Raw genomic sequence first — 72,089 nt, 5'->3', positions numbered from 1 at the left:
GTTGGTAACACCACGTAGCGCTCTGTATGAAAATCACTGACTGTGCTGTGTGCAGTCTGTGCCTGGTTTGCATTGTTGTCTGCCATTGTAGTGTTGGGCAGCTGGATGTTAACAGCACGTAGCGTTGTGCAGTTGGAGGCGACCCGCCAGCAGTGGTGGATGTGGGGAAGTGAGATGGCGGATTTTTGAGAATGGATAATCTGGAGGTGTGTCCATCAGAAACAGTACATTTGTAAGAATGGATGCCATGAACTGCTATATATATTATGACTATTAAGGTAAATACATTGTTTGTTCTCTATTAAAATCTTTCATTTGCTAACTATGCCTATCAGTAGTTAGTGCCTTCCGTAGTTTGAATCTTTTATTTAGCTGGCAGTAGTGGCACTCACTGTATTGCAGTAGTTCGAGTGAGGTAAGTGATTTGTGATACGTATAGGTTAATTTAGTCAGGGCCATTCTCTTGTAGGGATTACTGAAAGTCACATTGCGTTGCGCTAAAAAAATATTGTGTGTCAGCTTAAGCACAGTCATGTATAATTGTTCAAAGGGGATGTTTCAAGGGTCATTTAGAGAGAACCTATATAGCACATCTTAACGTGTTTTATAAGGCTAGAACCAAAAGTGTGTTCACGTAACATACGCTTCAAAAATAAAAATACAACATATTAGGAATGGAACACATGTGAAACTGGAGAAGGACGAGAAAAGGAGCACCCGCGTATTTGCCTTAAGCGATTTACCACGATAAACCCAAAATCTGGTTGTCTGGATGGGGATCTGAAGCTGGCTCTCAATCATACAGGACCACTGTTATTACCACTGTGACACCCTTCTGGGCGGTGACTACGGAGGAACGAATCTATATTGTCTAATAATAGGGACAAGCAATCTCAGCAAACATTTTAAGCCGTCGTTTACCGCTTGTATTTGCTGATTTTTATTCAACCTCCCTTGCTACTGGCCAGTTACGACTTCAGTATTAATTAAAAAGCAACAGTATAAAGAATTAGAATATGACACTTAGGTGGAACGTGTGAACAACATCGTTGTACATAACTGATAATCACATTGTATTTAAAATGTACAATGTCACATATATACACTTTAATATGACGACTCTGTACATGTGGAAATAGAGTGTTGTTATGGATACTCTACAATAATATTGTTTTCTCGTTGTCACTACGTACTGTCTTCTAAGGCTTTGTATTGCTGCTAAACATGAAAGTAAAGTTGAAACCTGGCAAGTAGCAAGTTAATTTAAATGAAAGTTAGCAAAAATGGCTCTGAGCACTATGGGACTTAACATCTGAGGTCATCAGTCCCCTACAACTTAGAACTACTTAAACCTAACTAACCGAAGGACATCACACACATCCATGCCCGAGGCAGGATTTGAACCTGTGACCGTAGCGGTCACGCGGTTCCACACTGAAGCACCTAGAACCGCTCGGCCACAGCAGCCGGCTGAAAGTTAGCAAATGATTGACAAATTTTAAGAGTAGTGTTGGTTTTTTGGAGGCCTACAATAACCATGAAGAGGCCAAACAACGAAATAAGTTGCACCTAGGTCACACATGAAACGCACACAGTCGTCTCTGCAAACTGATAAAGTTGAAGAAACCAATTCGGGCTAACCATGTAACGGACTATAAAAAGGAGACAGCTTACGAAACACATGTGCGACCTGTGAGGTGGCAGGTCAGCTGTTAAGCGTATTCCTAAGATGCTATAAGTTCGACCCCAGGTGACCTACAGGGAAAACAAGTTCCCTGTAACATAACGAAAACCTAAGAAAAACAATTTTTCAGAACAGAAACGTCTTATTGAACGAAAACTACTAGGAGTGGCCCAACGAAGCAAGAAACTTCGGGTACCACACAACGTATGGGTACATTAACAAAGGGGCTCATCTAAACTACAAAAAAAGCTAGCAATCATCACAACGATTTGGTTTACTATCACAAAACATGAAACAAATGAATTAGCTATTTAATTAAGTGTGTAAACATTCAATAAGTGGACAAAAGGATGTTAATTACGAAATATTGGCTTGGTGCATGGGGTTGGGCACAGGAAAGCATACCATAAAAACATACCATGGATACTGCTAATGACTGTAAAAGAGTTCAGTGGTATATCGAAAGAACTCAGAAAAGGAAGTACGAACAAGAGTAAAATAACCAAAGCGCATGTCGGAACCAACTAGCTGGCTGCGAAAGTCAAGACCGTGCAGTTAAACCACGATGTACAACATCAAAAAAAGTTTTGTATCACGCCAGTTAGAATAACTCCTGAAGGTAGACGTTGACTGTCGATATTGTATCACAGACACAGTCCCTTTATTGTTCAGAGACGTCATAAAAACGGCCAAAGATATAAACAACCGCATCGACGGAGGGGTCCGACAGCCGACCAGTTCCAGCCATTCCACCAGGAACGAGGTACACGGGTCGTGTTGTCCGTAGTTCAACCATGCCTAGACGGTCAATACCGCGGATCGATCGCGTCTGCATTGTTACTTTGTGCCAGGAAGTGCTCTCAACAAGGAAAGTGTCCAGGCGTCTCGGAGTGAACCAAAGCGATGTTGTTCGGACATGGAGGAGATACAGAGAGACAGGAACTGTCGATGACATGCCTCGTTCAGGCCGCCCAAGGGCTACTACTGCAGTGGATGACCGCTACCTATGGATTATGGCTCGGAGGAACCCTGACAGCAACGCCACCATGTTGAATAATGCTTTTCGTGCAGCCACAGGACGTCGTGTTACGACTCAAACTGTGGGCAATAGGCTGCTTGATGCGCAACTTCACTCCCGACGTCCATGGCGAGGTCCATCTTTGCAACCACGACACCATGCAGCGCGGTACAGATGGGCCCAAGAACATGCCGAGTGAACCGCTCAGGATTGGCACCACGTTCTCTTCACCGACGAGTGTCGCGTACGCCTTCAACCAGACAATCGTCGGAGACGTGTTTGGAGGCAATCCAGACACACAGAACGCCTTAGACACACCGTCCCACGAGTGCAGCAAGGTGGAGACTCGCTGCTGTTTTGGGGTGACATTATGTGGGGCGACGTTCGCTGCTGGTGGTCATGGAAGGCACCGTAACGGCTGTACGATACGTGAATGCCATCCTCCGACCGATAGTGCAACCATATCGGCAACATACTGGCGAGGCATTCGTCTTCATGGACGACAATTCGCGCCCCCATCGTGCACATCTTGTGAATGACTTCCTTCTATAACGACATCGCTCTAATGGAGTGACCAGCATTTTCTCCAGACATAAACCCTATCGAACACGCCTGAGATAGATTGAAAAGGGCTGTTTCTGGACGACGTGACCGACCACCACTCTGAGGAATCCACGCCGAATCGCTGTTGAGGAGTGGGACAATGTGGACCAACAGTGCCTTGATGAACTTGTGGATAGTATGCCATGACGAATACAGCCACACATCAGTGCAAGAGGACCCTGCTACTCGATATTAGAGGTACTGGTGTGTACAGCAATCTGGACCACCACCTCTGAAGATCTGGCTGTATGGTGGTACAACATTCAATGTGTGGTTTTCATGAGCAATAAAAATGTCGGAAATGATGTTTATGCTGATCTCTATTCCAATTTTCTATACAGGTTTTGGACCTCTCGGAACCGAGGTGATACAAAACTATTTTTGATGTGTGTATGTTAACTATCTTCGCACCTTGCCACTCATAAATAGTGTCGGTATGAGTGCGCCAGACGGCGGCAGTAGCGGCTGGATATTGTGAGTCCAGCTCTTCTGCACTCTGTCCTAAGATGGAGAAGTCCCTCTCTGCGATACCTCGGCTGCAGGTATCTCCTCTTTGCCCTACTGACAACAAGTGTCATCCCGTCGGTGTCTATGCAGCAAATGTCCTTTCACATTACCCTCCAAAACTGGACTGGTTCTGCCAGATAGGAATCTCGCCTGCCGATTGCAGCAGATCTTGTGAGTCTGACCAATAGTAATTTTATAAATAAGTTTAACAAACTCCAACACTCTCATATTTTGTAAGAGTTAAACAACGATATTCTGGTGCAGTTAGGGACGCAGAAAATTTCTCCCAGTGCGTGACAGGTTTCCAACTCCAACCAGAAAAACGCGCCTTCTGCAGATATAATTATGGTGAGACAATAGAGTCCCTTTACTTGAATTTAAATGAACATTGTTTGATCGTGTGGCTGCAGGAAAAAAAAGCCAGCTTCTTATTCTCTCATTCCGACCGGTAAGCCTAGCTTTTAAATTTTTAGGTTTTCACAAGGATTTTTCCTAGCGTCTCGCACAAAGCAGTTTTACGGTACATAGGCCATTCCCAAAGCGCCTCCTGTGCGGAGACGGGCACAGCGAATTCTCTTCTCTCTACTTGCCCAGGAGTTCAAGACTCTCCGGTCCTTTTAAGTTGACTTCCATGTCCAAAGTCAGCTAGAAGGATCTAAGAAGGCTGCTGAAAATAACAGGCTCGTCTAACCTTAATAAAAGTAAGAGAAGATATAATAAGTTGTGTGGCATATTAGTTCATAAAACTTTGAAACATGTCATGCTGTAGCCAGCCTCATGTTTTGTTCTCCTTTCCATGCAACACACTTAATCCATCGTTATATCGATAAGATAGGTCTAATTAATCAATATATTCCGAGGTATGCGCAAAAGAGCTGTATTATGAGTGGGAGCGGATGATGGTTGTAGAGGATTTCCTTTAACTTCTCTTGATTGTATAGTTCGTGCTGAATTCATTCTGGCAGTTAGCGGAGAGTGAAAACCTGACCCTTACAGTTTCCGCACGCCTTGACCTGCCCTCAGCAGCCGAGACTGCAGACTGGACGAATGCCCGGAGTAACCAACGCTACTCAGAGAGAAGGCCTGTGCACTGAGCATCCCACCTACCAAGTGTAGTCACACAAGTATTTTCGATCCAAGAACAGTTTCCACTGGCAGGCACTTCTGGAAACGCTCTTTTCTGGCTAAATATTATATTTCCAATGGCATACATCGCTATTTTAACAAAATTAGTCATATCAGTTATTTCATACACTTGTTGTTGTTGTGGTCTTCAGTCCTGAGACTGGTTTGATGCAGCTCTCCATGCTACCCTATCCTGTGCAAGTTTCATCATCTCCCAGTACCTACTGCAACCTACATCCTTCTGAATCTGCTTAGTCTATTCATCTCTTGGTCTCCCTCTACGATTTTTACGCTCCACTCTGCCCTCCAATGCTAAATTTGTGATCCCTTGATGCCTCAGAACATGTACTACCAACCGGTCTCTTCTTCTCGTCAAGTTGTGCCACATACTCCTCTTCTCCCCAATTCTATTCAATACCTCCTCATTAGTTATGTGATCTACCCATCTAATCTTCAGCATTCTTCTGTAGCACCACATTTCAAAAGCTTCTATTCTCTTCTTGTCCAAACTATTTATCGTCCATGTTTCACTTCCATACGTCGCTACACTCCATACAAATACTTTCAGAAACGACTTCCTGACACTTAAATCTATATTCGATGTTAACAAATTTCTCTTCTTCGGAAACGCTTTCCTTGCCATTGCCAGTCTACATTTTATATCTTCTCTACTTCGACCACCATCAGTTATTTTGCTCCACAAATAGCAAAACCCCTTTACTACTTTAAGTGTCTCATTTCCTAATCTAATTCCCTCAGCATCACCCGACTTAATTCGACTACATTCCATTATCCTCGTTTTGCTTTTGTTGATGTTCATCTTATATCCTCCTTTCAAGACACTGTCCATTCCGTTCAACTGCTCTTCCAAGTCCTTTGCTGTCTCTGACAGAATTACAATGTCGTCGGCGAACCTCAAAGTTTTTATTTCTTCTCCATGTATTTTAATACCTACTCCGAATTTTTCTTTTGTTTCCTTTACTGCCTGCTCTATATACAGATTGAATAACATCGGGGATAGGCTACAACCCTGTCTCACTCCCTTCCCACCCACTGCATCCCTTTCATGCCCCTCGACTCTTATAACTGCCATATGGTTTCTGTACAAATTGTAAATAGCCTTTAGCTCCCTGTATTTTACCCCTGCCACCTTTAGAATTTGAAAGAGAGTGTTCCAGTCAACATTGTCAAAAGCTTTCTCATAGTCTACAAATGCTAGAAACGTAGGTTTGCCTTTCCTTAATCTTTCTTATAAGATAAGTCGTAAGGTCAGTATTGCCTCACGTGTTCCAATATTTCTATGGAATCCAAACTGATCCTCCCCGATGTCGGCTTCTACCAGTTTTTCCATTCTTCTGTAAAGAATTGGGTTGGTATTTTGCAGCTGTGACTTATTAAACTGATAGTTCGGTACTGTCAACACCTGCTGTCTTTGGAATCGGAATTATTATATTGTTCTTGAAGTCTGAGGATATTTCGCCTGTCTCATACATCTTGCTCACCAGATGGTAGAATTTTGTCAGGACTGGCTCTCCCCAGGCCGTCAGTAGTTCTAATGGAATGTTGTCTACTCCCAGGGCCTTGTTTCGGCTCAGGTCTTTCAGTGCTCTGTCAAACTCTTCACGCAGTATCGTATCTCCCATTTCATCATCATCTACATTCTCTTCCATTTCTATAATATTGTCCTCAAGTACATCGCCCTTGTATAGACCCTCTATATACTCCTTCCATCTTTCTGCTTTCCCTTCTTTGGTTAGAACTGGGTTTCCATCAGAGCTCTTGATATTCATACAAGTGGTTCTCTTTTCTCCAAAGGCCCCTTTAATTTTCCTGTAGGCAGTATCTATCTTACCCCTAGTGAGATAAGCCTCTACATCCTTACATTTGTCCTCTAGCCATCCCTGCTTAGCCATTTTGCACTTCCTGTCGATCACATTTTTGAGACGTTTGTATCCCTTTTTGCCTGCTTCATTTACTGCATTTTTATATTTTGTCCCTTCATCAATAAAATTCAATGTTTCTTCTGTTACCCAAGGATTTCTACTAGTCTTCGTCTTTTTACCTACCTGATCCTCTGCTGCCTTCACTACTTCATCCCTCAGAGCTACCCATTCTTCTTCTACTGTACTTCTTTCCCCCAATGCTGTCAATTGTTCCCTTATGCTCTCCCTGAAACTCTGTACAACCTCTGGTTTAGTCAGTTTATCCAGGTCCCATCTCCTTAAATTCCCACCTTTTTTGCAGTTTCTTCAATTTTAATCTGCAGTTCATAACCAATAGATTGTGGTCAGAGTCCACATCTGCCCCTGGAAATGTCTTACAATTTAGAACCTGGTTCCTAATCTCTGTCTTACCATTATATAATCTATCTGATGCCTTTTAGTATCTCCGGGATTCTTCCATGTATACAAGCTTCTTTTATGATTCTTGAACCAAGTGTTAGCTATGATTCAGTTATACTCTGTGCAAAATTCTATCAGACGGCTTCCTCTTTCATTTCTTACCCCTAATCCATATTCACCTACTACACTCCTGGAAATGGAAAAAAGAACACATTGACACCGGTGTGTCAGACCCACCATACTTGCTCCGGACACTGCGAGAGGGCTGTACAAGCAATGATCACACGCACGGCACAGCGGACACACCAGGAACCGCGGTGTTGGCCGTCGAATGGCGCTAGCTGCGCAGCATTTGTGCACCGCCGCCGTCAGTGTCAGCCAGTTTGCCGTGGCATACGGAGCTCCATCGCAGTCTTTAACACTGGTAGCATGCCGCGACAGCGTGGACGTGAACCGTATGTGCAGTTGACGGACTTTGAGCGAGGGCGTATAGTGGGCATGCGGGAGGCCGGGTGGACGTACCGCCGAATTGCTCAACACGTGGGGCGTGAGGTCTCCACAGTACATCGATGTTGTCGCCAGTGGTCGGCGGAAGGTGCACGTGCCCGTCGACCTGGGACCGGACCGCAGCGACGCACGGATGCACGCCAAGACCGTAGGATCCTACGCAGTGCCGTAGGGGACCGCACCGCCACTTCCCAGCAAATTAGGGACACTGTTGCTCCTGGGGTATCGGCGGGGACCATTCGCAACCGTCTCCATGAAGCTGGGCTACGGTCCCGCACACCGCTAGGCCGTCTTCCGCTCACGCCCCAACATCGTGCAGCCCGCCTCCAGTGGTGTCGCGACAGGCGTGAATGGAGGGACGAATGGAGACGTGTCGTCTTCAGCGATGAGAGTCGCTTCTGCCTTGGTGCCAATGATGGTCGTATGCGTGTTTGGCGCCGTGCAGGTGAGCGCCACAATCAGGACTGCATACGACCGAGGCACACAGGGCCAACACCCGGCATCATGATGTGGGGAGCGATCTCCTACACTGGCCGTACACCACTGGTGATCGTCGAGGGGACACTGAAAAGTGCACGGTACATCCAAACCGTCATCGAACCCATCGTTCTACCATTCCTAGACCGGCAAGGGAACTTGCTGTTCCAACAGGACAATGCACGTCCGCATGTATCCCGTGCCACCCAACGTGCTCTAGAAGGTGTAAGTCAACTACCCTGGCCAGCAAGATCTCCGGATCTGTCCCCCATTGAGCATGTTTGGGACTGGATGAAGCGTCGTCTCACGCGGTCTGCACGTCCAGCACGAACGCTGGTCCAACTGAGGCGCCAGGTGGAAATGGCATGGCAAGCCGTTCCACAGGACTACATCCAGCATCTCTACGATCGTCTCCATGGGAGAATAGCAGCCTGCATTGCTGCGAAAGGTGGATATACACTGTACTAGTGCCGACATTGTGCATGCTCTGTTGCCTGTGTCTATGTGCCTGTGGTTCTGTCAGTGTGATCATGTGATGTATCTGACCCCAGGAATGTGTCAGTAAAGTTTCCCCTTCCTGGGACAATGAATTCACGGTGTTCTTATTTCAATTTCCAGGAGTGTATGTTTCCTTCTCTCCCTTTTCCTACACTCGAATTCGAGTCACCCATGACTATTAAATTTTCGTCTCCCTTCACTACCTGAATAATTTCTTTTATCTCATCATACATTTCTTCAATTTCTTCATCATCTGCAGAGCTAGTTGGCATATAAACTTGTACTACTGTAGTAGACGTGGGCTTCGTGTCTATCTTGGCCACAATAATGCGTTCACTATGCTGTTTGTAGTAGCTTACCCGCACTCCTATTTCCTTATTCATTATTAAACCTACTCCTGCATTACCCCTATTTTATTTTGTATTTATAACCCTGTATTCGCCTGACCAAAAGTCTTGTTCCTCCTGCCACCGAACTTCACTAATTCCTACTATGTCTAACTTTAATCTATCCATTTCCCTTTTTAAATTTTCTAAACTACCTGCCCGATTAAGGGATCTGACATTCCACGCTCCGATCCGTAGAACGCCAGTTTTCTTTCTCCTGATAACAACGTCCTCTTGAGTAGTCCCCGCCCGGAGATCCGAATGGGGGACTATTTTACTTCCGGAATATTTTACCCAAGAGGACGCCATCATTATTTAACCATTCACTTATACATTCCAATTTACCTGTTTTGTTACTGAAAATCCGAAACTTATACAGGGACTGATGGTTTCATTAGGCATATACACTTTTTTTTAGCTACGCACAAATTAGCGTGTTTAATAATGAAATCATCAGGGTTATTCCATGTGAAATCAAACATTAAAAAATTAAATTTGAATATTAATGATTTAGAATTTTGAGATTATTTGCCATTTTATTCCACCTGTCAGAGTAATGAAAAATCCAAAATTAAATTTTTTTGTGTTTTCATTTTAGAACTCTTAATTTTTAAAGCGACAAATAATTGTGACATTTTTGTTATGCGTTGAAATCTGAAGAAGGCTACATCCCCAAAATTATTTGAATTACAGAACTGACATTTGTTCTGCTTTATTCAGTCTCTTCCAAGGTTATAAATGTTTACTACTTTACAGGTTCAGAAAAACTTTGAATTTTCCAAAAACAATTGTTGTAATTCTTAAAATTTCAAAATTCGAATTTTTTGTTCTAAAAAAAAGTTTCTAATACAATTTCTGTAATGTGTGTGCTCAATATCATGATACTAAATATCATGATAGTAGCAATCTAAGTGGCGTTGGGGTAACCTGGTTACCTGATTCCAGTGCACGGCCGTCTAATGTCGCATTCACCGTGGCAGAGGTTGGCGTGCGTCTTTGACAAAGTTAGCCGAGTTCAGGAAAGGAAGCATCTGCCTGCTGAATTTAGCGAACTCGCCCTGTCGTCGCCAACTAACGGCAGACCACTTACGCAAATGGCGTGTCCCATGCGATAACGTAGCAGTATTGTGAAGTAGCCACTGTGCCCCTCCACAGGCGAGTTTTTTTGTCTAGTGCCGAAGGGCACTGATGTCTTGAGCATATACATTGAGAAGACAAAGTTACGGGAAGTTGTATTGCGCCAAACCGTCTTCATCCTGAAAAGAGCGCACCACTTGTTTGTATCGCCTCAACTTACTATCGATTTTTTGTGTTCTAGTAGAATGAAGAATTTTCTGCGTTATTTTTGTAATTTTCTTATGTTAAAATGTTGTAGATATGTGACACCCGACGGTCGAGAAAAGCTGTGTCCTGTAAAGGCAGCGAGTTTGCCACGCCCAGGTGACTGCTGAATTGCGGCGTGCGGCAAAGATAACAATTACGATGCACCTGGCCGCCAGGAACGTTTGGCAGAGACTGATAAGAAGAAGCACTTATTGTTAAAGATATAATTATCGTGATATGTTTGTTTGCAGGGAATGGTTTTTGACTTGTCTTTTTGGAATTAGAGTTGAATATCCGAGTATTGTTCGAGTAGTGAGCCTCGAGGGAGATGATCCCAGTAGTTTGCTGAGATCGGCTGACACGTACAATAAGTATATTAGTCTGCAACAAGGGTAGAGCTCAAGTGTGTTGAAAGCAGATCTAAGTCGTTTAGAAAGATACTGAGCCGTGGCTGGCTCATGTTATGCGTTGGATTAAGCCTTGGTTGGTATTCTGTGTTTAGTCTAGCGCGGTTATCATGATTATGCTGTTATCCTCTCTCTCCACGAGTGGCCGCAGCGGTGTGTATCGATATTCGCACCTTGTACTATCTTTGGCCTAGCGCTTATAGTTTCTGGCTGTGCTGTGTGCGACTAGTTGGTCGGTTGGCGTGGAGCAGCGAGGAAATCTCCGCAGCGCGTAGTTTGGCCGGGGCCGCTGGCGGCGTCCACGCGCGGTCGTTGTGTGTCATGCTGTTCCCATTGCTACGAGGTCCGTAGCCCACCGATCCTGGACACGAAAGTTGAGTTTTAACTTAATCTACCAGCAAGTCACGACTGTTCACATTGTGTCGTTTGGATTACATTGTTGGCTGTTGGGACATTCCCGCGAGCAACAACATGTGTTTTCAAGTTGGCAAATTTTAGCCACCCTCTGTTGGAGCTTAACGGTACTTCGTTATTTTGAATTGAAGTGCACCAGCGGAATCTTCTACCTTGTGGCTGTTAACGTTCCGGTTACTTGCCCTGGCCATTGGCGTACATTCAGGCAGTGTATTTTCCTCATCATTTTGTCGCTGTCAAGCATGTTGAGTAGTTTGACAGCTCAATGTATAATTGGTTGTGGGCGCCAATATTTTCTACGTTGTTCCATTGAGCTCCCTGTTGTGCGCTGATTGGGTGGAGTGGAAGTTATCTTGTTGGTGGGTCCGTTGACTGTATGTTGGTTGGGTTGTCGTCAGATCGAGAATGGTTGTGCCGACTGCCTGTCTCACCTAAGCGAGCGTTAGTGTTTTAATTCCAGGCCGACTCTCGGAAACTTCTAAGCGCCGTTGGATGTATTGCCTTTTCTTATTTGTTCTTGTTGTTTGCATTTGTATGGTTTCTAGCCGATTTTTAAATTAAGGTTGTTTTGCCCTTAAGGTGTAAGATTGTTTGGGCCTTCCGCCTAATTTAAGGAACTGTTTTCAGTAAGGCCTTTGGCCTTTCGAATATTTATTTTGATTTGAGTCTTGAGTGATAGGCCTTAAGCCGATTTTTAAATTAAGGTTGTTCTGCTGTTAAGGTGTCAGATTGTTTGGGGCTTCAGTCTAATTAAAGAACTGATTTTAAGATAAGGCCTTCTGCCTTTTAAATTTCTGATTTTGGTTTGAGCTTTAAGTTATTGGCTTTCAGCCGATTTTAAATTAAGAAGGTCTTGGCCTTAAGGCATGAGATTGTATGGCGCATTCAGCCGGTTATTAAGTTCTCAAAATTAATGCGATGTTTTTTTCTTTATTTTCTTGGCTCTTGTAATGTTTGGTCAAATAAATAAAGTTGTATGTTCGAGTGTAACTGACAGCCGCTTATTTTGGCCCCTTTCCACAATTTAAACTGCCTGTCCTGTCCTGCTGGTTTAGCAAAGCGTCTCAGATACTTTGAGAAGATTGTCAGCTTGTCTAGAAAATGATTATTTCGCCGATTTTGGTAGAGTGTAGAGACGCCAGTCATAGCTTCGATTTACTGATGTGTGTGATTCGTTTTTCCTGTTTGTGATTAATGGTGTGTTCTGTTGCTCAATAGCCACGTGATGGTCGGCGAACCGTGTTTCAGTATTTTTGTGAGATTTTCCGTTGGGTGCTGTATGCGAAGAGACACTGGTTCACGCGATGTCGTTTAGTTAGTTTGTGGTTGAGGACTGAAGCACTCACTTAGGGGTAGTAGCACTGCATTGCATTATTGTAGTTGTATAGGTGCGCGCAACCACTGACGAAATTTGGTTAGAATTTATTGTGGGACTTCGGCGTGAACTTCGTAATATAGTAAATTCCGGAAAGCACGTTGGATGCACTGAATGTGTAGTCTGTATTAAAGAGAACGGTCGGCCTACGGAAGAGTTACTTATTGAGAAACAATCGGAAGTTTACTGAGAATTTGCTAGTTTTCCTCCTTGTCACTAAACGTCAAATGAAGAACCATGTAGTATAGAATTCGCTAATTCTCTCTAAAAGAGAACATCGAGTGCTGTGTTTTGGGTTTTAAATGTTAGTGATTCGCGGAAGTCAACGCCTGAAGTGGTTGAGCTTTGTCTGATTATTTAAAGTTCATTGTAGCTGAAAAGTGGCGGTGACACTCACGTTTTTTGTTTTTGTTTTATTTATTTATTTACTTTTCATCACATCTCCGCTAAGTGGGGTTTTGAATAGAGAACCAACACTCATAAAGTAAAAGGCTGACTTGTACCTGTAAAAGAATTAATTGTAGGAAATGAAGAATTAACTGTTTTAAACTGAAAAAGTCAGTACCCGACCTGTCCTTCTATCCAAACTATTGCAAGAAAAATATACAAAGGCTTATTTCAAAGCAGAGTAATACGTCAAATATATCTTTTCGTAACAAAGTAAATCCAAAGACCAATAAAGTAAAAGGCAGGAATACTGATAAAAGCAAAGTTCAAAAAAATTGAAGAGAAGGAACAGTATTTTTCAGTTAATAACTTGCAACGGAAAGAAAGATAATTAATATTTATTTAGACATGGAAAGCAAGTTTATGTTTTATTGAAAAGTGATTAATTATAAATGAAAAGTTATAGTTTATTACGATAGAATTTCAATAGAGTCAAGGATATTGTTGAAGCAAGGCGCTACTCACAGGTGTTATCGTTGATTGATAACGAAAGATAAACAATTTTAAAGTACATCTTTGCCCTTGCCGTTGTATGCCCGAATGCACAAATGCTGTTGTGTACGAGTATGCAACTGCGGCCTAGTATGCAGCCTGGTTCAGACGAGAATTTAATGCAGTCGTAACATTTCTCGCTCTGTGAGCTATAAGATTCAGTCCCACGTTGCGAGAAGATTTATTGTCTGACATGGGTTGGGAGAAAGTGGAGCGAGATGCAGACAACAAATTATACACGTGAAAAACTGCCAACTTTGTAGTCGTATAATCTTACTGGATATTGCGACTGAAGATGGAGGCCAGTGTGCAAAATCTCACACATTCATTTACAGGGGTTGGACAAAATATGGAAGAACAGAGACAAACGCACGCTTGCCCATAAATGCGGATGTTAGCCAAGCCTGCAGGTTGCGCTGTTGTAATTGACTACGAACGGCAACTGTGCAGTGTCATCAATACGTTTCAAGAGTCAGTCGTGATCAGAACACTGTCCTGTGTAGTTATGAGTGCATTACGTCGGAGCTAAGTGCTTCCATCATCAAGCAGCCGAACTCTTTTGTGTTTCAAGAGATACCATATCGAAGATTTTTTAGGACATACAGAGAAAGCAGGCGAAAGGAAATACAAACGTCTAAAAAATGAGATCGACGGGAAGTGCAAAATAGCTAAGCAGAAATGGCTAGAGGACAAATGTAAGAATGTAGAAGTATGTATATCTAGGGGCAAGGTACTGCCTACGGGGAAATTAAGGAGACCTTTGGAGAAAAGTGAACCACTTATACGAATATCATCAGCTCAGGTGGAAAATCAGTCCTAAGCCAAGGAGGGCAAGCAGAAAGATAGAACGAGTATATACAGGGTCTATACAAGGGAGATGTACTTGAGGGCAATATTATGGAAAGGGAAGAGGACGTAGATGAAGATGAGAAGGAAAATATGATACTGCATGAAGAATTTGACAAAGCATTGCAAGACTTATCTCGAAACAAGGGCTCGGGAGTAGACAACTTTCCGTTAGAGCTAGTGACAGCCTTGGAAGAGCCATCCGTGACAAAACTCTACCATCTGGTGTCCAAGATGTACGAGACAGGCGAAATACGCTCAGACTTCAAGAGACATGTGGTAATTCCACTTCCAAAGAAAGCAGGTGCTGACAAGTGTGAAAATTACCGAACTATCAGCTTAACAAGTCACGGATGCAAAATACTAACACGAATCCTTTACAGAAGAATGGAGAAACTGGTAGAGGCCGACTTCGGGGATGAAGAGTTTGGATTCCGGAGAAATGTAGGAACAATCGAGGCAATACTGATCCTACGACTTCTCATAGGAGACGGGTTAAGGAAAGACAACCTACGTTTATAGTATCTATAGACTTGGAGAAAGCTTTTGACAATGTTGATTGGAATACTCTCTTTCTAATTCTAAAGGTGGCAGGGGCAAAATACAGGGAGCGAAAGCCTATTTACAATTTGTACAGAAATCATATTGCAGTTATACGAGTCAAGGGGCACGAGAGGGAAGCAGTGGTTGAGAAGGAAGTGAGACAGCGTTATAGCCTATCCCCGATGTTATTCAGTCTGTATATTGACCAAGCAGTAAAGGAAACAACAGAAAAATTTGGAGTAGGAATTAAAGTTCAGAGAGGACAAATGAAACCTTTGAGGTTTGCCGATGACATTGTAATTCTGTCAGAGACAGCAATCGACTTGGAAGAGCAGTTGAACGGAGGATGTAAGATGAATATCAACAAAAGAAAAACAAGGATAATGGAATGCAGTCGAATTAAATCAGGTAATGCTAAGGGAACTAGATTAGGAAATGAGACACATAAAGTAGTAAACGAGCTTTGCTACGTGGGAAGCAAAATAAGTGATGATGGTCGAAGTAGAGAAGCTATAAAATGTAAACTGTACTGGCAAGAAAAGCATTTCTGGAAAAGAGAAATTTGTTAACATCGAGTATAGATTTAAGTGTCAGGAAGTACTTTCTGAAAATATTTGTACGGAGTGTAGCCATGTATGGAAGTGAAGCATGGACGATAAACAGTTTAGACAAGGAGAGAATAGAAGCTTTCGAAATGTGGTGCTACAGAAGAATGCTGAAGATTACATAGGTGGATTAGGCAACTAATGGGAAGGTACTGAACAGAACTGGGGAGAAGATAAATTTGTGGTGCAACCTGACGGGATCGGTTTGTATTATATATACAGTCAAAGGCATCAGAGGATCGCCAATTTAGTACTGGAGAGAAGCGTGGGAGGTAAAAATCGTAGAGGTAGACCGAGAGATGAATACAGTAAGCAGATTGAGTGGGATTTAGGCTGCAGTAGTTTCTCTGGAGACGAAGAGGCTTGCACAGGTTAGAGTAGCATGGAGAGCTGCTTCAAATCAGTCCTTGGACTGACGACCACAACAATAAAGAAAATGGGAAAAACATCTCCTCCTACGTCATGCCGAGGACAAAATTGCTTGTCGAGTGATCGTGAGGAACGGACATTGAAGAGGATTGTGACGAAAAATAAGAGGACGACATCTGCAAATGTCTCTGCAGAACTGAATTTCGCCCTCTCGAAACCTGTCAGCACCAAAACGACACGAAGGGAACAATGTAGCATGGAGATGCAAGGCGAACTGGAATTCCAAAACAACTCATCAGTGATGCAAATGCCCATTACAGGGCAACGTGATGCTGAACCATAAAACATAGACTACGGCTAGTGGAAAAATCATATGGTTGGAGAGTCTTGCTTTAGATTGCCTCCAAGTTCTGGCTGAGTTTTCGCTACAATAGTGAAACAAGAGGGGGGGGGGGGGGGGGAGAAGGCAATCGGCACTCATATCGTGGTGTTGCATGAGTCCCACGGTTACTCTGGAGGGTCGCTTCACCGTCAAGGATTAGGAAACCATTTTGGCTGATCAGGTCAATACCATGGTAGAATGTATGTTCCCCAGTGGTGCTGCTGTATTCCAAGACTATGCGGTCATGTTCACACAGCTCGTGTTGTCGAGGATAGGTTTTGCCAGCACGAGTATGAATTAATGCATGTCTTCTGGCCACCACAGTCATCAGATCTCAATACTAATGAGGCCCAACTGTTATCCAACTCTACCATCGTTACCTGAACTTGGTACTATGTTGAAGGAAGAATGGTATACGATTACCATGTAAAGCACTACTGGAAGCTGTTTTGTATGCCGGCGGTTCTCCTGCACCGTGTTAGGCACGGTAATGAGTTTTAGGTATTTCCATATCTTGGTCCACCCCGTTTATTAATCTTTGTTATGTAATTCAAATATCTTTAAAAATGATATTAGGAAGCTCTTCAATACGAAGCTATCCCCCATACAGTCCAGATTATATTTTAATAGCTGTTTTTATATCATTTGAACAACGGGATGGAGACGAATCAGTTCGTGTGCATTCGGCTTCTCGACAAAAGCACTGGCAGCGAGTGTTTCGTATTACCCACCGGAGGTGATGAGAAGGGGTCGGACAGTACGGTTTTAGATGAGGCTTCATGCATGACAGCCGTTAAAAATAGCGTGAGAAATAGGTATAGAATGTATAACTTAGTTTGTGGCCACAGTTTCTTCAAACTATGTAACCCACCTTATTTATTTGTGCAACATATTGTAGTGACTTCATGTGTGACTTCGTAGGTGTACTTTTCTTACAACTCTTGTGATCAGTTTATGGCTTTCTCTGATGCAATGCCATCCAAGCCATTGGCATTCAAGTAAACTTCAAATTTTCATTGAATAGCACAGTGAGCCTTAGGCAAGTAGCTTGTGACAGTCTCACCTCAAGAACGCCGGATCCACGACCTCACTGCACGGACGAGAATATCATTTGAAGACTTCCGGAAGGCGTTCGATACAGTTCCGCACTGTCACCTGATAAACAAAGTAAGAGCCTACGGAATATCAGACCAGCTGTGTGGCTGGATTGAAGAGTTTTTAGCAAACAGAACACAGCATGTTGTTATCAATGGAGAGACGTCTACAGACGTTAAAGTAACCTCTGGCGTGCCACAGGGGAGTGTTATGGGACCATTGCTTTTCACAATATATATAAATGACTTAGTAGATAGTGTCGGAAGTTCCATGCGGCTTTTCGCGGATGATGCTGTAGTATACAGAGAAGTTGCTGCATTAGAAAATTGTAGCGAAATACAGGAAGATCTGCAGCGGATAGGCACTTGGTGCAGGGAGTGGCAACTGACCCTTAACATAGACAAATGTAATGTATTGCGAATACATAGAAAGAAGGATCCTTTATTGTATGATTATATGATAGCGGAACAAACACTGGTAGCAGTTACTTCTGTAAAATATCTGGGAGTATGCGTACGGAACGATTTGAAGTGGAATGATCATATAAAACTAATTGTTGGTAAGGCGGGTACCAGGTTGAGATTCATTGGGAGAGTGCTTAGAAAATGTAGTCCATCAACAAAGGAGGTGGCTTACAAAACACTCGTTCGACCTATACTTGAGTATTGCTCATCAGTGTGGGATCCGTACCAGGTCGGGTTGACGGAGGAGATAGAGAAGATCCAAAGAAGAGCGGCGCGTTTCGTCACTGGGTTATTTGGTAACCGTGATAGCGTTACGGAGATGTTTAATAAACTCAAGTGGCAGACTCTGCAAGAGAGGCGCTCTGCATCGCGGTGTAGCTTGCTCGCCAGGTTTCGAGAGGGTGCGTTTCTGGATGAGGTATCGAATATATTGCTTCCCCCTACTTATACTTCCCGAGGAGATCACGAATGTAAAATTAGGGAGATTAGAGCGCGCACGGAGGCTTTCAGACAGTCGTTCTTCCCGCGAACCATACGCGACTGGAACAGGAAAGGGAGGTAATGACAGTGGCACGTAAAGTGCCCTCCGCCACACACCGTTGGGTGGCTTGCGGAGTATCAATGTAGATGCAGATGACGCCACGAAAATTTGACTGTGCCTTAGGCTACCCCAAAGTATGCAGCCTATGGAAAATGTATGTGACGTAAACATCCCAGAAAAAGGAGTCTGCCACCACTGGAGACTTGCCATAGATTAGAAAAAAATCGCACACACAACAAAAAGGAACACGCGATATTAACTGAGAGGGCAATGCAAAACGCTGCAAGATGTTCGTAATTCTGAGAAAAATAGGGGCAAGCTATAGGGAGAGCCGGATAATATACAATATATACAAGAGCCAAGAGGGAATAATAAGAGAGGACGACCAAGATCGGAGCGCTGGGATTAAAAAGAGCCCGCATCTCGTGGTCGTGCGGTAGCGTTCTCGCTTCCCACGCCCGGGTTCCCGGGTTCGATTCCCGGCGGGGACAGGGATTTTCTCTGCCTCGTGATGGCTGGGTGTTGTGTGCTGTCCTTAGGTTAGTTAGGTTTAAGTAGTTCTAAGTTCTAGGGGACTGATGACCATAGATGTTAAGTCCCATAGTGCTCAGAGCCATTTGAACCATTTTTGATTAAAAAGAGTTGTAAGGTGGTTATAATTTCACACCTTACAAGCACTCATCTACATACTTTGCCGTGATTTAGAACCGCAATTAGGTATCATTTGATACGTTGCATATCGTATATATGAATATTTAAAGAAGACTGACGTTGACATTGACAAGTACACCTTGTAAATAGTTGTTAACGCTTGTTGCATGAAAGGTGACGGAGTGTCTTTATTATGAAAACGGCGTAATGAATGATTGCCTATATTAGTACAGGTTGGAACGCCAGTGGAAATGAAACGGTAGGCGTAACTCAAGTCCTAGGTGGAAAAGCCCGCACAAGTGTGTTGGTGCTGCTTCACACAGGAAGTGCCAAGACGGACGGTCTGGGCACCTGAGCGCGGAAGCACAAAACAGCGGCAGACGGCCCGTATTGTACCGGGGCCGGAAGGATAACCAGATAATACTTGTAAAACTCTGAAAATCTTGGACGCAGCAGAGAGGAACGAGGAAGCGTCACCTCTGAGATCACAGGCTGGTTTTTTTCCGTGGATTTTTACTCTGAGAAGTGTGCCGTTGTATGAGTATGTGTATTTCCTCGCAAACTTTCCGCGCTGGACGACAAAAGGCTAAATATGGTTGGTCGGCGATCGGAAGAATCTGTAGCGAGGGAGACTATTCCGTGGTTTCGAGAATTTGATCCGCCCTCTGAGTTACGAGGGAGGGGAGCCGAACTTTGCTGGGAAGCCAGCGGTGGAGAGACGTGGTCTTCCGTTGTGAACGCCCGTGTGTGACGGTCGCTCAGTATCAGCTTTTGTTGGTGCAGACGGACTTGCTGTCTTTGTTCTCAGGAGATTTGATAGTTAGAACGGTTAGGCACTGTACTGTTGCGAACTTATACGGTTCTGGACTCCGCCTCCGGGTAGGGAGCCGTTCAGTGATTGAGAGCACTTTTTCTGTTTATACTCACATAGAGACGTTATCTGAATTCCGTCCTTGCGGCTGGGGGTTCGCGTTTCTTGTCTGTAGAACACAGAGAGTAGAAGACAGTATTAGGTTATATAATAGTCAGAGGACCACCTTCTGCCTTTCTAGTGTTTGGAAGAGTTTTATTTTGTGGTGAGTTCCTTCCATCCTCCCAGACGTGTACGAGAACCATCACTCCGACGCACAGGACACAGTACGTACGGTGATATTGCTAATTACTTTGGCTTAAAGCTAAACAGCTATGATTACGTAAATTTTATTTCCACAGGCGTTGCACACCACTGTAGATCATCTTTGAAAGTAGTGTCTTCTAGTGTTTGGTACGTAGATGATGTCAGTCATCTCGCGTTATTTATATTAGATCGCGTAGCCATAAAAAGGGGCACATTTGGGCAATTGATCAATCATTTTAGTTAGGAAATCCATTTTTATCTCTTTATGTCCATTGCGCATCGGTATATGAACATTTGTAATTCTATAAAAGGGTTTTAATCTACAATAAATGTATAAGCAGAAATAACGATTATCATTTTGTAGTTACTAGTTCCCGTAATCATTCATCTATGTCTATGTTTTAATTTATATGTTAAAAAGCAAGAACGAGGAGGTAATATCACCACTAAGAGATCCTAAGATCTGCTTCAGGCGGCAGTCCAACAGGGCCAAATCTTCATTTTCGCGTCCAGTATTTTCTGTTGCGCACATTCATTTTACGCCCGCCTGGAGTAGCATCTTGGAGAGTGTAAGACAGAGATGTAGTCTTTCATCCCTACTGTTCAATCTGTATATCGAAGAAGCCGAAGATTAAGGTTGAGGAGTGGGATTACAATCAAGGTCAAAGGATATCAATGATACGATTCGCTGATGACATTGCTATGCTGAGTGAAAGTGACGAAGGATTACATGATCTGCTTAATGGAATGAACAGTCTAATGGGTACAGAATGTCGATTGAGAGTAAATCGAAGCAAGACGAAAGTAATGAGAAGTAGCAGAAACGAGAACAATGAGAAACTTAACTTCAGAATTGATGGTAACGAAGTAGATGTAGTCAAGGAATTCTGCTACCTAGGTAGCAAAATAAGCAATGATGGACGGAGCAAAGAAAATATCAAAAGCAGAGCAGCATTGGTCAAAGGGGCATTTCCGGCCAAGAGAAGTCTACTAGTATCAAACATAGGCCTAAGTTTGAGGAAGACATTTCGGAGAATGTACGTTTGGAGCGCAGCGTTGCAGGTAGTGAAAGATGGACAGTGGGAAAATCGGACCAGAAGAGAATCTAAGCATTCGGGATGTGATGCTACACACGAATGTTGAAAATTAGTTGGTTTGATAAGGTGAGGAATGAGGAGTTTCTGCGCAGAATCCGACAGGAAAGCAATTTGTGGAAAACACTGGCAAGAAGAAGGGACAGGATGATAGAACATCTATCAAGACAACGGGGAATGACTTCCATGGACTAGAGGGAGCTGTAGAGGGCAAGAAGTGTAGAGGAAGACAGAGATTGGAATACATCGCGCAAATAATTGAGGACGTAGGTAGCAAGTGCTACTCTGAGATGAAGAGGTTAGCACAGGAGAGGAATTTGGCGCGGGCTGCATCGAACCAGTCAGAAGACTGATGAAGAAAAGTTGTAGTTTCGACTGACACTAAATGAGAGTCTGATTCCTTGGAAACTGCCTTGAGTAATACTGTCTTTAGCTTTTTTCCCTGAACGGCGTAGAGCTGTAGTCATCATTTCTGTCGGCTGTGTAGTTTCCAGCGATGCCGGAATGCCCTTTGGTCCCAAGAAGTATAAAGTTTCCGTAAATGTCAACCCTTCTTGCCGTATAAATTAGGGTTGGTGAAAAACAGGATATTTTTTAAAAAACAAACCCAGTGGGTAAAATTTGATTTTTATTGGTTTTATAGTTCTTTTGGGGAGTTTTTTCGTATTGACGATTAAATAGTTCAATTGAAATCCCTATGATAATTTTTTTCAAAACAGTAGCGCATTCTTACAATTACTATATTAGTGCCTCATTCCTTACCCTGCCAGCACTGCACCCGTTGAGAGTCTCTTCTCCACCTACAAGCTTGTCTGGCTAAAATTAAGAAATAATTTAGGAGAGAAAAGACCCGAGAAATTAGTGAAGATCTACTAATGTCTACACGCTTCCAAAAATTAGTAAACTGTATTCTACAGTCATTACGATTCTACATAAGCCTACAGTTTTTTCCTCTGAAAGCTTAAATGTTGTTAGCTGTGTTTCACACATTGCAACACAACTTAAAACACAATATTAATAAAATAAATTTCCGTGCCGGTACCTAGCGGTCTTCAATAAATACGATGACTGTCTTTGATCTGCGTAACATTAAACAATTTGTATGTTAATTAAATTTTCACAATTAAATACTGTCGGGTTTTGAAATTATTTAAGAACCACAGCTAATACTGATCGCAAATATTTGTCTATACCAGTACCAATTTCTGTCATAATGATTATCTTTAGATTGGTCTTTCATGAACCACAGTTCATCCGCTGCGCAGGGTTGTGTGCGAAGGTTTGTCGTTGGAAACAGGTTCTGCTGCCGGACTGAGAAACACTGTCCTGACATAGAGAAATCGAACAGTGCTAAGAAAAGCCCTGAAACCTAAAGTGGATATGGCGCAGCTGTATAGTTACAAGTGTTTACCGAACACTTCGCACAGCGAAAGAATGACCCTGACACGGCTGACAGCGTTGTTGCTTTCAGATGGCGGTACCGAAATTATGTGACTCATAATAATAGTCGTCGTGGAGATTTCTACAAAACAGCTTCGTGTAATTGATTGTGCTGGTCGCCCGAAGCCGCCGTGCCAAACGCCCGTTAGCTGTCAGCGCTCTTCTTTCGCCGCAAGAACTGTAGTGGCTTCTCCATGTGACACAGGATAATATTCGCAATCCGACGCCCCAAACTGTTTGTAGTGATCATCTTTCACACGAAACCCAGCGCTGCTAATCGAGTGTCATCCATGACATTATCAGTCTGAAGATGATCAAGTCATGACTGAAACCGATAGCTGATTAAACAAATATACGCTAAGACAGACAGACAGACAGACAGAGAGAGAGAGAGGGAGAGAGAGGGAGAGGGGGTGGGACCACCACGAAGAAATTATCCATATGGGTTCAAATGGTTCAAATGGCTCTGAGCACTATGGGACTTAACATCTATGGTCATCAGTCCCCTAGAACTTAGAACTACTTAAACCTAACTGACCTAAGGACATCACACAATACCAAGCCATCAAGAGGCAGAGAAAATCTCTGACCCCGCCGGGAATCGAACCTGGGAACTCGGGCGTGGGAAGCGAGAACGCTACCGCACGACCACGAGATGCGGGCTATCCATATAGGACGATGTAAATGTACAGACAAACAAGTGATTAAAATTTCAGAAAGCGAGCGGGGTTATCGCAATCGTTAGCACACTGGACAAACATTCGGGAAGACGACGTTTTAAGCCCGAGTCTGGCCATGCTGATTTAGGCTTTTTGCGATTTCCCTAAATCGACCGAGGCAATTGCCGGGATGGTTCCTTCTAAAGGGCACGGCCGCTTTCCGTCTCAATCCTTTCTTAACCCGAGCTTGTGCTCCGTCTCTAATGACTTCGTTGTACCTCCTATAGCTTCAGAAAAAATGGATATTTTATTTAAGAGAAAGAGCCTTCACAAATTGATCAAATCAACAACTGTTTGGTCCACACCTGACCTTTAAGCAAGCACTTATTCGCTGTTAACTGACTGAGTTGTTCGATGTCTTGCTGCAGGATATCATGCCCAATTCTGTCCAATTGGAGCGCAAAAATCCCGAGAGAATTGGAGGTCGGTGCCCACAATGCTCCAGACGTTCAGTCTTGGAGACAGATCCGGTGACTTTGCTAGCCAAGGTAGTGTCTGGCTAGCACGAAGACAAGCAGGACAAGCTCTCGCAATGTTTGCCGCGGATAACAACCGAAGGGGTTTTCTATGAAATGAAATGACATCGCAGACCATCACTCCTGGTTTTCGGATCATATGGCGCGCAACAGTAAGGTTGGTATCCCACTGTCGAAATACGGACACGTCTTTGGCCCGTAATCTTTTTGACTGGAGTATACTTATCTTCAGTGATGAGTCCTACTCCGAATTCAGACCCGATGACAAGCGAAAACGTGTCTGCAGATGCCTCGGACAGCGCTAGGATACTAACCTGATTGTCGGCCGCCAGACGTCCAGACAGTTAGAAATTTTGGTCTGGGATGCCATTTCCTTTCATATGACCCACCAGGTTAACCGAGCGCGCTAACGCGCTGCTTCCTGGACTCGGGTAGGCGCGCGAGCCTCAGAACGAATCCGCCCGGCTGATCAACGACGAGGGCCGGTGTGCCGGCCAGCCTGAATGTAGTTTTTAGGAGGTTTTCCTCATCCCCCTAGGTGAATAACGGGCTGGTCCCCACGTCCCGCCTCAGTTACACGGCTCGCAGACATCTGAACACTTCCGCATTCGGTCTAAGGCGCTGCAGCCCTGGCTGGACTGTACAGCTGGTCCTGGCGGAGGTTCGAGTCCTCCCTCGGGCATGGGTGTGTGTGTTTGTCCTTAGGATAATCTAGCTTAAGTAGTGTGTAAGCTTAGGGACTGATGACCTTAGCAGTTAAGTCCCATAAGATTTCAAACAAATTTGAACACTTTCGCACTATTCCATGGATTACACTAGTCGCAGACAGTTGGGGTACACTGATTCCTTCCCGGGGTGTACGGGGTGGCGGCAGGAAGGGCATCCGGCCACCCCTTTCCACTAACCTTGCCAAATCCGTTCCCAACAATGCCGACCCTGCGTCAGTGCGGGACATGGCACCAGTGAAAGCGGATGCCATTTCTTTTCATGGTACGAGACCTCTGGTTGTTATCCGCAGCCCCGTTCAGCACAGCGGTACATATACGATATTCTACGCCCTGTTTTGTTGCACTTCATGGCAAGCCATCTTGGGCTTACATTTCAGCAAGACAATAACCTCCAGCACACGGCGAGAGTTTCTCTTGCTCGTCTTTGTTCTTGCCACCACCATGCCTTGGCCAGTAAGATGGTAGCATCTCTCCCCAGTCGGAAATGGTGGGAACATTATGCGCAGATCCCTCCAACTACCTCGGGATTTTGAGGATCTAACGCACCAGTTGGACAGAATTTGGCACGGTGTCCCTCAGGAAGGTATCCAACAACTCTGTCAATCAATGCCAAGCGGAATAACTGCTTGCATAAGGACCAGAGGTGGACCAGCGCATCACTGACTTGCTTATTTTTTCACGCTCTGTCGCTTGAACCGAACATCCAATTCCTCTGAAATTGTAATCATTTGTTTGTCAGTACATGTGCATCACATCTGCCGATTTCTGTCCCATTCGGATAATTCTTTCGTGGTGCGCCGTTTTCTTTTATTATTATTATTATTACTATTATTATAATCTTTGAGTTTATTTACGATCAGAGACTGTCGTGATTCCTACACAATTTCTTGGCGTTCGATCGCTGTCATCTTCGTAATGATCATGTCACCCTTCATATACCGGGTGGTCAAAAAGTCAGCATAAATTTGAAAACTGAATAAATCACAGAATAATGTAGATAGAGAGGTACAAATTGACACACGTGTTTGGAATGACATGGGGTTTTATTAGAACCATAAGAAACACAAAAGTTCAAAAAATGTCCGACAGATGGCACTTCATCTGATCAGAATAGCAAATAATTAGCATTACAAAGTAAGACAAAGCAAAGATGACGTTCTTTACAGGAAATGCTCAATATGTCCACCATCATTTCTCAACAATAGCTGTAGTCGAGGAATAATGTTGTGAACAGCACTGTAAAGCACGTCCGGAGTTATGGTGAGGCATTGGCGTCGGATGTTGTCTTTCAGCATCCCTAGACATGTCGGTCGATCACGATACACTTGCGACCTCAGGTACCCCCAAAGCCAATAATCGCACGGACTGAGGTCTGGGGACCTGGGAGGCCAAGCATCGATCATAACCAAACGACGCGCGCAAGAGATCTTTCACGCGTCTAACAATATAGGGTGGAGCGCCATCCTGCATAAACATCGTACGTTCCAGCAGGTGTTTATCAGCCAGGCTGGGGATGATGCGATTTTGTAACATATCGGCGTACCTCCCACCCGTCGAGTATCAGTTACGGTACAAATCCAGAATCACCCATTTCCTAGAAGAAAATAGGTCCGATAACGGTAGATGTGGTAAATCCAACCCATACCGTGACTTTCTCGTCGTGCAATGGAGTTTCCACGACACTTTTAGGATTTTCGGTAGCCCAAATTCTGCAGCTGTGAGCGTTGAAAGACCCTCGGAGCCTGAAATGAGCTTCGTCGGTCCACAACACGTTACTCAACCAATCGTCATCGTCCGCCATCTTGCCCACACTGCAAATGCCTTCCGCTTCACTAAATCACCAGGTAACAATTCATGTTGCCGATGGATTTTGTACGGATAGCATCGGAGGGTACGCCTAAGTGTCAGCCAAACAGTAGTGTACGGAATGCCGGTGCGACTGGACGGACGCTGACTTCCCCGTGCTTAGACGGACCCGCTACAATCTCCGTTTCTTCCTGAACTGTATCAGCAGCATTACGCCTTGTGCTCGGTCGGCCACTACGGGGTCTATCGTCTAAACAACCCGTGGCTTCGAACTTCGAAATCATTCTCCCCACAGCTGCATTTGTCAACGGATCTTTACCCGTTCGAATCCCCTTCCTATGGCGATAGGATCGTAACGCTGAACTAGCACATTCCTCATTCTGATAACACAGCTTCACTAAAAGCGTTTTTTCGGGTACCGTCAACATGTGACTGCTGGCGCATCTGAGTCTCTCTCTCATTACAGCTCCTTTTATACACGAGTGTCATGCGCAGTCACTGACGTTTTGCTGTCCAGCGCCATCCGTCGGACATTTTTTGAACTTTTTTTTTTGTTCTAATACAACCCCATGTCATTCCAAGCATGTGTGTCAATTTTTACCTCTCTATCTACATTATTCCGTGGTTTATTAAGTTTTCAAATTTATACTGACTTTATATTTATACGGCACCCGGTACTTCGGTTTTATTGGTTTCTTTGGCAGTATTTTAAAAATTATGAGAAACCGAATGGTTGTTTTTTTTGGGTCGGGTGAAATTACAAGAACCTGGAAAAAATCCAAACAATATGCAGCAAATCTTGCATGCACATCGGTCTTAAGCGTGACGATAAGATGACGTGTAAGATCACTGTAGCACGGCAGCAGGCATCGTATATCTCTGTGCCCGAGGTGGAACGCGTCACGGTGCAGACGACACCGCGGGAAAGCCTGGCGAGGTGAGGGCAGAACGAACGAAACCACTCACCCCGTGACACAGTAGCCGCCCGGAGGCGGCATCTGATGACGACGTGGCGTGGCGAGGATGTAGCGATGGGCGCACCAGATATTGGGGCCCTCGCCCGAGGGATGGGCGGTTGGCGCTGATTCACCCTGACCTGGCGCACGGCCCCGGGCGGGGGAGGCCACCCCCTCACCCCTGCCGGCGCCAACCACCCCCGACAGCTGCTGCTGGCCGCGAACGCCAGCTGTCGCCTAGCAACTGCTTTCTCCTCCGCGCTGAAAGTCCGACTTCCAGAGCAGTCCAGATCGCTATGCTGCGAGGTGTACCTACACTGCCGATAGTCACGTGACAGCTGAAGCTCGCTGTTAGGGGTTGGATGCCAGTTTTTGCAGGATGGAGAAAAATATACGAGGGCCGTCCAGGAAGTAAGTTACGATCGGTCGCGAAATGGAAACGACTACGAAAATCCGATAAAGCTTTGCAAAGATGTGTTGGGCAGTGTCTCTAGTATGCTTCTAGGTAGAATTATGTCGCTCTTTTCATTCCTGAGCTCTTAGTGAGCGCGTAAAGATGTTACAGAAAATAGTGTCTTCCGCCAAGTTCGAGGGCCTGGTGAGAATTTTCCCCTGAAGCTATGCAACCAGCATTACATAACTGTCGTGAGGTTTCTTCTTCAAGACAATTATCAGCCTCATTCTGCAGGGGCAATGAAGATGTTCCTGCATCGTTTCAATTGGAACTGTTTGGCTAGCCACAATACAGCCCGTAATTATCTCTCACTGAGTTTCATCTCTGCTCAAACGAACCGCTGGCTATGAAGACAACATTTTGGCACAGACAGCGAGCTTTAGGCCAGCGTAGAGAATTGGCGGAAAGCACTGGCGGCTGCCTTCTATGATGAGGGTATTGGAAAGTCGGTACAACGCTACGACGAATGTCTGAGTCAGAACGGCGACTACGTAGAGAAGTAGCTGAAAGGTGTAGCTAACTGTTACAAATGAAACATTTCTGATTTTCACTGTGATTTTCATTTCGCGATCAATCGTAACTTACTTTCTGGACAGCCCTCGTAGTAGGGTCAGAGGAGCATAGGAGTTGGCGAATCGAGAAACACTTTCCGGATAACTACAGGTCGGAAATGCATCAATGTGGAGACACTGATATAAAACGACATCAGTAAAACTACAGAGAATCGAGCTCACACAGAGGTTTACCAACAATCCATTAATTCGTTGATACGAGGGCTGTTCAGTAAAGAATGATCATATTTTTTACGATTATATTTTCTCCCTCTAGAATTTAACCTCATGATATTCTCGTAGCTTAGCCTTAACTCATGAGGTTAAGTGTTAGTAACTTATACACTGACTAGGGGAGGACACGACGTTTGGAATGCGGATTTACTTCAAACTTCGTACACTCGTAGTACTCCATTAGGAGTACAAAATGTGTAAGCAGTAGCGCGTACTTCTCAAGCGTCATTGAGAAAATCGCGAGATAATTTCTGTCCTCAAATATATACCTGTGCGTGGCCGTTTTTTAGAAGGAAGCGTTGGTAGCCGAGTGGGCTGCCGGCACGGTAGCTCAGCGTGTTCGGTCAGAGAGGTGGTTGGCCTCTGTAATAGAAAACTGAGTGAAAGGATCAACAACAAACTTGAACGGATGTTACGTGACGTCCGCAACGACCAAACATAACGATCAACAACGAACAAAATGAAAAAAAAATGGAAAAGAAATTGGGTAGCGTTTAAGCCCCGTAATCGCTGGCTCGGTGGATTGAGTCCCGTTCGTCAGCCTTTTTTTAAATTTTGAACACAGTCATTTTCTTTACTATTTATATTACAATTGATATAATGGAAAAAATACGTGTAATTGGATGAACTTTTATTAAATTTACAATGTTATTTGGCAGTCTACAAATTTTGTTATCACAGATAATATAATATTCATAACTATCGACTAGTAAACGACCAAACACATTAAGTGATACTGAAAATGTATGCATGCTTGTCCGTGATTTGAGAAATCCCTTATACTTGGAAGGAGCACGAAACTACTTGTTACCTCCAAGTTTTGACCGGCAGAGACAGCTTTCGAAAGATGTACAATTGATCGTCGCTTTCGACATTACGAGTACAATGTCACGATGGTATTTTTCATAAAAACATGGAAAACATAAAGTTAAATGGCACCAGCTGCATTGAATAATGCTGTTTCGGCATACGAAAGGTCTTTTGAGGTTTTCCGTTGAAAAACAAACCTCGTTAACATTTTCAAAAACCTCTCTTTCAGCCGATAAATTGGAAGCAAACCATGGATAACGCAGCATTTCCTCAAATATCGGCGCTGATAATTAATTATGCAGTATCGAGTTTACTTTAATAGCGTCTTCACGAGAAGCAATTTCTCGTTCTTTTTCGATTAAATACGAACAATTTTGAAGACACGGACAAGCATACATTTTCAGTATGACTTTATGCGATTGGTCGTTTACTAGTCGATAGTTATGAATATTATATTATTTGTGATAGTAAAAATTTTAGACTGTCAAATAACATTGTAAATTTAATAAAAGTTCATCCGATTACACGTATTTTTCCCATTATATCAATTGTAATATAAATAGTAAAGAAAATTGTGTTTTTACCCAGCGATTACGGCGCTTGAACGCCACCCACTTTTTCTTTTTTTTTTTCGGCAGCCGCCGCTTCATGACAAAAACGGCCACGCACAGGTATATATTTGACGACCGAAATTATCTTGCGATTTTCTCAATGACGCCGGCCGCGGTTGTCTAGCGGTTCTAGGCGCTCAGTCCGGAACCGCGCGACTGCTACGGTCGCAGGTTCGAATCCTGCCTCGGGCATGGATGTGTGTGATGTCCTTAGGTTAGTTAGGTTTAAGTAGTTCTAAGTTCTAGGGGACTGATGACCACAGCAGTTAAGTCCCATAGTGCTCAGAGCCATTTGAACCATTTTTTTTTCTCAATAAAACTTGAGAAGTACGCGCTACTCCTTACACATTTTGTTGTCCTAATGGAATACTACGAATGTACGAAGTTTGAAGTAAATCCGCGTTCCAAACGTCGTGGCCTCCCCTTGTGAGTTGACAAAAGTCATGAGATAGCTGTATGGATGAATATAGATGGCGGTAATATAGCGGACACAAGGTATACATGGGCAGTGCTTCGGCGTAGCTGTCGTTTGTATCCAGGTGATTCATGTGAAAAGGTTTCCGATTTAATTATCGCCACACAACAGGAATTACCAGGCACTGAAAGCGGAATGGTAGTTGGAGCTAGATGCATGGGACATTTCATTCTGAATAACGTTGGAGAATTCAGTATTCCGAGATCCACAGTGTGAAGAGTGTGCCGAGAATGCAAAATTTCAGGCGTTGCCTCTCACCACGGACAAAGCAGTGGTCGACGGCCATCACTTAACAACACGAACAACGGTATTTTATTAGAGTTGTCAGTGCTAACAGACAAGCAACAACGCCTTAAGTAACCGCAGAAATGTGGGACGTACGACGAATGTATCGGTTATGACACTGCGGCGAAATTTATCTTTAATGGGCAACGGCAGCAGACGACCGACTTAAGTGTCTTTGTTAACAGCACGAAATCAACTGCAGCACAGCTCCTGGATTCATGGCCATATCTTTCGCATCCCAGACTACTGGAAAACTATGGTCTGATCTGATGAATCCCGATTTCTTTTAGTAGGAGACGATGGTAGGGTTCGAGTGTGGTGCAGAGCCCACGAAGCAACGGACCCAATTTGTCAAAAAGGTGTTGTGGCTCCATAATTGTGTGCACTATATTTACATGGAATAAACTGGGTCCTCTGGTCCAACTGAACCGACCATTGCTGGAAATGGTTATATTCGGTTACTTGGAGGCCATTTGCAGAAATCCATGTTCCCAAACAACGATGGAATTGTTATGGATGATAATGCGCCATGTCACCGGGCCACAGTTGTTCGCAATTGATTTGAAGAACATTCTTGACATTTCGAGCGAATGATTTGGTCACCCAGATCGACCGACCTGAATCCCGTCGAATATTTGCGAGCTGTAATCGAGAGGTCAATTCGTGTACGAAATCCTGCACCTGGAACGCTTTCGCGTTTATGGACGACTCTTGAGGCATCATGGATCAACATTTCTGTAGTGGGTGTCAAGTACTTGTTGAGTACACGCCACGACTGGGAGGTATCTTATGATTTTTGACACCTCAGTGTACAACGAAGGGGGGTGTATGGGACCCATAAGTTTAATTCTAAATTTAAGGCATAAATCATTTGAAAATTTTAAGTCAGACAAAATTTATTTTTATAATTATTTAAGTGTTGCTGAAATACTCTTCGTTGATTTTTGTAGCAAATAGAGCCTGCAGTGTTGTATTTTTATCACAGGAAATAACGTACTTCTCTGTGATTTTGTAAATGGTACACACGTACGAAGCGTTGGAGAACTGAATTTTACACTCTGAAAATGTAAATCTCTGGAGAAAGTAAACTGTCAAACAAAATTAAATTCTAGGGTTTAAAATTGCACATAAAAATTGCACTTTGTAAGTTCAAGAAGAATATATGCCAAACTGACATTCAAAACTGGGAGTCACATTTATTTATACCAGCACTCAGAACACATTTGATTTTAGCTAACAATTAAAATTTTTATTGGAGAAAGAGAAAGGTGCCTTTCACCATTCTCCTGAAGGCCTCTCTTTGAATGATACTCTTGTTGAGTAGTAGAAGTGTGATCATTTCCTATTCCAAAGTCGTGTTTTCGTCTATTTCTTGATCTACATCACTGACATCTGCCCCCAGCCACCGACTAGTAGATTCATCAAATTCAGAGTTGTTAATATTGGGAGGATGAAAGCTGTAGAGGAAGACAGATATTCGAATACATCCAGCAAATAACTGGGGACATAGGTTGCTATTAATACTCTGGGATGAAAAGATTGGGACAGAAGACGAATTCGGGGAGGGCCGAATCAAACCATTCGGAAGACTGATAACTAAAAAAATGTCTTGCAAATACATTTGGTACTATACTGAAGAAAACGTTGGTCACGAGATGCGGCCTAGGAAACCCCAATGTGTGTCAACAACACGTATTAACGAAAAACAAATAGGGTGATAATGTAATTGACAAAATACTGAATGGTTGGCGGTTTAGAGAGGGCATGGGGAGTACAGAAGCATTCTGCAAGAACTGACATTATAGAGAGAGTTTGAAAATTCTCGTGCGGTCTGAGAAACTACTTCTCGTGAGTTAATGGTTAAGGTGGAACAAACATACCCTACTTGTTTCGTTTTTGGCACTCCTATCTCTTGCCTTTGAGCGGCGAGCAAGCTGAGACATGTTCATTATCGCCTACCGTAAAAAGGGGGGTGAGGAATGAACAATATGCGGTCTAGATATTCTGCTTTCATCTCAACACATCTTCAGCTGAGGTCTATAAAATGTTACAAGAGTTCTACGGTTCAGTCTGTTCTTCCCTACAGCGCAGCTCGAAAATGCGTGTTCGCGGCATTCCAGTTACTGCTCACGAACACTTTCAGAAATACGAAAATTTAATGGGTGCCATCCAGGAGCTGCCGACAGAAAATTAACACACGAAACGTGATTGTGCTCTGTGATTCACAAGACTGCGGATTCGCTAACAAAGGGAGATTCGCGTGTAGGTTTGGATGCAATTGAAGTTTATGTGAGAGGAAGATCAGGAGTTTCTTTCAAAGATAATAACTGCTGATGAAACTTGGCTACACCGCTTTAATCACGAGAGCTAACATCAAAGCTCAGTGTCGAAATCTCTATCATCAACCGCGAAAAATGCAAAGTTGTTGCTTCTGGTGGGAAAGCTATGGTCATCATCTTCTCTAATATTCACAGAATGGTTCATTAGGCTGGTGTACCTGCACTCGCATCAGTAACTGGACAATACTAGAGGGACGTCCTGAAACCTCTGCAAGCCCATATCAGGCGCAGAAGATCACATATCCGCGAAAAAGGCTGGATGCTGCACCACGATAATGCGCGGCCGCACATTTAGTCTGTTGTTGCTGAATAGCTTGCAAAAATTATTCTGAAGTGCATCTCTCACACTCCCTGTAGTTCGGATTTAGCCGAGTGTGACTTTTTTCTGTTCCTTAACCTGAAGAAACACTATCATGGGAGGCATATTCCATCCTCAGAAGGAGACGTGAAGGCTGGCGGAGTGATTCTGAAGGAACTTGCAAAAAATGTTTTCTAACATAACTTTGCAGACTAGTAAAGACACTGGGACAAGTGCGTCGCATCCAATGGAGAATAATTTGAAAGAACCTTCAAAATTATGAGGATCAGTAGAGGCATGTTGTCAAAAAAAATTATGATCATTGTTTATTAAACAGCCCTTGTAATAGGCTGTATTAATAAAGAAATCTAAAGGCCACATTCTTCCATTTTGGCTGATATGCAGAGAGCATGTACTACCTTTCATTTGAACAAGTACCGCAGATCAGTAAGTGTTCACAAAGACAACGGTGAAACGAGAAAACAGAAAACAGAAATTAAATCTGAAATACCCAGTAACATAAACTATTTGATAATTGCTAAGGAACAACTGACAGTCGCTGCCGGCCGGAGTGGCCGAGCGGTTCTAGGCGCTATAGTCTGGAGCCGCGTGACCGCTACGGTCGCAGGTTCGAATCCTGCCTCGGGCATGGATATGTGTGATGTCCTTAGGTTAGTTAGGTTTAAGTAGTTCTAAGTTCTAGGGAACTGATGACCTCAGCAGTTAAGTCCCATAGTGCTCAGAGCCATTTGAACTATTTGACAGTCGTTAAGAAACAACTGCCAATTGCTACGGAATAATCGACAACTGCCATAGAACACTCGACGAATGATAGTATAAGAAAATGCAGACGAAAGGGTGTGTTAACTACAGCGAGATTCCATGAAAACTGCGCCCGGTGAAATTTGTGCCCAGTCAGAAATCTGTGAAATGTGCGCCCAATATCTGTTCGCTTTGTGTTACAACCTACCTGAGCTCGGACCGTCGTAATTACTCTAGACTACCTGCTCCACAAACACGGCCGAACTGCGCCCCGATAGACCTCACCTACCACAGTAGCCAACCGTTTGAACAAACGGCTGTATCACTGCTCTAGCTGTCGTTGAAATGACATTGTGTGACTTGTGTATTTCCGTCACAATAGTTCTGTCATGGAACTTTCAACGACCGTTCGCGGTAAGCCGCATTGCTCCTATGAACGTAGTGAACAGAACGAAAGAAGACGGGACTGTGAGGTGGCGCTGTTGAACAAAGGAAACAAACTACTGCCGAGGAATGCTTAAAACCAGGGATACGGCGGTGCTTTTCTTCCCACTCGAGCAGCAATGTGGAGCTCTGGATGATGCTCGGCTGGAAGTGAGGAAGATTATGAACCAGGCAAAGAGAGCAGCACGAGAGGAAGGCACTTCTACTTTCAGAATATAAGCACAGAAGCTGAGTTGTCCGCAGAGTCGAGGCTATGATTTTGTTACTGAAATGCGAGTAGCAAGCAACGAAGAGAATTTTATACTACCAGGGAAATAAGAGAGATCCAGAGACAACAGAAGAAACTGGTCTCAAAGCAGATTTCCTGCATATGCATGATGGCAGCAGTCTTCTGTTAAGCGACGATAAGTTGCAAGAAAAGATTATTTTTGTAACGGAAGACAAGTGAGCGAGACCCTCTAAGAAGTAAACAAGGCATTTTATGGATGGTACGTTCAAGTGCCGCAGCAAACACTATTCGCAAATATACACCATTTCCGCTGACTTTCGAAGTGTTCAGTTGCCTTTGCATTACTAGCAAGCAAAAGAAAAAGAGACGTACATCCGTCTTTTTCGAAATTTGGTGGAAAGTATCCCACAATGGAAACCTGCAAATATGACCGTAGATTTCGACAACCGAAGTGTATGGATGTTATTCCAACACGAAAATGTCTCTCTGGAGAAAAGTCCAAGACCTAGGATTTCCTCCTGAATACAGTGAAAGTGAAGAAGTGAGACAACAATTTCGCATGTTTGCTGCGCCCGCGTTTCAACGGCCTGAAGTTGTATGTGACGGCTGGCTCGAAATACATGCACAGGTAACGGATATCTCCAGGCTTTCTGAGTTTTTTGCGTACTTTGTAGATAGATGGATGGAAAATGAAGAAAACTCTATCAACCTTTGGAGTTGCTACCACAAAATTAATAACATGTTTGCTAAACCAAATCCTAAAATCAATTATGTAATTAGGTGTATGCAAAGAGAAGCGGAAAAACCTGCGTTCGCGTTAGAGGGTAGAGCTGAGTATGGAAGGTAAACGAAAAAAGCAGCTATATGAAAAGGGATGGAAGGTTAAAAAAACTGTAAGAAAAGCACGAAGAGGATGGTGAAATCAGGGCTTTCTTGAAAGCTGTCTCTTACCTATAAAAACTTGACTAAATTTATCAGTAGATGTATATAGATAGAAAACTGTACGAAATGTAAATAACAACAAAGAGGAGTGGGGCAATCTGGACCAAGAGTGCCTTGATGAACTTGTGGATAGTATACCACGTCGAATACAGGCACGCATCAGTGCAAGAGGACATGCCGCTGGGTATTAGAGGTACTGGTGTGTACAGCATTCTGGACCATCACCTCTGAACGTCTCGCTGTATGGTGGTACAACATGCAATGTGTACTTTTCATGAGCAATAAAATGGGCGGAAATGATGTTTATGTTTATGTTGATCTCTATTCCAGTTTTCTGTACAGGTTCCGGAACTCTCGGAACCGAGATGGTGCAAAACATTTTTTTGATGTGTGTATGATATTTTTCTAGCTGCAGGTACAAGACCTTGTAAGATGATTCCCTATTCAAAACACGGCATAAAACATTCTACAAACTGTATAATACAGTAACTCGTAAGTGTTGAAGTCACCAGTGACTATCGGTATTTCAAATTGTTTGATATGAGACCATGAATGAGAATGTGAGCAAGGCTGTTTGGTAATTTTTTGGAGACAAAATACACTTTAATATACACACAGCAGGACCGTTCTGTAACATAATTAGGTGAACACTTTTCGATGCAACAGAGAATTTACAATGAGGGAGTAATTAGTTGCTTGCCAGATACGCATCCACTTGTTTGTTTACTGTGACTCGGTAAACACCAATTTCTTGAATGTTGTAAACCAACAGAGCAAATCGCTATGGTCGCTAGTGGTAGAGACACTGAAGGATATGTTTAGTTTACATTTACACTGCAGCCTCACTGCTAGCATATGGCTGCTCGTTGTTGGCGCCCCGCTGCTCGCTGGCCGTTGGAAGCCGTGTTATATTTACGCTGCAGCCTCGCTACTCACCATGCATCCCGCTAACTGCCGATACTGTTTACCCTGTAGCTGTTCTCACTGCTAGTTGAGTGCACTATCTGCAGTGGTGGGAAGCGAAAACCATGCGCCCGCATCTCGTGGTCGTGCGGTAGCGTTCTCGCTTCCCACGCCCGGGTTCCCGGGTTCGATTCCCGGCGGGGTCAGGGATTTTCTCTGCCTCGTGATGGCTGGGTGTTGTGTGCTGTCCTTAGGTTAGTTAGGGTTAAGTAGTTCTAAGTTCTAGGGGACTGATGACCATAGATGTTAAGTCCCATAGTGCTCAGAGCCATTTTTTTGAAAACCATGCCACCTGCACCGTTTGGGGACAGTAACACTAAACCCTTTGCGAGAAAAAAAATTTTCTGGCAAGAAGAAAGAACAGGATGTTTCAGCATAACCTTGCAATGCAGAACGTCTATGCAGTGGATACAATCATCAGTTCTAACAACAGCTCAAAAATTGTCCTGAGTAATTTTTCTTAGGCTTAAGAATGTTGCAACTAATTGTCCAGTTTATTTTAAATACTACTGAGTAGTTAAACACATGAGGGTTTGACCCATCATTCTTAATGAATTTTTTATAGAAGAGCGACAGGTAGGCCGACTCACTCTGGAATAATACACACTTAGTTTTTGTCTACATCTATTTCACTACTACATCTGCGACTTGTATTCTTGTACTGATATTTCAACGAATAAGACGAGTAAGTTAGGTGAGACAGAAGAACTAATTTACGAACATCGTTACATCTAATGTTATCAGTAATAAACTATTTTGGACGCCCATGGTCTAGTTGTAGTTGTGACGTCTTCGACAAGTAACCAAAACATCCTGCATCGCGGATTCGACCTGAATAAAAAGCATCAGCAATGGCGGCCGAAAACTTCCGGTATAAGGAGATACGTTCGTTCTACCAACGTTTTTCCCAAAAAGGGCAGAAGAGCGGAAAGAGATTGGGGGCAACACCTTGCCATTGGGGTGGGAAACTGCTCCTAAAGGCGTAAGAATCGGCAATGACCAACGCCATGAGGATGCAGAAGGCAATGCAAAGCATTTCATTAAAGGCAAGCATGACATATGTGCATGGCATGTGGCTCGTAGTGGAAGAAGTCATGATGATCTCTACAGCAGGTAACGAAAGGGTAGCATTCTACGAGGCGGAGCGTGGAATATCGGAAATTTTAAGGTGGTAGAGAAGGTAGATTACATATGAAAGGTATTGGAAAGAAGAGATATACTATTGTATAGCCATTATAGGGAACTGATGCTAAGGTAACCAAATGAAGTATGTAGATGTATCCCAAAGGGAGAGAAGGAAAGGAGTTCAAAGAGCTATGGACTCCTGGAATCTCTAAGAGAGGGTCTGGAAGAACTTAAATTATGGAGAATAATAAACAGGAAACAGTGTTAGCAATAAAAAAAAACCATATATAAGGCTGAACCAGAACTGCACAGATAAATTTTCAGAGTTCGTTCAGGGATAACTTTTGAGTGTTTTGATATCAGGGACTCACGGTCTCTGATGGCTCGTTACAGAGTTTTTGCATTTAATTTGGTTTTTTGTCCCCCCCCCCCCCAATTAACTTTCTATCTGTCTTGCACTGATATAGTGTACAATAGTGCAAATGTCGACGATACACGCTGTGGTGCTTGCTGTTGACAACAGTAACTTCCACGTTATCCCTCGCCCTTAATGTTGCATTGAGTACGTTTCCGTTCTGTCTCGAGTTTATTTTTGCGACAGAGTTAGCCGTGCGTTAGCATTGATCCACGTCAGCATGGAGAGGTTTAATGTTTAGAAGCTGGTCGGTATGCAACTCGAGTATACGTTTTTGAATGAAATGGTAGAGCAGCATAACGAGTTGATCCCACAGTGGCAGCAACCACATCACAGTACCTTTGCGTCTGTGTTTTGTGTTGCACATTTTGGTGTTTGCATATTACAGGCTTTTTCATTGTTGTGAAGGTATTTCCGCAGAGACAAGGGTGAGTGAATAAATCGTAGTTACGTTATTACTCTGTAACGAGCCGCCGGAAACCGGGCCTCTGAAACCAGAATAATCAGACGATTTTCTTGGATAACCTCTAAAAGTTTATCGCTGGAGTTCTGGTTCATGCCACATGGCACTAAGGTAAAATATGTGCATACAGAATCACTGCAGTATTTGTGATTCATTTGTCACAGTCGTCGGCGATCAGGCACCGTCTGTTTTAACTCAGCAGGCAGTAACTGTGTTGAGATTAGAAGTGAGCAGTGTTTGCAACATTAATTCTAGGGTACAAGTATGCCCCACCGAAAAGTATGTACCCCTGCTGAACAACTTCAACCATCTGAACGCGGCAGCACTTTGGGTCAGTGGTATGCTGGATGGATGTATCGGCTGACTGCTGGCACAATGTACCAATGGAGGCGAGGTTTCGGAAATCAGCGCGGTACGAACGCACGTCAAGATCGACACATTGTGCGAGCAGCGGTGGTCGACTGATGATCATCCAGGGACGAAATCTGGGAACGTGCTGCACCTGCTGCGTCATCAGGGACCTCTGGGAATGGTCAGCTTGCAGCTGTATTAAGATCACGCGCGCCTCTGGTCAATTTACCAGTGACACCACGACACCGCCAAGCATGGCTATAATGCTCTCATGTAAGACTGCAGAGTGGAATGGCCCCCTAATGTCTTCTGTGGTGAGAGTAGGCCCTATATTTAAGCAAGGGGTGGGCGAACAAGTGTATGGCGTGGACCTGGTGAACTGCTTATTCCAGAGTGCATTCGCCCACAACACACAGGATTCATTCCAGGCTTCGTGATGTGGGTGATCATCAGTTGCAATTCGCTGTCACGCTTTGTATTTCTGGAGGGTAAAGTAACCAGAGACCGCTACATTGTACAGACTGTTAACCGCCTGATACTGGCGTCCGACAGGTGGGTGACGTGCTTTTTCAGCAAGGCAATGCACGTTCACATACGGGTGCTACGACGCAACGTGCTCCTCATTATGTTCAACAACTGCTCTGGCCAGCAAGATCGCAAGATCTCTCCCCAACTGAACACGTATGGGACATGATAATCGGGGTCTTACTCGTTCTCCATAGACTGCAAGAAACATTGTCAAATCACAAAAAAGAAAAATATCCGCATGGTGCTCGCTGCAATCTACTCTCATGCTCATAAATTCAGGATAATTGCAGAATGTGGTGCCACACTACGTGCACAAAACAGCGCTAATAGCATAGGCACATAGGAAATACACACGACACATATCTGTAAGTCCACGGTGTTGGTGGTAAGTTGAGTAAACCATCCCGAAGCACATGTACTACAAAACGTCGCTGTTTCCTCCGCATGTACCCCGTTATCAATATGGGATATGATCACCACGCACACGTACACAGGCCGCACAACGGGTTGGCATACTCTGGATCAGGTGGTCGAGCAGCTGCTGGAGTATAGCCTCCCATTCTTGCACCAGTGCCTGTCGGAGCTCCTGAAGTGTCCTAGGGGTTTGAAGACGTGCAGCGATACGTCGACCGAGAGCATCCCAGGCGTGCTCGATGGGTTTTAGGTCTGGAAAATAGGAAAGCCACTCCATTCGGCCGATGTCTTCCGTTTCAAGGTACTCCTCCACGATGGCAGCTCGGTGGGGCCGTGCATTATCATCCATCAGGAGGAAGGTGGGACACACTGCACCCGTGAAAAGGCAGACATACTGGTGCAAAATGACGTCCCGATACACCTGACCTGTTACAGTTCCTCTGTAAAAGACATTCAGGGGTGTACGTGCACCATTCATAATCCCACCCCACACCAAAAAACCACGACCTCCATACAGGTGCCTTTCAAGGACATGAAGGGGTTGGTATCTGGTTTCTGGTTCACGCCAGATGAAAACCCGGCGAGAATCACTGTTCAGACTATACCTGGACTCGTCCGTGAACATAACCTGGGACCACTGTTCTAGTGAACATGTACTGTGTACTTGACATCAGGCTTTATGGGCTCTCCTGTGACCAAGGGTCAGTGGAATGCACCTTGCAGGTCACCGGGCGAATAAACCATGTCTGTTTAGTCGTCTGTAGACTGTGTGTCTGGAGACAACTGTTCCAGTGGCTGCAGTAAGGTCCCGAGCAAGGCTACCTGCAGTACTCCGTGGCCGTCTGCCGGCACTGATGGTGAGATATCGGTCTTCTTGTGGTGTTGTACACTGTGGACGTCCCGTAATGTAGCGCCTGGACACGTTTCCTGTCTGCTGGAATCGTTGCCATAATCGTGAGATCACACTTTGTGGCACACAGAGGGGCCGTGCTACGAGCTGCTGTGTTTCACCAGCCTCCAGTCGCTCTAGCATTCTAACCCTCATAACGTCATCAATATGTGTTCTATGAGCCATTTTCAACACACAGTCACCATTAGCACGTCTCAAAACGTCTGCACACTTACTCGCTGCAGCGTACTCTGACATGCACCCACACACCTCTGTGTATGTGGACTGCTGCCAGCGCCACCGTGCGACGACCGCCGGTCAAATGCACCGCATGGTCATACCCCGAGGTGATTTAAACCCGCAAACCGCCTACCAGAGCGTTGTTTTACCATGTATCAGCATTATCCTTAATTTATGAGCACGACTGTATCTCAGGAGGCTATTAGGCACCGTATGATTGTTTGCATGCGAGAATAGAAGATGCATTGCCGTCCGAGGAGGGTACACTGTCTATTGATGCAACTATTTGTGCACCCCCTACTGTGACGTGCGTTTTTCATTTGGTCTAAATTTGTTATCATTTAGTCCTACAATGAACTGTTGTCGTTGTTGTCTTCAGTCCTGAGACTGGTTTGATGCAGCTCTCCATGCTACTCTATCCTGTGCAAGCTTCTTCATCTCCCAGTACCTACTGCAGCCTTCATCCTTCTGAATCTGCTTAGTGATTCATCTCTTGGTCTCCCTCTACGATTTTTACCCTCCAGCCTTCCCTCCAGTACTAAATTGGTGATCCCCCGATGTCTCAGAACATGTCCTACCAACCGATCCCTTCTTCTAGTCAAGTTGTGCCACAAACTCCTCTTCTCCCCAATTCTATTCAATACCTCCTCATTAGTTATGTGATCTACCCATCTAATCTTCAAGATTCTTCTGTAGCACCACCTTTCGAAAGCTTATATTCTCTTCTTGTCTAAACTATTTATCGTCCATGTTTCACTTCCATGCATGGCTACACTCCATACAAATACTTTCAGAAACGACTTCCTGACACTTAAATCAATACTCGATGTTAACCAATTTCTCTTCTTCAGAATCGCTTTCCTTGCCATTGCCAGTCTACGTTTTATAGCAAAACTCATTTACTACTTTAAGTGTCTCATTTCCTAATCTAATTCCCTCAGCATCACCCGACTTAATTCGACTACATTCCATTATCCTCGTTTTGCTTTTGTTGATGTTCATCCTGTACCCTCCTTTCAAGACACTGTCCATCCCGTTCAACTGCTCTTCCAAGTCCTTTGCTGTCTCTGACAGGATTACAATGTCATCGGCGAACCTCAAAGTTTTTATTTCTTCTCCATGGATTTTAATACCTACTCCGAATTTTTCTTTTGTTTCCTTTACCGCTTGCTCAGTATACAGATTGAATAGCATCGGAGAGAGGGTACAACCCTTTCTCACTCCCTTCCCAACCACTGCTTCCCCTTCATGTCCCTCGACTCTAATAACTGCCATCTGCTTTTTGTTCAAATTGTAAATAGCCTTTCGCTCCTTGTGTTTTACCCCTGCCACCTTCAGAACTACCTGTCACTTGTCTTTCAAATGACCTTGTACTTGAGGCTGTTGCATATTTTACCGGCAGTGTGTGAGTGCGTAAAACGATAAAACCCGATGGACATTGAAGGCGGTAAACTGTCTTAGAATTTCCTTTTCCACATTGTTTGAGCAGCTACTGTTACGACCAGAGCGATGGATGACGTGGATCTCGGACGTGGCATGAGGCGACGCGAAGAGACATTAGTAACTGGAGGAGTGACGACTTACGCGAGATTCCTAGACCGGTTGGGATCACACTAAAACTGGAACCATGTGTAGGGCGACAGCTTCTGGAGTGGCCATAGCCGCTGACCTACCCCAACAGGCCGGGGCAATCGCAGCCGGAGGGCAACGCCGCTCCTGTAATTACAGCTGCGCAGTGTTTTGCCCGCCCCTCCCACGCAGGGCAGAGGGCGCGCACCCCACAACTACTGTGGGCACGACGTGCAAGGAGGGGCAGGGAGGGGTGTTTTCCGTACCGACCGCGGCCAATATGGCGGGGAGTAGAGCGTCAGCTATTACCGCCGCCGGGCAGACCTCGAGTGGCCGGAAAATGAGATTCTTTGTGCTCGTCTGGCCCGCAGTTGTGCTTAGGCGGTGTGGGGAGGGGGGGGGGGGGGGGAGAGACACAAAGGCGCGCTCGCAGTGACTCTCTTGCCGGGTAGGGACTTGTCTCCTGTCGTTATTGAGCCAGAAATATTCGCTGTTTGGCGTAAGGATGAGGGTACAAGCAAATAATGACGTAAGCTGAGTCCGTGAAGTGGTGGACGCCCTACATTACAGGTGGTACAGACAAGCCGTCGCGTGAATTACTTTTGAACGCATTATCCAAAAACTGTCTTGAGCAGCTAAATCGACAGCCAATGCGTAATGGAAATATTTTAGATCCGGTAGCCACGAACAGACCAGACCTCATCGACGGTGTCAGTGTTGAGACAGGGATTAGTGATCACGATGTTGTCATTACGACTATGGTTACGAAAGTTAAAAAGTCGGTCAAGAAGGCTAGGAGAGCATTCTTACTAGAAAGAGCAGATAAGCAGTTGTTAGCATCCCCCTTAGTAAATGAATGGACTTCATTTACTTCCGGTACGATGGACGTGGAAGAATTATGGGCAAATTTTAAACACATTGTAAATCACGCATTGGACAAGTATCTGCCGAAAAAGTGGGTTACAGACGGAAACGACCCACCGTGGTTTAACAGCGCAATTCGGAGCATGGTCAGGAAGCGAAGACAGTTGCACTAGCGGTACAAGAAAGATCGGGAGAATGAGGACAGGCAAAACTTAGTAGAGATTCGTGCTGCTGTAAAAAGAGCGATGCGCGATGCATACTACCACTACCACCGTCATACCTTAGCAAAAGATCTTGCTGAAAACCCAAGGAAATTCTGGTCTTAAAGTAAAATCGGTAAGCGGGTCGAAGGCTTCCATCCAGTCACTCACTGACCAGTCTGGCCTCGCAATGGAAGACAGCAAAACGAAAGCTGAAATTTTAAATTTAGCGTTTGTGTTGTGTACATAGTTCCTCGTACTCAGCCCGTACACAACTTTCCCAATAGAGCGCGCCCCGCTAAGCACAACAGTGCAGGCGCAGCGCTCGTCCGTCTCCGCACTACGAGATGGCGCTGTCTTAGAGACGGACCAAATTCTGCTTCCGCTGATCCGCGTATTAATATGTAACGCAGCCAATGAGATTGCTGCTAACGTAGAACCTTTTCTCCTCGCGGATCACACTGGCGCAGTGATACCTGAACGCTCGAGGTATTATAACGAGTGTACAGACCTCCGATTAGTCTGTACCAGTCTGCATTAGTCTGTAGTCAAGTTTCAGTCTGCGCCTAGAAAGATTATCATATTCCTGTACATAGCCATGAAGATAAATGTATAGACACTTTGTCAAGTATCAGAGATGTGTGAGAATAATATTAAAGTACCAAGACCAAAGGAACTTCAGATTGTCAATTGTAAACAGCACCCAGAACCAAGTTAAGTTATTTTTATGCTTGTTATTATTTTAATAAATGTGTGTGAAAATTAATCAAGTTCTGTTTAAAGTTGGTCACCGTCGATCTGCTACTCTAAGCGTGCAAGTGGCATTTCTATCGTCTGACCTAACGGCAGAAGATAAATACGCCACGATAAGACCACGAGACATATTGCTGACACTCGTCTACTTCGTTAGAGCGACAAGTCAAATAATCTGATGGTGTGTGTACCGAAGGTGTTACAGTGCGCACATCACAATTTGAGAAATTTTTCACGCAGGAGGATCGTACAAACATACCGCCGTTTGAGTCTCATGCAGATTCCCGTATGGAGGACATAGTGATAGACATCCCTGGGATTGTGAAGCAGCTGAATGGGTTGAAAATAAATAAATCGCCAGGTCCTGATGGGATTCCAATTCGGTTTTACAGAGAGTACTCTACTGCATTGGCTCCTTACTTAGCTGGCATTTATCGCGAATCTCTTGCCCAACGCAAAGTTCCGAGCGACTGGAAAAAAGCGCAGGTGACGCCTGTATATAAAAAGGGAAGAAGGACGGATCCTCAAAATTACAGACCAATATCCTTAACATCGGTTTGTTGCAGGATTCTCGAACATATTCTAAGTTCGAATATAATGAATTTCCTTGAGACAGAGAAGTTGCTGTCCATGCATCAGCACGGCTTTAGAAAGTATCGCTCCTGCGAAACGCAACTCGCCCTTTTTTCACATTATATCTTGCGAACCATGGATGAAGGGCATCAGACGGATGCCATACCCCTTGACTTCCGGAAAGCGTTTGACTCGGTGCCCCACTGCAGACTCCTAACTAAGGTACGAGCATATGGGATTGGTTCCCATATATGTGAATGGCTCGAAGACTTCTTAAGTAATAGAAACCAGTACGTTGTCCACGATGGTGAGTGTTCATCGGAGGTGAGGGTATCATCTGGAGGTTCCCAGGGGAGGGTGGTAGGTCCGATGCTGTTTCTATCTACGTAAATGATCTTTGGGATAGGTTGGATAGCAATGTGCGGCTGTTTGCTGATGATGCTGTGGTGTACGGGAAGGTGTCATCGTTGAGTGACTGTAGGAGGATACAAGATGACTTGGACAGAATTTGTGATTGGTGTAAAGAATGGCAGCTAACTCTAAATATAGATAAATGTAAATTAATGTAGATGAATAGGAAAAAGAATCCCGTAATGTTTGAATACTCCATTAGTAGTGCATTGAAGTAAATGATTGGAATCGTTGCTTTTGCACAGGCCTGCTGCAGCATCCAAACTGCTGTCGAGATTGTACTACTGTAGTAACTGAAGATCCATGTAATTTGCCAGCTGAAGATGGGTGCAAACCCGAAATGCATATTGGCATAAAAAAACGCATTAAAAAGTGGCTGGTTGCTGTATTTTTACAATGAAATATCATTATCCACGGCCACGGAGCTCAACAGTCCAAATATAATGGACAAATTGTTATTGACACAGTCACGTCGATTAAATATTTGGGCGTAACATTGCAGAGCGATATGAAGTGGGACAAGCATGTAATGGCAGTTGTGGGGAAGGCGGATAGTCGTCTTCGGTACATTGGTAGAGTTTTGGGAAGATGTGGTTCATATGTAAAGGAGACCGCTTATAAAACACTAATACGACCTATTCTTGAGTACTGCTCGAGCGGTTGGGATCCCTACCAGGTCGGATTGAGGGAGGACATGGAAGCAATTCAGAGGCGAGCTGCTGGATTTGTTACTGGTAGGTTTGATCATCACGTGAGTGTTATGGAAATACTTCAGGAGCTCGGGTGGGAGTCTCTAGAGAAAAGGAGGCTTTCTTTTCGTGAATCGCTACTGAGGAAATTTAGGGAACCAGCATTTAAGGCTGACTGCAGTACAATTTTACTGCCGCCAACTTATATTTCGCGGAAAGACCACAAAGATAAGATAAGAGAGATTAGGACTCGTACAGAGGCATATAGGCAGTCATTTTTCCCTCGTTCTGTTTGAGAGTGGAACAGGGAGAGAAGATGCTAGTTGTGGTACTAGGTACCCTCCGCCACGCACCGTATGGTGGATTGCGGAGTATGTATGTAGATGTAGATGTACTACGGAGAGACCAGATTTAGCGTGGTTGTATGCTCGGCGATAAATGGCTGAAACCAGTCGTCAAACATCCCTAGAGCCTCGTCACATCGATTAAAGGTTCCATAGTCTTGTAACCAGAGAAGAAGACCGTGGCCGCGTATGAGATGTAGTATTATAGAAGGATATTGAAAATTAGGTGGACTGATAAGACGAGATATGAGGAGTTTCTCCGCAGAATTGACGATGGAAAAGAACATGCAGCGATGAGAAGAAGAACGGATAGGGTGACAAGGTATGTGTTGAGACATCAGGAAATAACTTCTTTGGTAGTGGAGGGAGCTGTAGGGGGTAAAAAGTCTAGGGGAAGACGGAAGTACATGTAGCAAATAACGGAGGACGTAGATAGCAAGAGCTACCTTGAGATGAAGAGGTTGGTTCAAGGGAGGAATTCGTCACCAGTCGCATCACATCGGTCACAATACTGATCAGTCACAAAAAAAAAAAAAAAATTTGCGTAACTCCAACAGATGCCAGACAGAGTATTAATCAAACAAAATAATCTTTGCTATAAATAATTAGCTTATGTATGATATCACTTACAATCCCCCCTCCCCTTTTCGCTCAGTTCATGAGTACTGATTGATGGTAAAATCTGAGTCATATTCTTCTTCATTTCAGTGGACTTAATAGCACTGTTCTAAACACAAATGACTAAATGGTGTCCATAATTTTTATTGTACGTAACGTGTCGAATTTTCTATTAGAATTAGAGTACGGAAATCCTGTTAGACTTGTGTCTGGTCGTGCCTATATACTCGTACATAACTGGCGGAAGCTATCAACTCTTAGACATAGTCATTTTGGTGCGGATGTACGAAAAGGGAGGGACAGTTCTCGAAGTCCTTCCGGACAAGCTCGATAGACATGAAAGTTGAAACACTAACTCGCAGCCTGCCGAAGTGGCCATGCGGTTAAAGGCGCTGCAGTCTGGAACCGCAAGACCGCTGGTTCGAATCCTGCCTCGGGCATGGATGTTTGTGATGTCCTTAGGTTAGTTAGGTTTAACTAGTTCTAAGTTCTAGTGGACTAATGACCTCAGCAGTTGAGTCCTATAGTGCTCAGAGCCATTTGAACCATTTGAACTAACTCGCATTGGTGATGGCTAAGAAAAGAAATCGGAGATACAAATGAACCGTCACGGCATTTGTCTTAAGCGATTTAGGGAGACACCCGAAAACGCAGTCCCTAAAACCTAAATATACTAGATGAACTAATAGGGATTTGAAACGTCTTCCTCCCAGAACGCGAGTCCTCGGTTCGGTATTACCGCTAAACCATCGCGCTCTGTCGTTTCTTGAATGGAAGGAAATGCATAAAACATGAATATGGTCCCGCATTCCTAAATTTGGTAGGTGCTTTGTTTACAGCAACCGTATTTAATTTCATTAAATTACGTAGCACATCTTAGTGATGCGACAGGCGATCTCTGAGGATGGAATTTTAATACTCCGTAAAAGTTCACATTTTAAGTTGAATGTCACAAATGAAGTGAAACTTTCTGATAAGAAACTTTAAGTTTATGAACAGTTTTCAACTGCGTCCCCAGTTGCTGTATCAGTTGCTGATGGAGTCAGCAAAGTTGTGTTAAATATTTTCTCCCTGTGCAAACAAGAACAAATCATGCAGCGATGGACTCTGATGCGGCATTACGGCGCATATCAAACTATGTGCTATAGAGACTATAGAGGTTTGATATAACAACAACAAATAAATAAATTTTTTGCTATGGTGAAGCCATTGGATTTGCGTAGTTAACAAAGTAACTTTTAGCAGAATAAATGGGTTTTGATGTAAAAATTTCTTAATGTTCGATAAAACTGCCTAGAAATAATAAGAAAAACATTGACAACATACACCTAGTAAACTCTAGTGGTCTATGTCGGCGATTGCTCCGCAAACACTGTCTCCACGTACGCGTACACCATCATTTCTCTACCAATCAAACATTTGGGGCTACACTCATCTAGTATGAGACCTTCCAGGAGGGGGGGGGGGGGGGGCTGTTGTGAACCACTGAGGTCTCCGGGGGACGAAGCCTCTCTGTCGTTTCTAGGACTCCGGTTTAATACACACATAAATGCACACAAACTCTAATGGTATAATTTCTGAAGAAACCCTTATCAGTCGATGAGATCTTTTCGAATAACACATCTATTTTATGGAAATAAAAACGACGAATGCTTGTAATTAAAGTGAAGCGTCAGCGTGAGCCGTAAAGCTGAGACCACATTCAGTAGGAAAAGTCCCTCTCGTTTCACGGTACGTCACAATTTGCTCGCCATCTACTAGAGATGATGTCTCTACAAGGTGGGTGTCCAGTTAATTAAAGGGTAACACAATTACGCTGTGAATTGAGTACGAGGCGGGTTTCACTATTAATTTGGGTCGTAACGAGGTGGTACCTTCTACCCACAGCAAATCCTGTTTATTATTACAAAGAATTCATTACCGTTGTTGAGCTCTAACTTACCTTTTGGTTGAACGGACAGTTCTACGTACTGGAAGCGTGATGTGCTTACCTGGAGAGAAAAGAGGAAATACAGCTTTACTACAGAAGATTTAAAATTTCCATGCACAGTGAAAGAATCGTTATCTTAGACAGAAGGGGCGATCAAAGGTTTCCGTTCGATGGCCATACAGTCCAGAATCTCGGTATGCCAGCTAGGAAGGAAAGGAATTAGCGTTGAGGCAAGCATCCAACCGACGCACTAGATTGAAGATGCTCGTTTGGTAAAACACCGTCTCCTGCTGCGTGAGAAGCTCCGTGTGCCTGTTGCACATCATCATCCGACAGGAATCGTCGATCCTTCAGTGCTTATTTAAGGGACCGAAGGTGTCTCCCACTTGAGTTGATGCAACTTCTGCTTCACGACTTTTGCAGAATGGTTTTGTGCGTTATAATGAAGCAGTAGCACTCCTTTGCGCACTATTCCACAACAGTGGTTTTCGATAGACATGCTGCGTCATACCCATTTTCCATTCTCCAATGAATGCCTACCCTGCGTTCGCTCTTCGGCAGCCAAGAAAAGACTAATCGCACTTAGGTTCCGTTTCGACGCATTTGGTAATAACGTCGTCAAAATTTATCTTTCCGCATTTACATCACGCATGTTGGAAAGACACGAATGCCACACTAATTCTTTGCCTAGACGTCAGTGCTTACATACCAGCATCGGAGTCGCACTACGATGCATATACACATTAGCAACGCCCTCAAATGGAAACCTTTTGATAGCCCCTGATGCACGCCTTGAAACAGAAGAGAATGTGTGTACAATAATCACTTCTGTATACAATAAAACAAGTTGTAAAATGTAGCACGAATTCGAAATAGCTAGTTTTTGCTGCAAGAAGTTATTGCTTCGTAATCTAACAGCCGTTATTAATAATTTTTAAATTCACTTTTTAATTTTTACGAGATAAAAACATTTATTTGATCCTGGATGTTGAATGTTTTTAGCAAGTAAAACAGATCGCTCCTTCAGTCTTTTCAAAATGACAAAGTTCAATTTTAATTTAAATCTAACTTTTAATACGTTAGTTTATAAGTAGGTTCATTAAAATATAAGGTCTATTAAGAAACTTCGTGATTTCAAACTGTATGACGGGCCAGGATTCGAACCCGGTACCTCTACGGGCAAGTTCTCTACCGGCTTTCTCTTTTTCTTTTAACGCCGGTCGAAGCACGATTCATGCTCACTGGTCTGCTTCCAGCAAAGCTTATCTCCTACATTCCAGACCTTACAAATGTAAGGGGGGTCGTAAGTCGTGATTGGATAGCTCAGCCGGCAGAGCAATTTCCCGCGAATGACACACGTCCCAGGTTCGAGTCCTCTCCCAGAGTACGGATTTAATCCGCCAGAAAGCTGCAAATAAGCGCACGCTACGCTGCAAAGTGAAAATTCGTTCTGGTAACGTCGACTGTAATTTTGGTGTTATCGTGAAGAAAACCATTTTAGTCAGTAAGGCGGAGATTTGATTACGCTTCTTTGTTGACCACTTTTCGTTACTATTGATGCCAGGGTAGCAGAGGGAACTAAGAGACAACGCGGCGAGTTAGCGCCCTGGAGTCCGTATCAGAAGCTCGCAGGTGGAAGGAAACGAGTTAAAGAGAAAAATACTGCGTTGTTACGCTGTCATGATATCCCCAGGGAAAGACGAAGCACCCATGTGTCGCAAAAAGGCGGTATGTAGAGGTGTAAATGTGGAAGCGTGTGGGTAATGTGGAAACGTCTAGTATCTGGCCTGCACAGTGCTGCACTCTAGCAGGGCAGCCAGAAATTGTTGCAATAGTGCCTATTTGTCACGGTAGAGGGTTAGCTGTCAGTTGAGCAACAGACGCTGTTACAGTGATGCAATTTACGTTCGAGCATTTCCTAAACCTTTTTCGAGGTAAGTTGTGGTATCATATTTATCTACATACTTTGTAGCTATCTTTCTTTACGCCTGATGGCTTATAAAGGGAGGTGCATAGAAGGTTTTAGCAGTCCTTTGTCAACCTTAAATGGATAGTTGCTTTATGTAATCTACCGAAAGCATACATACGATGGCATTGTGGAAACGTTTTGCGTCTGTTTCTAGATGCCACGAAAGCTAACTGATCGGAAACCAAAAGCTATTGTGAAGAAATGGGATGCTGAAAACATGATGAAGACTATAATAGCCTTAAGCGAAAAGCAGATGGGGTTAAGAAGAGCAGTAAAAGCTTTCAGTGTACTTCAGACGACACTTTAAAGGTTTGTGCATAGTGATATGTCACCTGAAGAATGTGTTCCTTTGAGACTTGGACGTAGGCCTGTACTACCTGATGCTATTGAGAAACAGTTGTTACAGTATCTCATTGAAATGGATAATCGCTTCTGTCCCCTTAACAGATTAGATGTCAAGAGAATGGCATACCAGCTAGCGGAAAGAAATAATATTAATCATCCTTTTACTTCAAATGCTGCAGATAGAGCTCGGTTTGACCTTTTTCTTAGACGACACAGGAATAAACTCGCAATCCACAAACCTATGGGGACCTCATTCTCGACAGCAAACGGGTTCAACAAACAAGCTGTAGACAAGTTTCTTTGACATTTTGGAAGCTGAGTACAGTAAACACTCGTGCTGATCGTGTGCACAATGTGGACGAGACTGGGCTCTCTGTCGTCCAGAGCAGCATCCCACATGGAATTGGACTGAAAGGTAAACGTCAAGTAGGTACACTCACATCAGCAGAGCGAGGATCTCTGGTGACTGTCAAATGCTGTAAGAGTGCTAGTAGTACCTTCTTCCCTAGGAAGAACTGGACTGATACTCTACTGAAAGGAGTACCACCTGGAACAATTGGTAAATGCCATCCTTCAGGCTGGATTCAAACTGAGCTCTTCTCTGAGTGGTTTGACCTCTTCGTTTCTAAGGCACATCCCTCAAAAGAATCTCCTGTGTTGTTAATTATTAATGGGCATAACAGTCATGCCAGAAACCTTCAAGCTATAGAACGTGCAAGGGAGAACCATGTTACAATCGTGAGCATCCCGCCACACACCCCTCATAAAACTCAGCCACTTGATAAGAACTTTATGGGCACTTTAAAAACCTATTACGCTGACTATGTTCGCCAATGGTAGCGAGACAGCAGCCGGCCCTAGGACCATATGACAAATCTGAGTTGTTTGGGAAAGCCTACATAAAGTGCCAGACTGGCTCTATTACTGCAAAAGGATTTTTGGAGACCGGAATTTTCCCATGTGACAGGACTGTTTTAGCAGAAATCGACTTTATCGCTGCCACGTCGGCTTTAGATGAGGCCAGAAGTCTGAGAGGAACTTATGAGAATCCAGCATCTCCAGGTGGAAGTAATGACCTCAGACAAGAAGACACTCAGAACGCATTCAGACATGTGACAACTGACAGCCCAAGTGAAGATGGCCAAAGAGAAAGTAGAAGGTCAACATCGTTGTCAAATATCTCATCAAACATGTGTGTGTCTCCACAAGATATCACGCCAATTCCTCCACTAAAGAGGAAGGTTTCCAACTGAGATCGTAAGCCAGGTTCATCAGCTGTTTTGACATCTTCGCCTTAAAAAACACGCCTTGAAGAGTCCTTACTGAAGGGTAAACAGAAGCTTCCTAAGGCACCTGCCAAAAGCAAGAAAAAAGTGAAGCTCCTTATAGAAAACCATGCAAAACGGCTTAAGTTGTCTGAGGATTGAGATGAAGAGCTCATTGCGCCAACTGTCTCTTCAGGCGAGTCAGATTTGGATCTCCCAGTTGGAGCAGAAAAACCTACTGAAGAAGATGCCATTTGTATTATTTTTTGTGGAGGCGCATTTTCCAAAGTCGTTCGGGGAGAATTGTGGATTAAGTATGTAGTGTGTGAGGAGTGGAGTCACTTTGTGTGCCGGAAATGAAGAAGATATTTACCTTTGAGATTTTTTGCAAGTGAACTTCGCTTATGAAGCATTTTTCTATTACAGTTGCGTTTAAAAATACTTTTGTCTAATTTAAATTTAATATAAAATAAAATAGTTTCTAACGTTTTTAATAGTTTTCGTTTTAAGTAGTCATTTTCCCACAATTTTAAGGCGTTTTCACGTTACCCGCACTTCTTGAAAAATTAACGAGTTGTTGTGCAAACAGAAAATGTTTTTTAATTTTTAACATATTTTGTTTTTGTGTTTCATAATATTACATTCATTGCTAAAACATTATGAATTAGCTTTGGCTAATTTTTGAAGTTGAAAGGTAAGTAAACATTTTTTTTATACAGCAAAAACAAACTGGGTTTCCACATTTACATCCCTACCTATATATGATCACCACAGAAACGAAATATTGCTTGGGTTTGGAAAGAACACCCTCATTGACAGCATATTTTGCAGACAGTATTATGTGTTGGAAAAAGCAGACTAGATTCTGGTAAAGGTCCAAACGTCTGCTCAGCAAGTTGTACCGTCTGCTGAACCCCTACTGTCTATGCCGCAGCTTAGTACAGGGTGGAGCAAATAAAAGTGTACCAGACGAGTGGATATGATTGGGCCTGAATGTATGCATATAATGACACCCTGTGACGCACAAAGCACCCCTACACCCGTCACGTGATCCACATCGGTTCAGAGCGTAGTGCGAGCTGTATCAGTGTGAGTGGAGCAGTGCAAAGGGGACAATGGTACTGACAGTGGAGCATCGGGTGTTCGTTGTGGAAAGTTACTTGACAACAAAATCGTGGAAACTGTGTGCTCAGTTTTTTGCCGAGAAGTTTAATGATGTTAAAGTGCCAGCAAAGAGTGTCAAGCAACGCTTATTCCGAAAATGGTGTCAGACAGGATCTAATTGGAACAATTCAAAAAACAGTCCAAAATGTTCCCGAGCACCAGAAAATGTGGCTGCAGTTCACCAGAAATTGCTTGAGAGGCGGTATCTGTGTACTGTAGAGCATCTTCACTATTGTTTGGCCAACCTTGTAGAATTTTACATAAGATTGCAATTCATGGGCTGTTATTTAAATGATCGTTTTAGTATACAAAGTTGCCACCCTTTCACCGTAAGACTTTTCTTAGAAGTTAAAATCAAGTTGCACCATCGGCGGCAAGGTTAATATTTTAACTGTTAACGTTTTGTACCATTTCCATCCCTCCTACGGGGGGTGCATAGTTTGTGTGCTTGTGTAAATTGTTAAAACTCTTCGTTTAAAGTTATCTGGTGTGTTGCAAATTTGCATCAGTGTAGTCTTTCAGAGGCTGTTGCGAGCGGTCGTAAATACGGCCGTGTCAAAAGGGAGTGGCAAGGTTCTCTGCCCGAAAGCTCATACAGTCAAAATTTGTTTCTTTCTACCTCTGAATAAATTGTAACTTTATATTTAGAGGGTTCTTTCTGATTACAATTTTAAATCTGTTTCTTTTAAAAAATGCTTTTAGGCACTATTAAAGTGAATAAAATTCCCATTTGTTAAAAGGAATTTTGGTTATGATTTCATCAGTTACTCCCTGGCAACTACTTCCATGCTTACATAGCGTGATTAAATGTGTTACTGTTCTTGATGAATCGCTAGTAAATAAAATAAATTCTTAAGAATATTCTTTGAAAATAAATTACGGTTCATTACTGGCAGAGCGTGGTTTCGATCCACGGACGTCTAGGTTATGGGCCCAGCACGCTTCCACATCGAGTATTTCAGATCATACTTGTGTCATATTAATAATTAAATCCAAGGATACTTTGGAAAACATAAGGTGAAAAAAAATTATATACCAGTGATCAGACATGAAACTGCTACCTTTTGCTTCATGGTTGGCGAATTTTACTGCTACGTTACAGGTGAAATATGACAGCATGATGTTAGTTATAATATAAGCTACTTGCTTCCACTCTTAGATGTCACTATTTGAAACTTAATTATAACATATTGTACCAAAAGCGAGGCGCTTTTGATAAATCATCACTGCGCCATAACATTGGAACGACTTTCTGTCATAGTATGCAAGATATAGTCGAAAACCATCCAATATGTGAAGCCTTTAACGAATGATAAGCAATTACCTGTAATTTTAATGTAAGGAATAGTATCAATGACGACGCGTTTTCGAAAGATCCTCAACGTGGCGGTGTTTTGAAACAGGTCATAGTCATAGCAAGTATTTTATAATGGAAAAACGGGGTTCAGATACATATGAATTAATCCAATATGGCTTCTCCTCCCTTCTGCTTGTGCTGAATCTCACTGGACACTTTCCGCTTCAGGAGGCAAAAATTCGACTTGGCAGAGTCTTTCTTCCACTCTTCGAAATGTGACGTCATTAAACTCGACCATACCCTCGTCCAGAAGCAAAGTCTGGGCCTCAAAACCGTTGCAGTTATTAGTGAAACACTAAATGCCACAAAATCTAACTGAAAATCAGGGCAGAAATCTCTGAACATTTTGCACGTGAAACGGAAGTATGACAAGGTGATTGACTTCCTCCATCATTTTTCAACTATGTTTTAGGAACATCAGTCAAGGAATGGCGAAAATAGAAATTCACGAACCAATCGAATTAGAAAGAACCAATCTTAGGACAGACTGCTGAACTTTTGCAGACGACACGGCGATTCTATGCCAGGACAATCAAACAGCACAAAAACAAGTGGAAATTGCAAAAATAACGTTCGCTGTTTAACTGCCGCGTCACATTCGGATAAAATCACATTCCATCCGAATTTCACGCAGCAGATAAACCGAGAACTTTTTATGCAATGACTTCGTCGCGAAAAACTTCGTAGCCACAAATAAAAATTCTTAAAAAAAACAAATATGATATGAAAATGCAAAGAAAATGTCTAGTAACAACCTAGCACCCAAAATATTAAAATTAAGTACAGGACTATTCGTTGCCAGAAAAAGGAAACGCCTTCAGTCTAATGAAAGGTAATTACAAGGAACGTTCATTTCAGTACAAACGAAACTGATACAGTACAAACAGTCGTCAAATCAGACTGTCTTTGCGGGGCTGAAACACTGAATACATCCAGAAGAGAGAACGAAAAGAATCAGGAGAACTATAGGTTAGAATTAAACTGAAAGAGGAACATACGGATTAACAATAAACAAAGAAATTATAAAGTACAGCAACGTTTATTGGCTTATGGAAAAATGCAGGCTAAACATGCATCAACTTAAAGAAGCTCATCGTGAGATTCTGAAGATGAGAAGGCCGAGAAAATTCCCGTGTGTCAATGTCTTCGGAAGCAGGGCAGTGCATTTTTTCATACTGGAATACATGCCCTTGTTAAAAGATAGGCCGAAACTGTGGAAATGGCAGGAAATTATTTTGAAAACTCAAAAATTATTTGTCAGTGTAGTAGTGCTCCACCTGTGTAGCTGCATTTGAATTCTTGGCTAATAAAAGAAAAAGAGACATTACGTTTTGACTGTCCCTCGGAATAATACTAAATTTCAGTTCCCTAATTTAAGCAGTAACAAATGAAATGAAACTTGATTTTTGAACAGTAATCTAGCAACATAGTTATCATTAGTCAAGACACTACAATTGCCTTGGTAGCTCTGTACACACAGGAAGGAAAAATTCGCTGTTGTCTGTCCATAATAAAACGCATCGATCATTTTTGGACTATTCTCTGAGCTCACTTGACCAAATATTAGCCACCCCCTTAAAAAAAGCACAAAGATCGCTCTGGAGAGCTGTGCTGGTGTAGAACTGGTACCAGGCGCTCATCTGACGCTCCACCGCTGACAGAAGTCAAGGCAGTGTGGAGACACGTAAACTAATGATACAAAACGTTATGACCACCAAACTGAAAACGTGTTGGTCCACTTCTGGAATGGCTCAGCAGCGATTCTGCGTGCCATGGATTCGACAAGTACTTGATAAATTTCCTAAGGTTTATGGCATCAGATGTCTATGTACACATCACACACTTCCCTTAATTTGCAGGGGTTAGTTCTTGGGCGCGGAGCTGGCGTGCGGTAGCGTCCTAACTCGGTTTCATCGGATTCAGATAAGCCGATGTTGATGACCAAAATGGGTTCACTATAATGCTCTTCCAACCATTGCAACATGATCCTGGCCTTGCGACACGGATAGTTATCCGTCTGGAAGAAACCATCGCTGTGGAGGAAGACATCAAGCGTAATGGGTCACTAATAATATTCACGTACTCAGCAGTTGTCGTGGTGCCTCCGGTTAGTCCTGTAGATCCCATGGAAGCCCAGGTGAATGTCCCTCATAACATAATACTGCCCCCACCAGCCTGCGTCCGTGGCGCGCTGCATGTTTCGAGTAGTCGTTCACCGGAATGGCAGCGTATTTGGACACGACCATCGAGCTGGTTTAGCAATGAAAGGGATTCATCCCACCAGGCGACACGATTCCATTGATCCAAGGTCCAATCTCGTTTATTCCGAGCCACCTGTAATCATAATTGACGACGTTGTTGGATCAGCTTGGGAACAAATACGGGTGCTCTGCTGCAGAACACCATGTTCAATACTCTGCACTGATTGGGGTGTTCCAAAACATTTTTGCTTATGCCAGCACTGTACTGTGTCGTCAGATCTGGCACATATCGCCACCTGTCCTGCTTTAGACAGCGAGCAAGCCTCTGATCCCTGTGTTGTGTGATGAGATATGGACATCTTTTTGTCGTCTACTCGTGGTTTCAGCATTCTTCAACCACTGTCCATAGATACTAAGGACAGTAGAACGCGAACAACCGACCAGCTTCGCTATTTCCGAGATGCTCGCTCCAAGGCACTGGACCACAACACCCTGGATTTTGTCAAAGTCACTTAAGACGGCGGATTTCCGCATTTGCGCTACTTGTCGCTTCTAGAGTGAGTCTCCATTCGTCTCTGCTCCGCCAGTATACTTCTCTCACCGCGTCATGTTCCGTCAGTGCCAATAGGCAGCATACAGCCTCGCGGTGGGCAGTGTTCATATTGTTTTGGCTCATCAGTGTATGTGCTGGGTGGCTGTGTGGAATCAGCATAGTATAATGGGTCGACATGGAAATGGGACGGAACAGCAGAAAGGAACTATCATATTTGGACATGTCCTTACCCACACCAAGAACAAATCTCCTCGAATGTTTAGCGATGCGGGCTGTCCAATGTATCTACAAAGAATGGCGTACAACATTCTGAAAAAAAATACAGTGGAGGGAACTGCATGCAACGGATTGAGATGAATCGTCGAGTAACGTTAGTCTTGCGACCGTACTTCATTCAATCATTTCAGCTTCCCATACTGGCACAGTCGGTTGCAGTAACAAATAAGACATAAGGCGTTAATTAATCTCAGATAGTGATCGACAAATGGGTATTACCACACTGTCAAGTATCGATGCAAGTGTTACGAAAATGAGAGCACGCGCAACTGTAGTTAGGAGAAAGAGAATTCTTCTTACTGAGTTGCTGTCACGCTGATTTAAAGTCGAGACGGCTGACAGCTCGTAGCACTGTCTCCAGCTTTTAACTGTGAAGCGCTACCGGCTGCAGCCCTACAGATCTGTGACAGCTCTGGGTTGTTGCCAGAGAGACGTTTACAAAACAGGCCCACGAAGCTGCCGTGGCCAGCCCACTGCAACTGCCGGAGATCAACCTATTCCGATTCAACCGTAGTTAATTTCAGCAGCAAACAGAATACGCAGGAAAAGCAGTAATCGATAAGCGCACCCAATCTTTCACACTTCTGTGGCTATAAGAACTCACCTATAAGAACTTTTGTTATGACCCTCAGACTTCTGTTTCGGTGCTGTCCGCCACGAATACCTCTCTTGTACCAACTTCTTTGTATCAGAGTAACCGTTGCATCCAACGTCTTCAATTATTAGTTGGGCCCATTCCGATCTCTTTCCTTCTTTACAATTTTTACCCTCTATAACACCCTCTAGTATCATGGAAGTTATTCTCTGATGTCCTTTCCTTTTATTAGTGTTTTCCGTATGTTGTTTTCTTCACAGATTCTGTGAAGCATCTCCAAATTTCCTATCTTATTTACTTATCTGTCCACTTAATTTCCGACATTCTTCTATTGCAACAAACCTCACAAAATGGTTCAAATGGCTCTGAGTACTATGGGACTTAACAGCTATGGTAATCAGTCCCCTAGAACTTAGAACTCCTTAAACCTAACTAACCTAAGGACATCACACAACACCCAGTCATCACGAGGCAGAGAAAATCCCTGACCCCGCCGGGAATCGAACCCGGGAACCCCAGCGCGGAACAAACCTCACAGTCCATGATGTAACATAACGGGCACTTCCGGCCACTGCAAAAAAATTGCTTGAAATTATCCGTTTCTATTGATATTGATCCTTTTACTTTCATTTACTTCATCATCTGTGTCTATGTGCTTGAGGTTTTCGTAGTCGGGTTGTCTTTTAGAAATTATTAGCAGCTATACTAATGCTTATTAGAGGGCAGAACCACCTCTTATTTGAAGAGACATAATTGACTTAGCTGGGGATGGATTTGGTCATTAATCCTCCAAAGCCTGATAAGAGAACATTGCTTAGTTTCGAAACTTGTTATAGAAAAGTCTTTTCAAATAACTGAAATGTTTCAGTAGATTAGATTAGTCAAATCAGTGGGTCAAATTGCCTCACTTCTGAGAACTAGTTTCACTTAAAATACGATGTTTTGGTTACTACTAATTAATTAAAACGTGGATGAAAACATGTCTCTAATTTTCACAATTCATTACTCTAGACGATAGTTAATTACAGAACCAAATTACTTTGATCAAATGGAATCGTTGTATGTATAACTTGATAAGATTCCATTAGATCTCTATTTTTACATTTTTCTAATGAATTTTGTGCTGTATGGTTTTAGCCCTTTGCACCGCTTTCATCCCGGTTGAGTCAAAATATTAAACACGCTATTTGTATGCTACCAGAACCGGCAATTATTGAGGTACTCCCAGTGTCATTTGGTTCAAAAAAAGTTCAAATGCTGTGAAATCTTATGGAACGTAACCGCTAAGGTCATCAGTCCCTAAGCTTACACACTACTTAACATAAATTATCCTAAGGACAAACACACACACCCATGCCTGAGGGAGGACCCGAACCTCCGTCGGGGCCAGCCGCACAGTCCATGACCGCAGCGCCGTAGACCGCTCGGCTAATCCCCCGCGGCTCATTTGGTTCAAATGGCTCTAAACACTATGGGACTTACCATCGGAGGTCATCAGTCCCCTAGACCTAGAGCTACGTAAACCTAACTAACGTAAGGACATCAAAAAATGGTTCAAATGGCAATGACCACTATGGGATGGAACATCTGATGTCATCAGTCCCCTAGAATTTAGAACTACCTAAACCTAACTAAACTAAGGACATCACACACATCCATGCCCGAGTCAGGATTCGAACCTGCGACCGTAGCGGTCGCGCGTTTCCAGACTGAAGCGCCTAGAACCGAATGCCATTTGGCCGCCCTGGACTATCTGTATTACACTGTCCAGTCACACTGATGTAACCGCCTATAAATGGACTGAATAACCACGTTTTGCAGCGCGGACCGTTGCGAGACGAGCAGAAAGAGAGTTCTTGAAGGTATTGGTAGGGATGTAGAGCCAAGCCGACGTCAGTGCCGTGAGAAGCTGCGCCAGGTTTCTCGGTTGAGGAGCCATGGAGCGAACAGCTAGATCGAAGTGGTTTCACAGATTCTCGATTGGGTTTCATTTCGAGGAGTTTGATGGCCGGGAATGTACAGTAAACTCGTCGCGGTGCTCTTCAAACCACCCATGTATACTTCGAGCTGTGTGAAACGTTGCATTGTCTTGCTAGAAGATGCTGTAGAGGTGAGGAAATACAGACTGCATGTAGCGGTGGACAAGGTTCTGAACGATAGATGTACACTTTTTTTGGTACACTGAGATTTCCTGAACGGCGAGATCACCCAGGGAACATCAATAAAACACTCCCAAGACCATAACGCTCCCTCGCACGGACTGGACCTTTCCTTCCAGACGTTCCACGCCGTACACGCCATCGGTCATCTATCTGATGGAGCATAAAACGTGATGCTCCTGAAAAGGCCATCTGTCGCCATTTAGTGGATGTCCAGTTGCGGTATTGGCGTGCAGATTCCAGATGAACAGCAGTCAGCATGGGTGCATGAACCAAGCGCCTGCTGTGGAGACCCATACTTTCTCTGAACCGTCGCTGGGGAGACAACGTCTATTCACATGCACACATCTCCGTAGCCGTCGTTCACCGCTGTTATCTGTGGCCCGTGGTGCATCACAGTTGCCTTAGCAACTGATTTCGATAGCATCATTTTACGGTGCCCACTATACTTTAACCATGGCGGCACGAGAACAGTTTACAAATCAGTTGTTTCGCAAATGCTTCCACTCTTGTCACGACAACCCATGATCAGGTCAGATAAATCGCTCCCTGCCGGCCGCTGTGGCCGAGCGATCCTAGGCGCTTCAGTCCGGAACCGCGCTGCTGCAACGGACACACGTTCGAATCCTGCCTCGGGAGTCGGCCTGTGTGGCCTAGCGGTTCTAGGCGCTTGAGTCTGGAACCGCGCGACCGCTACGGTCGCAGGTTCGAATCCTGCCTCGGGCATGGCTGTGTGTGATGTCTTTAGGTTAGTTAGGCTTAAGTAGTTTAAAGTTCTAGGGGACTGATAACCTCAGAATTTAAGTCCCATAGTGCTCAGAGCCATTTTTTGAAATCTCTCCCGTTTCCGCGTTACGACAACGATATTACTGTTGTCCTCGTCTCGCCGACACGGTTTATATACCTTCCTCTGCCAGTGCCATCACCTGCCGTCTGTGAGTAGTTATCGCTCGTTGACTTCGAACGTAGGTGGAGCCGCGCGGGGCTAGCCGAACGGTCTAAGGCGCTGCAGTCATGGACTGTGCGGCTGATCCCGGCGGAGTTTCGAGTCCTTCCTCGGGCATGAGTGTGTGTGTGTGTGTGTGTGTGTGTTTGTTCTTAGGATAATTTAGGTTACGTAGTGTGTAAGCTTAGGGACTGATGACCTTAGCAGTTAAGTCCCATAAGATTTCGCACACATTTGAACGGAGGTGGTGGTCACATTAGTGTGACTGGACCGTGTATTAGGCATCAACATGATTCAAATTTAAACAATACTTAGTTTGAGCCATAAGACGCGCCGTAATTCTGCCGCAGGGCTTGCTGACGTCGTGGGAATGATGCCACTGTCAGCTACCTCAAAAGCTTCAGCTCCATCTGAAAGGGGCGAGGGTGTATTAGACAATAGCATCTACGTAGGCTGTTGCTGTAATGACAGTCTCGGAAGAGCATTAGCAGACGACAGATGAGCGTATTTAAAAAAAAAAAAAAAAAAAAAAAAAAAAAAAAAGATGTTGCTGTAGGGTTTTTGCTCCAAGATGCAGGTGGGAGCGGTGACTCACTGCGACATCAGGAGACATCAGTTGGCCAGTGCATCGGCACTCAACGGCAGCCGCACTGCACAACGTCAGAGGTATCGACATGCATGATACCCAATATTAACAAAGCCTACCCTTGCATGACCCATCGGAGGCAACAAGACATCCGCTACTGCTCTTACCACCCGACCCACATCCTGCGACACCTCACTCTAGTGAAATTAACCCTTATGCAGAGATGGCAGTAGACTTTTTGAGTTGGCCATCATGCCGGTGTGGGCGTGGAGCGGCTCCACCTCTAAAAAAAGTGCAGCGATGTTGTTTGCATGTAGAATAGTGTTAAACTAAGGTTATTCGAAGTTTTTGTCTTCCATTTATACAGCTTACAGATCGCCTCACACATAACTCACCGGACAAATAGCCACCCCCGTGTACACACTCAGATGCATCGTTAAGGCTTTACAGATGACAAAGCAATCGAGTAACTTGCTCAACCATGCTTGCATTACCTCTACTTGAGTATACAGCTGTAGCGGGCAGTGAGACATTTATGTTTCAAGAATACATTATACGTAAACTTGGGTAAATATATGGACGTGACAAAGTGGCAGAAAGAGGCAATCGTGTTCAGCCATGCCCATGGTGATATGATGAATGAAGTTTCTGAATTTGTTGGTATTTTGCGACGGACTGTAAAATTTTTCTAAAAGCAGTGATGTAACACATGTGGCCAGGAAACGAAACTTCAGAATTGTGGTCCAGACTGAGACGGCATGGAGACTCGTTCGACAGGGTGTGAATAAAAAGGCGCTTTCAGAGCCGACAGCAACTGCTGCAGGTGGTGAATGAAGATCCATCCAAAAGTGCTAATGAGACGACATTGCGACAGGAGCTGCATGCAGTGGACATTTGGTGTCAGTCACTCCTTAATAGACCATCGTTCACGTAGGTACATAAAGACCACAGCTGCAACGTTCTCTGGCTCTAAGATCATGTAACTGGTTGTCTGAACACTCTCCCAAGCTATTACATCTTGACTGGCCTGCCAAATCATCTGACTCGAACGCCATAGAAAATCTGTGCGATATGTAGAAACAGTGGGTGAAACGCTGACAACATGATGCCTGTTGTTGTTGTTGTGGTCTTCAGTCCTGAGACTGGTTTGATGCAGCTCTCCATGCTACTCTATCCTGTGCAAGCTTTTTCATCTCCCAGTACCTACTGCAACCTACATCCTTCTGAATCTGCTTAGTGTATTCATCTCTTGGTCGCCCTCTACTGGTGGAATTTTGCGATCAGAACCTCAGCGAGTGATTTAACATGGATGCAACGTATCTGCACAACCTCGTGGACTGATTTCCTAATGGAATCCAGGCGGTATCAAATGATGCTTGCCACGATCTCTCTAAGAGTGCTTCCTTCAGCGTCCTTTGGTACTGACTATCCAGGAGTGTCTATATGCCCTCGTTAACAGTGGACGTCCAGTGACCTTAATTTGGACCCCAGGACATGTCGGCATCCAGGGCAATGAACTTGATGACCGCCTGGCCAAACAAGCTATCAGTAAACCAACTCTGGAGATTGGCCTGGCAGACACTGATCTTCGATCGGTCTTCCACCGCAAAGTTTTCGCGATATGGGATACTGAATGGCGCACCCTTAGTACACCAAATAAACTACGTGTTATCACGGAGACAGAGGATGTGCGGCGGTCATCGCCACACTTGGCTATAACATGGCCACCTCCTCCGTCACGAGGACCCATTTCGCTGTCGCTGTGGCTCCCACATGACTGTCGTCCACATCTTGTTGGACTGCCGCTCTGCGGCAGACTTTTAACCTTCCCAGCACCCTGCCTGCGGTGTTCGGCGACAATGCTTGAATGGCTGGTGATGTTTTACGTTTTATTCGTAAGGGTTTTTTTTTATCACACAATCTAAGGTTGGGAGTCTGGTTTTCTCTACGAGGCCTCCACCCTCTATCCACTTTAACTGTTCGTCACTCTTTCTTTGCTGTTTCTTGCCTTGGTGTTCTTCTTGTCCCTATGTGTGTTCATCTCACTATCTCTTTTAGGCTGGAGATTTTAATGTGTTGCAGAGTGGCTGGCTCATCCTTTTTTATTCTTGTGATCAGCCAGCCTCGCCCACCTGCTATATTACTTTAATACCTTCCACTACTTTTCCTTTTATTGTACATTTTCGCCTTCTGGTTAGCTTCTTTCGTTTTTTCTTTCCAAGTGGTTCCCCATTAGTTTCCCCCCTTTTCCTTTCCCTGACTCCTTTTGGGAATTGTTTTAACTTGAGTTCTGTTTGCATGATACCTCAAACCAAACAACCAACCAACTAACTAATATTTTGTTCGGTGAGGTTAATATGAAGCCGTGGACCTGCATCCTGGGCAACAAAGACTACAAATTATATCCACTGGATTTGTTGATACGATATTCTGCATTATTATAGTGGCTCGAGTTAATGGCAATCAAAAGAAACAACAAGTGTATCTCAGAATTTGTCACTGCACTTTTCCAGTCATCCATAATTTGTTCCGTTTGTTTCCTTTAAGGTTTCTGGTCCAGCTCATTTAAGGACCGCAACAACTGTTCGGTCTTCACCACATGCTTTGCTATTCTTCAGCTTTGCAATATGTCGCTAAAATTAATTACATTGTCTTCCTCCTGTTGTATGGAAGTAAAATAATTCACTTAAAAAATGAATGCACGCAACTGAATAGGGACCCTGTAGTTCATCACTGACTTGTAAGGTATACGGTGACATCTTAAACCGGCCCTGACCTATGCTGAGTCTCTCGCAGAGAAAGCGTCAGTGTTGTGCAGATTTCAAGACGCGGACCAGCCGAGGCTTGGCTGCTGCTGCCAGGCGCTGAACACGGTGCTGCTGAGAATCAAAGTTGAAACTGAAAAAGTTAAATGAGATGCCGGGCACTGCTTCCCCTTTCCCTCGCAGTCCTGATAAAAGTAAAACAAAGTTTATTACTGGTCTGCATTAATGTTCTTGAAACTTCTGTCTACTAAATTCCTTGGGGAACCTGGAAGCTTAATTTTTTGCTTGTAATTCCATCCAGTCGACTCGTGGCTTGACGGATAAGCTGGGAGCTTATTAACGTTAACAGGCCGTAACGTTTAATATAATGTACAACTGCTGCTCGAGCAAAGATCGCCTTTACCTTTTGCGCCCAAGGTGACTCCTTACACGAAATGGCCCTTAGACGATTAAGGTATTTGTGTTACTATACAGTACAAACTGTACTGCGACATATTTAAATCCTTTGCTAAAAAGAATTAACGACCAAAACCCGAATTCAATAATCAGTACTTGTCTTGCAGTGGGTTCTCCTACAGATGTGAGACATACTTAGAAGACTGTTCAGTGATCTCTTCTAAGGTAGCTCCAAAATGTTGAAATATTTGTGGTTCTTATTATGTGCGATTACACAAGAAAAGCATTGTAATTCGAAGGTTTCAAGATTTCTAATCGGCTGCTTTATGAACCATATTGACCGTTAGAAATATATTGCATCAATGCAGAAAACCGATGCAGGGGTCGTAGTTGTATTTATATAACTTAACGGTAGGCTTTTCTCGACCTCAAATATTTTCTTAATTTCCTGACGTGTTTCGGCCACTGACCTACCTCGGAAGGACACAAAACAGTTTGACACAAAGTATTTCATAAAGTTGTTGGCACAAATTATATGTGGAAACTTAAGATTTGTTCGGTAACACTCTCAAGAAACATTTTATCGATCTACTTGATAACGTTTTGAAGACAGTGGCCAAAACACGCCAAGAAATCAACAACGGCAAAGACAAATTTTACAGTTAATTTATTTACACTGATCGTTGTTGGTCCGTGACTTATGACGAAAATAAAGCTCTATATTTGCGGCTACATCCCATCACTTAACATTATTAGCTTCTTTCATCCATAATCTTGATACTTTATTTGCACAAGTCTGGCACAAAGCAATTCCCTTTAAATCTAGAAGCGTTCAGCCAAGAAATGAAGTTAATTAATAAGATAGCTTTGAATGCTGGGCGCAATGTGCGAAAATCGTCACGTGACCCGTTTCGGACAGCAACTGAGCACTCTCTGGTACGGTTCCGGGCTGTCGTTGATGCAGACGTTTGTTACACTGAGCAACGTGGAACGTGGTCAAGATACGCAGTTAACAAATGTTGCCTCCTCGTGTGCAAATGAAAAAGTGTTTCTTTCAATGGCTATGTTCATTTTTTTATCTTCCACTAGTCCTTACACATATTTCCGCAATATTTCATTGTCCTACGATCATTCGCTTTTCAAGGGGACCCCCTCAGGCAGTGCAAATTTAATTATAACCACCCAGTATACAATCAAAGAGCGACTCTCCCCAAATGACACTACAGCGAAATGGAGATAAATTCCAACCGCCAGCTGGCAGCGTTGAGGAAGATGACGTAAATAAACACACATGCCTACCATATCTGGGAAAATTTTCAGATAAAGTTGGAAGTATTTTCAGATACTGTGAGTCTGAATTAGTTCAAATGGCTCTGAGCACTATGGGACTTAACAGCTGTGGTCATCAGTCCCCTAGAACTTTGAACTACTTAAATCTAACTAACCTAAGGACATCACACACATCCATGCCCGAGGCAGGATTCGAACCTGCGACCGTAGCAGTCGCGCGGTTCCGGACTGCGCGCCTAGAACCACGAGACCACCGCGGCCGGCGATTGAATTAGTCTTCAACATTAACAGTACCTTTAATAAAAGAGTAATGCACATGACAAAGCAGACACAGAACAGACAAGAACATGTTAGATGTACCAAATTACTTTCTTCTAATGGAAGTCCCTGTGCAACTGTGAGGAAGTTTAAAAAGTGGGTCGCGCGGGATTAGCCGAGCGGTCCCAGGTGCTGCAGTCATGGACTGTGCGGCTGGTCCCGGCGGAGGTTCGAGTCCTCCCTCGGGCATGGGTGTGTGTGTTTGTCCTTAGGATAATTTAGGTTAAGTAGTGTGTAAGCTTCGGGACTGATAACCTTAGCAGTTAAGTCCCATAAGGTTTCACACACATTTGAACATTTTTTTTTTAAAGTGGTTGGGAGAACATGTTGATTGCTTCCGATTGCATGGTTGCGTTTTATTGGCAAAACTCTTAGGAAATGAGACAGTGATGTGCAGAAAACTGGAAGTGCGGGTTAGAACCCGTATCAGGAAACAAACTTTCGTTGGTCACCATAATTTAATGCCTGTTATTTAAGAAGAAGTAATTTGAGAAGAACTGTTTTAAAATAGATGAGGACATTGATTATGTGTAGCGTCTGTGAACGCAACACGAGAGAAGCGTCGTGTTTGTTAAGCGTTGTGCGATTTCGCTCGGAACGGCAGTGCGTCCAGCCCAGCGTGCCCACATGACCGCTGGACTAATGGATGACGGGAAATCCCGAGAGGTTAGCCAGCCGATCGTGTAGCGCTGCAATTAGCCTAATGGCCGTTAGGCGACAAGAAAGCCACACTGAGCAGTGGAAACGCACACCTCGCAATAAGCGGCGAGCACAGGCGCTCATGGCCAAGTTAACGCTGGCGACAGACAATGTAACACTCATTCACCTGCCTCCGACTGTTCCCTACTGCGCGCACGGCCAGATAGTGAAATTCCTTCTACCATCCACGTTTCAAAACGATTCAGCCAATAGATCGCACAATGCACGCTTTGACACTGGTATCTGCGTCCTACGTGAATTTTGTCTTCGTGGTTAAAAACAAATTTTTGTGCGTGACATTTCTTCTTCTCACCCAGATATCGGAAGCTACAGATACGCAGACAGCAGTTTCAAACATAAACAGGTTCAGCAAACCGAAGTGTTTATACATATCTATGCGACGATCGCTTCTTGACGTCTCATATCACACAGCCTACAGATGCGGTCACAGTGGCACCGATATTAGTGGATTCCGCCGACGACCGACATCGGTCGAAGACGGCCGATCTTTTCAAATCAGTACACCGCTACGTGCACGATCGCAGTAGTGGAGAGCACCACATATCACTGCTAGTCATTTCCACTCACAAGTAGAGCGAGAGAAATACATAGGTCTAAAAGTCCCCGTACCTGCCCTAATTTCTCACATCTAATCTTCCTGATCTTCACGCTAAATGTATGTTAGCGACAGTAGAATGGTTCTACAGTCGACCTCAGCTGCCTGTTCTCTACATTTCCTCAATAGTGCCTCGCTGAAAGAGCGTCGTCTGGCGCCCAGGGAATTACCATTTGAGTTCACAAAGAACCTCCGTAATGCTTTTGTGCTGATCGAACATACCGGTAACAAATCTAGCAACACGCCTATGAATTGCTTCAATGTCTCCCTCTCATCTGATAAATGGGAATCCCCAACAGTATCCGAGAATAGGTCTCACTAGTGCTCTACACTACTGGCCGTTAAAATTGCTACACCACGAAGATGTACTACAGATGCGAAATTTAACCGACAGGAAGAAGATGCTGTGATATGCAAATGATTAGCGTTTCAGAGCATTCGCACGAGGTTGGCGTCAGTGGCGACACCTACAACGTGCTGACATGAGGAAAGTTTCCAACCGATTTCTCGTACACAAACAGCAGTTGACCGGCGTTGTCTGGTAACACGTTGTTGTGATGCCTCGTGTAAGGAGGAGAAATGCGTACCATCACGTTCCGACTTTGATAAAGTCGGATTGTAGCCTATCGCGAATGCGATTTATCGTATCGCGACATTGCTGCTCGCGTTGGTCGAGATCCAATGACTGTTAGCAGAATATGGAATCGGTGGGTTCAGTAGGGTAATACGGAACGCCGTGCTGGATCCCAACAGCCTCGTATGACTAGCAGTCGAGATGACAGGCATCTTATCCGCATGGCTGTAACGGATCGTGCAGCCACGTCTCGATCCCTGAGTCAACAGATGGGGACGTTTGCAAGACAACAACCATCTGCACGAACATTTCGACGACGTCTGCAGCAGCATGGACTATCAGCTCGGAGACCATGGCTTCGGTTACCCTTGACGCTGCATCACAGAGAGAAGCGCCTGCGATGGTTTACTCAACGACGAACCTGGGTGCACGAATAGCAAAACGACGTTTTTTCGGATGAATCCAGGTTCTGTTTACAGCATCATGATGGTCGAATCCGTGTTTGGCGACATCGCGGTGAACGCACATTGCAATCGTGTATTCGTCATCGCCATACTGGCGTATCACCCGGCGAGATGGTATGGGGTGCCATTGGTTACACGTCTTGGTCACCTCTTATTCGCATTGACGGCACTTTGAACAGTGGACGTTACATTTCAGATGTGTTACTACCCGTGGCTCTACCCTACATTCGATCCCTGAGAAACTCTACATTTCAGCAGGATAAGCACTACCGCATGTTGCAGGACCTGTACGGACCTTTCTGGATACAGAAAATGTTCGACTGCTGCCCTGGCCAGCACATTCTCCAGATCTCTCACCAATTGAAAAGGTCTGGTCAATGGTGGCCGAGGAACTGGCTCGTTACAATACGCCAGTCACTACTCTCGAGCCGGCACGGTAACTCAGCGTGTTCTGTCAGAGAGCCGGTTGGCCTCTGTAATAAATAAACTGAGTGGAAGGATCAACCACCGAACTTGAACAGAATGTCTTGCGACGTCCGCAACGACCAAACACAACGATCAATAACGAACAAAAAAACTCTTGATGGACTGTGGCATCGTGTTGAAGCTGCATGGGCAGCTGTACCTGTACAGGCCATCCAAGCTCTGACTCAATGCCTAGGCGTATCAAGGCCGTTATTACGGCCAGAGGTGGTTGTTCCGGGTACTGATTTCTCAGGATCTATGCTCCCAAATTGCGTGAAAATGTAATCACATGTCAGTTCTAGTATAATATAGTTGTCCAATGAGTACCCGTTTACCATCTGCATTTCTTCTTGGTGTAGCAATTTTAAGGGCCAGTAGTGTATATGCGGTCTCTCTTACAGCTTTGCTACACTTCCCCCAAACTCTCCCAATACACCGAAGCCTACCATTCATTCGCCTTCCTGAAGACCAACAGGTCGTGCTCTTACCATTTCATATCGCTTTGCAACGTTACGCCTAGACATATAATCGATTTAACTGTGTCAAGCGGCAACCTGTTAGTGACGCGACATACATGTTTCTACATTTAGAGCAAGCCGCCATTCATCGCAGAAATTCTTTCTGTCATCTTATCTACTCCTACTATCATTCAACGACGACACTCTCCGTACACCATATCATCTTCATCAATCACCCGTAAACTGCTGCTCACCCTCTCCGTCAGGTCATTTATGTATGTAGAAAATAAGAGCGGTCCTATCATGCTTCCCTGGGACACTTCTGATGATAGCCTCACCTCTGATGAACTTTCGCTGCCGAGGACAACGTACTGTGTTCTATTAACTAAAAAGGTTTTCGAGGCACTCACTTATTTTGGAACCTAAACCATATGCTTGGACCTTCGTCGACAGACTGTAGTGGGGGCACCTTGTCAAACGCTTTCTGAAATTCTAAGAATATGGAATTTGCCTGTTCCCCTTTGTCCATAGTTTGTACGATATCACGTGGGAAAAGAGCCAGCTGAGTTTCGCAAGAGCGATGATTTCTAAATGCGTGCTGATTTGTACACAGAAGCTTCTCTGTTTCAAGGTTATTTATTATATTTTCAAGAATTCTGCAGAAAACTGATGTTAAGGATATTGGTCTGTAATTATCCAGACGCGTTCTTTTACCTTTCTAATACACATGAGTCACTTGCACTCTTTCCCAGTCGCTTGGTAGAGAGATACGCGATAAATGCAAGCTAAGTAAGGGGCCAATGCCTCAGAATACTTTCTGTAAAGCCGAACTAGGTTTCCATCTGGACCAGGCGACTCACTCGTTCTCAACTCTTTCAGTTGCTTCTCTAAACCAAGGATATGTATTTTTATGTCCTCCATTTGGGAGTCTGTGCGACAGTCAAACGATGGTATGTTTGTACCATGCTCCTGCGTGAATGATTTCTTAAACGTAAAATTTAAAATTTCAGCTTTACTTTTGCTGTCTTCGACGAGCTGTAAGATTAGAAGCCTTCGACCCGCTTAGTGATTTTACGTGTGACCAGAATTTTCTCTGTAAAGATCTGTTGCTAAGGCAAGAAGGTGGAAGTAGTTGTATGCTTCGAGCATTGAACCTCTTACGAACGCACGAAATGCCTGTTCCTTTTTGAACCAGGAGTGCGACATCTGGTTTCCTCAGCATTTTCCGAATTTGTGTGTTAAACACGGAGTTTCTTTTTTATCCTTAATCCACTTGCTTGGCACATGCGTCCCCAGAGCACAATTTCTCAATCAATTTAAACTTTTCCCATAGTTCCTCTAAAACCGTCATACTGGAGCTATGTCCATTCATTCTCTAAGTTGGATACTAACAACTTCTTATTTGCTTTTTCTATCAT

Source organism: Schistocerca piceifrons, chromosome 8 (assembly GCF_021461385.2).
Source record: "Schistocerca piceifrons isolate TAMUIC-IGC-003096 chromosome 8, iqSchPice1.1, whole genome shotgun sequence".
Taxonomy (NCBI): domain Eukaryota; kingdom Metazoa; phylum Arthropoda; class Insecta; order Orthoptera; family Acrididae; genus Schistocerca; species Schistocerca piceifrons.
This window is presented reverse-complemented; position numbering follows the sequence as displayed.